The following is a 72,089-nucleotide window of genomic DNA, read 5'->3' on the forward strand; positions in this document are numbered from 1 at the left end:
AGTCTACATCCCGAATCCTCTTCGGTGTTTCAAGTGTCAGCAGTTTGGACACGGTGCTACTGCATGTAATAATTCTCTAATATATTCTCGCTGTAGCGGCAAACATGACAATGCCGACTGTACAAGTGACATCAAGTGTGCAAATTGTCATGGTGATCACATGTCCTCCTCAAGATCATGTCCAGCCTTTGAAAGACAAGCACAGATTCTGAAAATAAAACACACCAATAATATCTCTTTTGCTGAAGCGAAGAAATTGTTACCAAACACTTTTCATACCTCTCCACAAAAAAACGTACGCTGCTGCAGCATCTACTTCCTGTCTGAAGGTTGACCATGGGTGCCAGACGGCCATCTCGTGGGTATCAGAAAATCAAACTATTCTCTATAAAATCTCTGAGGATACTGGAACATCTACTCTGACTGAAGCTTACCTGCAAGCCCAGTCACTACCTGGTAATTTACAAAAAAAATCAGTCTGCGACACCAGCACCAACTTCTCATAAACAACCAGACACCGCTCCTTTGTCAAAAAAGAAAGGTAAGAAATTGAATAAGAAACCTACAAATACCATTCCTTTACCTTCAGAGCTTCCTCTGGGAAAACCCCTTTGGACCTCTCGATATGGAGGTTACTCTGTCCACACAGGAAAAGCGGAGGATAAATTCTTCCTCCCATTTACGAGAGAGATCCCCAATTGAGCCACCATGACTCAATTGTCTAATATAGTTCAGTGGAATTGCAGAGGATTGAAGAATAACTTTAATGAAATACACTTACTCATACAAGATCTTCAACCTTCAGCATTATGTCTTCAGGAGACATATCTTAAAAACTCTGATACCTTTAATTTAAGTCAGTACAGTGATTATCATTCATTTTCCCCTCCAGGGGATAAAGCTACTGGAGGCGCTTCTATTTTGGTGCGGCAGGGTATTATACATAGCCCTGTCTCACTTAACACAAATCTTCAGACTGTTGCTGTTCGTTTAACTCTGCACGTTGCCTTGACTCTGTGCAGTTTATATATCCTTCCTTCTTCTGACATTCGACAATCGGATCTTCAAAATCTATATGATCGGCTCCCAAAGCCATTTATCATCATGGGTGACCTCAACGGACACAATCCGCTTTGGGGAAGTACTCATACAAATACTAAAGGTAAAATCCTTGAAGAATTCGTTTCCGATAATAATTTATGTATTTGCAATGACGATTCAGCCACTTATCTACATCCAGCTACGGGAACATATTGGTCCCTGGATCTATCACTTGCTGACTCCATGTTATATAATGAATTTGAATGGATGGTCCATGATGACGTATGTGGGAGTGATCACTTCCCCACCATTCTCAAAACAATCAACCCTGGTGATGATCCACCCTTATCAAGAAGGAACTTCGCCAGGGCTGATTGGTCATTGTATAAAACACGATGTACTGAACACTTAAAATATGATGTTTTTGCGAACAGGAAAGATCCTTTACAGTCGTTTTCAGATATACTCAATGACATTGCTGACCACACTATACCCAAATCCTCTGCAATTCCACACATTCGTAAGCCATGGTTCAATAATAAATGTAAACAGGCCAGAAAGTGTAGGAAAAAAGCGGAAAAGTATTTTCGCCGACATCCTACCGTACATAATCTCGACAAAGTAAAAAAATTTAAATGCCAAAGCTAGACGTGCTTTTAAACAAAATAAGCGTCAGTCTTGGCGTAATTATGTATCTAAAATAAATTCACGCACTCCTATGTCAAAGGTGTGGAACATGATACAAAGAATAAAGGGCAAAGGTTCCAAATCTACTGTTTACCATCTGAAGGATGGTGAAAATGTATTAACAAATAAAACTGACATTGCTAATAAACTTGGTGAAACTCTCGCCAAGCATTCATCTTCATCAAATTATGTCCCTGAGTTTCAAAAGTTTCAGAAACAACAGAAGAAAAGATTAAATTTTAACTCAGACAGTGGTGAAGACTATAACAAATTATTTTCGTTACATGAGCTCCATACTGCCCTTGAGCAAGCTCATGATACAGCAACAGGGGCTGATGATATCCACTATCAGGCATGAAGCATTTGCCCGAACCATGTTTGGAAACGCTGCTAAATATATTTGATATGATATGGACTACAGGCAATTTCCAAACTTCGTGGCGTAATGCCATTGTAGTCCCTATTCCAAAACCTGGCCGGAATCATACTGATCCGTTTAATTACAGACCAATCTCTTTAACGAGTTGTATCTGTAAAACCATGGAACGAATGGTAAACAATAGATTAACATGGTATCTTGACACCAATAATCTTATAACCAATATTCAATGTGATTTCAGGAAAAATCGTAGTACCATTGATCATTTGGTACGACTAGAATCCTTTGTTAAAAATGCAATAGTAAATAAACAACATGCCGCATCGATATTCTTTGATCTTGAGAAAGCGTATGATACCACCTGGAAGCATGGCATTTTGAAGGATTTACATGATTTTGGTTTGAGAGGCCGTTTGCCTCTTTTTATATCACAGTTTTTAAAAGACAGGCAATTTCAAGTCCGAGTGGGTTCAACCCTGTCTGATCATTACAATCAGGATCAGGGTGTCCCTCAAGGCGTATGCAACGTACCGGACATCTGTGGTTTGATGCCATTTGCGAAATAGCCAATGGTCCACTAGTCCGTGGCTAGTAAAATTCCAGTCGGGCCAGTAAATCTCCACAGTCACTTGGCCGACTGGCAAGTGAACTTTCATGGGGTGATTTTGAAAACAGATAATTCTCTCCGACATGTTAACTTATAATATACTTTTAAATCATTCAAGATTATGGCCTGATAAAAAAATTCATCATATTGGCAGCTTAATGATGAAACCCGTGTCTACATTCAAATTTCGGGCTAGTGATATATTTTGTGGGCTAGAAACTTTGAGGCATAGCTTGCCCGACTGGTAAGTACAATTTGGAAACTATTTCGCACACTGGTTGGATGGTGAACATAGACACATTTTAGCTCACCTGGACAAACTTCAGATGAGCTTATGTCGTTGGCTGTATGTCCGTCGTCGTGCGACATCTGTAAACATCATTCCCGAAACTACTTAGCCGATGAGGCTGAAACTTGACATACATTATCCAAACCAAGAGGACACCAAAGGTTGTTAGAAGCATTCCGATCCAAATTTCAGATATGGCGACTACAGCCGCCATATACTGAAAATGCCATTTTCGCTCTTTAGTCCCCAATTTCTGCAGTGAATCAGCTGAAAGTTGATATATCTGTGCTGGATAGCAAACTCAACACATTTGCTTTACTTCGCCATTTTACCTCTGATTGACCTGTTATTCGACACGGCCTTTAATTTCAGTTATATCTTTAAAACATGTTCTCTGAAACTACTATCTACTTGAGTGATGAAGCTGAACATTTTCATATATATTCTTACAATATGTATATGGCCATATTGAAAATGCCATTTTGACTGATTTGTGACTCATTTCTGCAGCAATTCAGCTGAAATTTACTATGTAGGTACTGAAAAGTAAGAATCAACAATTTTAGTGCGGGTTTTTTTGTGCATCGCATTTTACCTTCATTATAAAATTGCCATCTTGTCTCATTAGTGGCTCATTTTCGCATCGATTCAGCTGGAATTTGTTAAATAGCAATGCGTAACGCATGCATATCATGTTACGGATTTGGCTGTGTGTTTTGTTTTGACCTCTCTCGTTGCGCTAAGCACGTTTCCGTAAACTACAGTGCTGTGGCACAACTGTTTCTGATATAGTTGTGTTATTGTAGGTATGTGTCTCTTTGATTAATTGTATCATGGCGAGAGTACTTTTGTACTGTTGAAAATGGACCAGTAGTATGTTGCACGTTTTATAACGTATGACAGAAGTAACTTTGTCAGCGTTCCTTGAATGTTGTATACCGTGCGTGTCAAATCTCGTAGATTGTAGTAGAATTATAAGAGTAGATGTCCAATTTTAAACATGTTGATCACATTAAAAATGTGAATAAAAGCGCACGGATCACAGCTTGTGAGAACCGGGCAAATCCAAAACCGTGTAAGCAAAGTATACTAGCCACATAAAGAAACTGTGCACACAGAAAATTCCTTCAGAATTGGAATACAACACAGAAAAGACGAAATGATGTAGACACTTTATAAGCTGAAGTATCGGGCCACAACAACATGTCAAAAGAACATGAACAATATCCGTAACGATGACGTCAGAAGTTCAAAATTGAGTAGGGGGTCACACGACGAAGTCGCAAAGTCAATAACGGGTATGACCATCATGCGCGTGAAGCACAGCAGTGCATCGACGACGCATATAGGCTACCAAATGAGCATTGAAGGCCTGGGGAATGGTTTGGGACGTGGTCACTGCCGTCTGGAACCTGTGTCTGAGATTATTCACCCGAATCTATCTATCCTGTCTTGGCATCGTTACCCGGGGACGCCCAAAACGTGGGTGGTCGGCGACGTCATTACTGTTTCCATAACAACTGACCAATGCAGATATCGTGTTACGGTGGCACTGGAAATGTGCTGCCACCTGTTGTTGGCTCATGCCTGCTCGAACCTTTCCAATGGTTTCGTGACGTTGAGCAGATGTTAATTTTGGCATGATGTGCATGTGAATTCCCATGTGAATTTGTGAACGTTTGAATGACCAAAGATCAAGCTTTCGACAGTGACAGCAATTTTTGAGTTTCACATGTTGTGTGCAGCTGCACAGGCTGCACGTGCAGTAACACATTGCAAGTCCATAGGCCATCATCAATGACATCACGTCGCCTGGCACCTGCATGAGCGTTTGATTGTCCCCAATACTTGCTATGTTCACACCTTTATTTATGTATAAAGACACTGTCTGTCTATCTTTATATTTTCTGTGTGCACAGTTTCTTTTTGTGGCCAGTATATATGACGGATCTCAGACGTCCATGTGTGGTACCCAGCAGTATCTAGGTAATACAACATAATATATGCCTTTTTCGGAATTTGTTCATCATGCATTGTCATTAACTTAAGCCAATATTTCATCGTTCGAACGTAGGAATTAATATAAACTGGAAACCGTCAACATTCTCCATATACTATTGCATTTGGTGTCTGTGGACCGACATTAAAAACATTTTACATCCTTGTAAGTGAATTGTTTTCAATGCTATCGGATATTTTAAACACACACACCCCCACCCACCAACCCCCCACCCCTCCAAGCTTCTGACACGTACAAACATATTGGCTGAATTTGGCTGTCAAATATTAATAAAAATACTTTCATAGGTATTTGTCATAATTTCCTTAAAGATCACATGCAACGTAAAACACAACTTTGCAGATTCTGATACCTTTCGGTATGGACTTACTAAACCAAATCATCAAAAATGCAAATTCAACTTATCAAGTTGAAAAATAACGCGATGAAAAAGACTCGCGAAATCGGAGTTCAAACGATTCACTAATTTTCCCCCAGCGCTTGGGGGAAAAGTGGTTTCAACAGTTGGGCTGCGCTGCGCTGGGCTGCGGTCATAGTCACATGCGCAGTGAAATAGGTTCGCACAGCTTGGAAGCGGGTTGTCCGGTGAATACTCGGTGAAGGCTTTGGTGTGAGCTACTTTCTAATGTTTTGTTAATGTTTCACGGGCGCGAGCTTTTTATGTTATGACAGTAGATTACCGATTTAACTGTTTATATAATTTCATTTGTGTATTTCACCACACGTTCTTCTCACAATATTCAATACACAACTTCGATCACTGACCACATACAATTTGAACACCTATCAGGCTATACACCATAAACAAATCGCATTGATTTATGGCCCGAGTTCGGTCGCTGTCACATTATGTAATTACACAAACAGGCAGGTGTGATACTTGTACACATGACATGATATGATGTCTATTGATTGCAAAATGTTATACACAAAAAATGAGCATGTATTTACAAAACTCAACATCTCTATATATACACACAAACAATGAGCCGTGAGGGCATCTGCAAATGTTGAACCAGCCGTTACACTTGAGTTCACACCCACCCGCTCTGACTGGGTTCGGTATCCCGGCTGCTTCGTTTCTTGGGAAGTAAACCCAAATACAAAATATTGCACTTTTGATTTGCGATTGTACGCTTATAATTTTGTTGATATGTTTTTTCATAATCAGCAATGTTTATTATATGTGATGAATAAGTGATAATTGTGTTTTAATTATGTTTGATTTTTTGGTTGCATGTGACCTTTAAGTTTATAGCTAATTCCATTTAAACCTTCTTACTACGAGCTGCAAGCTCTGAGACAACTTGTCTAAGACTACAATTACAAGCGAAAACAAAACCTAGATATTTGTAGCAGTTTACCGCTTCAATGTTTCTCTCATCATAAAGCGAGTCTTCCTTAACCGCTAATTCCCCAACTCTCCTAAAAACAAGATTTTCAGTTCTACTAAATTTACAGTTAATCACCAGTTATCTGCGTACGATTTTCAAGTGTCTAACTGGCACTGAAGACCACCAATAGTATCTGACACAAGAATTACATCATCCGCAAATAACAACATTAGAATTTCAAGTACATCTGGAAACAATTGGCCCAATGTTTACCATAATTTGTGATTTCTACAGGAAGTTCATTTATAAACAATGAGGATAACATTGGACTCAACATACAACCCTGCCGTAGACCAAATGTACCGTTAACTCGGATTGAACTCTGACACACGATTTCACTGTTTTATATATACTCATAAGAGCTTGCAACTTTGGTTTACGCCGTATGATGAAAGCAATTTCCAGAATTTATCTGTATTTACAAAACCAAAAGCTTGTATAAAACCTTCTTCTACACAGATTTTCTCGATGATAGCATACAATGTGAAGATATGGTAAACAACTGACTCGCCCTTCCGAAAACCAGCTTGAGTTTCAGAAGCTTTATCCATAACATTTGCCCATTTTGTTAGTCTTTCCTTTAAAACACAAGTATATATTTTCCCGTGTGAGCTGAGTAAAGGAACTATAATTGCTGTCCTCAACATTTGTGGGAAACAACCATTTAAAATATTTTATTGAACATTGCTACTCAAAAGGGCATTATTTTAGATTCACTTGTTTTAATCATTTCTATAAGGACGTTATCAATACCTGGAGATGTACCATTTTTCATATGTTGTATCACATGGATTCAAATCACTGTTTGGACACTGTTACGCAGTGAAAAAATAAAACTAAACTACATAAATTTTGACTTACCTTTCAATCAACTAAATGTGAAATCCCCTTATAATCAACTAAACGTGAAATCCCCTTATAATCAACTAAACGTGAAATCCCCTTTTTAACGCAATGAGAAATGTGAAATAAACTAATAAATCATGAAGTTTAAACTTAATATGAGGAAACTGTCCATCTAGCAACTGTCAAAATGTTAATGGATAATTCTCTCGACTATGTGTATTTCTATTTCTATTTAATCTATACTTTTCTTGCTAGTTCAACATCTATCACGTGGAGAGAGTTACCGATTAACAACCGTCCCTGGCGCCTAAAACTGAAAGTTTTAACATCTGTATCATACGCGGTCGACCTTCGCACAGAATCTCGTGCAGCTAATGTCCTTGCCGCGCGTGTATTTGTGCTATCAAGTACTCTGTCCGAGAACATCAGTTCTTCACGGACCCTTCAGAACAGACACTAATTTTAAAAAAATGAAAATCTAGACTTTCGCAAACGTATATTGCTTTCATATGTTATGATTAACATATATTTCAAGTTTGAACAAAATCGGTGAAGAAATGAATATTTTAGAAAATTCTACCTCTACACCCGTTACATCCGTTACATAAAATACACATGGCGTGACACTCGCGATGCTAGAAACCTGATCGAAACTGGACAGCCCGATTCTACACAAAATATTGTGTTGAGCTTGTAAGTCATGCTTTTATCTTTCTACTCATCGTATTCAATTTGTCTAACTGCATTTCATATTTGACCACTGACCCTCGCATTAGCACTACCCTCTGCTTTAAACAAACGGCTGGCCTCTCGTCGGTAAACATCGAAAATCTTGAATGTTATTTAAGCCGTTTCGAGACAATAACACATATGCCATTTGTAAACAATATCACATATGCCATTTCCAACACCGACATGTGCGTTGATATTTCATGTCAGCTCGCTGTTGTCTCGAAATAGTACACACAAAACATGGATCTTAACGACCAAAATGATTGAATATAGTTAGTATTAATGTACATGTAGTTTGATTAGGTATAATTCGATGATTTGGTCCCATTTCCTCCTGTTGTATGCTGGAAATAAACTGAACGCCTAGAAATAGTAACTAGAAAATGGTTGTTACCACATTATATAATTAATGATAAATAGATCTAACACATTTGAAACACATAACTGATTAATTCGAAAATTTATTTATGCAAAAGTGTAAGTGTGAAAAAAATAAAAATAAAGAAGAATATATTTATTATTTTTCATACATCATTTCAATAAAACACCCATATCTTTTCTTCCATTTTGCATCGGGTTGATCATGGTGACACAATATAGGCATTGATCTTAAAGTATAACAATAGTCATGGTATGGCAACATCTGCGTGATGCTACCGAGAAGTTGATTACACATCGGACCACTGGCGTGTTATCTACTGGATATGGAAAATCACATCACTATGATTATATAAAACTGAATATACCCCTCCAACCCCAGATACAGAAGTGGCTGCTGCAGTTTTTTATGTCATCGGAAAACGGACACATTATGAAATATTAATAGAATAAATCCGATAAACTGTTTACAGAACTACACCATGATTGCAGTAGGTTGTGAAATAATCATGGTTTGAAAAGGTGAAAAAATATCTTCACATTTCTCACATCTTGTTTTAACCAGACATATTCAAATCCAAGTCTAAACAGAATATGTTTTATATGAGTAGCCCATATGGTACAGCCAGTGTCGTCCATTAGATAGCATTGGCGAGGCAGTCAGTGTTCATCCAAATACAGTAGCCTGCACCAATACTTAATATTTAACCCTTGGTGTACTCAAGTCTGAGAGTGGCTCTGACACAGTCTCCCCAAACCATAGCATTGTTTGTTGTTTTACACATTTTATGCTGTACATCTTCAATAATTTTACAATATGGGGTGCCCTACACTTCTGCACCATAACACACTATAGAGACAATCATAGCATCAACTATCTTAAATATAACTTGGCATTGTATATTTCCAACTTTCTTTTAATAGCTGTACAATGTCATATTTGCCTCTTTACTCTGTGTACCATTAGTAGTTTGTGCTTTAGTCCAAATAAGTTTAGGTGGTAACACAATATCCAAATATCATAAAAAAGACACAATTTCGAGACACACCATACAATTTTAATGTTTAAAACAAATCACAATAGTGAACTGGTCAACAATTTCAGAGAACATTCTCCAAAATTCAAAGCAAAATCACTGATTGTGTGTTGAAATATAGGTATGTATGCACTGCTGTAAAATATAAAAAAGTAAAGCAAAAGGAGTCCATTGCTGCATTTAATCAAACGTGTTACCTGCTATCTGGCTGATATCAAATTATGTGATTATTGACATGTTTCAGATCTATTCTAGTATCACCAGGGATATCATGCTCAAAATGATCAATATATAGCAAATGTATACTCTCATACTGGCTTCAACCCATAAAAACTGCAGTGCTCAGGATAGGTGTCATAAGTAAAAATCACAAATAGTGGAATGTACCTGTCTAAAAGGTTCGTCTACAAATATATGTACCTTTATGGCAAGGTATGCATTTTTTAGGGTAATCTATTAACATACTGATCATACTGTGTATTTTTATATATTCAGTTTAGTAAAATAATGTGTCAAATTCATTGTATCGAGCAGTATATCTGTGTGTATTTTTGTGTACAGAGAATTTGATTCTCCATGTTTATTGCAATCATAAACATTTCTGAATAATATTGGTATACCTTTGTCATGTTGTTTTGCAAACAGATTGAGACACTTAATGTGACAACATTCAGATAACTACCCCCCCCCCCCTCCCACAACATACATCCCCACCCCCACAAACATATATCCCCAGCCAACAACCAGACATCCTACTACTGTACATGTCCATCCCCACAACACCATACATCCCCAACACCTCAACCATACATTCCCACCCCCACAAATCTAGATCCCTACCCCCACAACCATGCATCTCTCACCCACACGTGGTTGGGGGATTTGGGATTTGTGGTCCTTAGGGTGGAGATCTTTGGTTGTGGGGATGGGGGTATGGGTGTGGGGATATGTATTGATTGTTGGGGAGGGAGGTATGGTTGTGTGTGGGGTTATGCGGACGTGCGATGTAGGGTTGGGGGTGTATGCTTGTAGGGGTGTGGATGTCCAGGCGTTATGTGTCTTGTTGGGGTGGGGGATATATGGTTATAGGGGTGGGGTGTAATGTGTTGTGGGATGAGATGTCTGGTTGTGGTGAAGGAACAAAGTGAAGAGAGCTTAGAGATGATTATTTACGGCACACAAAAGCAATAAAATAAAATTATTGCAGTTTCATTAGGATAACACTGAATATTGAGAAATGTATGTTTTTATACCCATGACAACACCAAAAAACACTATCACCGTCAGTCACCTACAGGATATCGGATCAATACAGAACAATCTCATAGGAGAGAAGGAATGTAGCCATAGTTCTGTCAATGACGTATAAAATCCACGTTCATCAATCACGGCTTTTCACCTTTTTGGTAGTGCTAGTGTCGTTTAAGTTTTTGTTCTCGGTATAATTCAAAGGAAATTTATGTTGTACGAAAACTAACGTTGCTATCAAGTTTGATGTTCTATATACGCCTTAGTGGACAGGTAATAGCGGATTCATATATATACTTCAACGCGTGAAAAGGTCAAATAAAATAAAACCGCAGCTACATTAGAATATCAGTAGATTTTGCATTTAAAAAAAGCGTGTATACTTACGTTTTATTTACACCAAGGTGTGCCCCCATTTCCTGATGGACGCTCTTCAGGCCCGATTTCTCGAAACAAATTTAAGTCTGAGTTTTGACTTAAGTTAGAGATTTTACTCAAATTTGAGAAAATGTATTTCCCAGAATGAACTGAAATCGATATAAAACTCAAACATAGTAGAGAATTTGAGTTTGGTGGATAGATTACTTAAGTTGTTTGGGTTTTTTATTTTAAAAATGCAGTTGAGTTTCAAATTTCAGTTTAGCTGTTTCAAATTGTCAAACTCAGTTTGAAATTTGAGTTAAAACTTAAGTTTGTTTCGAGAAATCGGGACACTGGCACATCTGCCTTGTGAGGGACTCTTAGCGGTCCGGATTTGGATTTGAAAAACAGGTTGTCGTTATCCAGATTGAATTTTTCACATTTTCGCCGAAAGTTTGAAAGTTTGATTTTTAGATGCCCACTTTGGGTAGTTCCTACTGCTTTTGAAATCTTAGATATCCTTGACTTCTTGTTCTTCCACGTTGATAAAAAGTGTTGAAATGCAATGACTTTATCAGTGTTATATTCTTTTGAAATGTGTAACATTTTTATTCGGACGTGCATCGGCACGATATCAAAGATTTGGATGTTCCCGTCTGGATCTGCGGCGTCTATCAAAGACAGGCACAGTCGTCCAACAAATGATTTATTTCGGTCTCACCGTATGTACAGCATTTTGAACAAAACATTTTGATAAAACCATAAATATGTGTACACAAGCCATTCCACACGGAATTGCGAGAGACCATATTAAAACACAAAAGTTATATTGCTAGAAATATACATAAATAAGTACATGGGTAAAAAGCTAATCAACGGTGTTTCAATTGGCTACGTACGTTTACAGCGTTAGAAACAGCGAGGGTCATTATTCAACGAGGGTATCTTTTCAATACGTGACCCGGGTTGTTTTTCAATAGAAGCCGGGTAATTATTCAATGTTGAAAAAAGACCCCGGGCGTTGAAAAGTGAGTCCGGGTAATAATTCAATGTTGAAAAAGTACCCGCCGGGTACCTTTTCAACGCGGGTATGTTTTCAATCTTACACCGGCACTGAGCTGGAAAATATATCTCCTTCCCGTCTTCTTTCTTCTCCTCCTTGGCAACTGGTGAGGCCTGAAGTTGACCTAACTCTGACAAAGTTTAAGAAATCTGAAACTAATGAATTACAGTATACACAAGAATATAATCAATTACAAATCAAATATAATACATACAAATCCTTATTTGCAGATGGGTCCAAGGGTGGTGGCGCGGTGGCATGTGCCACTGTCATTGGATCCCGAACAATATCTTCTCGACTACCAACTAACAGCTCTATTTTCACAGCAAAAGCTAACGCTTTATTAACAGCTCTTAAATATACACCGTAAATATAAACAATATATAGTCTTTTCCGATTCTCTTTCGTGTCTTCAGGCTATTAAAAATCTTTCTTGTAAACATCCACTTTTATTAGAAATTATTGAATTGTATAATGAGCTTGCTACTGGCCAATGCGACATCGTCTTTTGTTGGTTACCGAGCCACGTTGCCATTTCTGGGAACACAATGGCCGATCTTGCTGCCAAGGCAGCACTCAACAAATCTGTGACACCACTTCTTATTCCATACTCTGATTACAAGGCTAGCATTAGAACTTACATCCGTGATCTGATGCAGAAGAATTGGGACACTCAAGTAGGTATTAATAAATTACATGCAATAAAACCCTACATTGGTTACACCTACTTGGGTTGTCAGTCCAGATTTGAGGAGGTCATCATACGACGATGTCGTATTGGCCACACAAGATATACTCATGAGTACCTATTAAAAGGTGAGGATCCTCCGTTTTGTATCCCTTGTGATGAAAGAATCACGGTCAAGGATGTCCTGCTTGACTGTGTTGAATATTCCAACACAAGGGGTATTTATTTCAAAGTAAAAACTATGAAGTTCTCATTTAATTATTGCCTTTTTAAAAAAATAAGACTTGTTAACTGATTTGTAAATAGATACATATTTTATTATTGGTAATTTAGATTTGTAACTGAGATTGTTAGATGCTGTACCCTCAAATGGGGTTGAAGTAGCGTAAAATTATTGTCCTCCTGAGAGGGTACGTAAGTCCCAAAACTTTCAAAGGAAATTTAAATTCACCAGCTGTTTTAAATGTAGCATTTCTCTCATTTTAATTTTGCCTTCAATCGCCAGCGGCTGAAGGGATGATATAAATCCAGCTAGGGCCCATGCAGGTAGCAGAAGTACTGTAAGTCCCCATTGACCCTAGTATGGTGATCTACCTTCAGTTGTTGGCGATCTATAGCCTTTTTTTATATTGTGCTGTCCCCTATTGTTGAAATGTTTTAGATTTAATTACTAGTTTTAAATTCGAATCTGAGATAATCTAGTTATTTTACTGTCCTTCGTTGACCGGTTTTTACAGTTTACCATTACTTACTATGTATGAAATTAATTGTTCTCGTCACGATATGGCTGAAATATTGCCGAAGTGACGTTAAATGTTAACTCACTCACTCACTCACTCACTATTATCTCGCCAGGTTCTTCTTTTACCGAGTAAACCTCTACAGGCAGTATCGCGGGCATTCTTCAAGGAATCCCAGGAATTTTTACAGAATTGCACAGGTCTCGGGGATTTTCTGAGGAATTGCACGGGGATTTTCTGAGGAATAGCCCTTGATTTTGAATTATTTTACTTGTACATATTTTGAAGATTGATATAACTTTGTCTTGCCATGACTGAATACGTAAAATATCACATGATTGATAACTTCCAATTTATTGTGCTGATGCCTGGTTTCCAACCTGCACCCTTTGCTTACTACCTTGGCGGTTTTATATTACTTTACTACAAAGGATCGCTGTGAAGAATGTGATTGATTGTCAGTATGAGCCATGTGTTCCTCACAAGACAGGTAGGATACGGTTAGCGCGTGGAGGATACGGATAGAGCGTACAGAGCAAGGTATTGGTCGGTTCATAAGTTTCGATCAAAACCTCCACCTCGGTTTTGTTTGAAAAAGTAAGCCCTTTGCCTCAGAAATTGGGTCGGGCCTATCGGCCCTCAGCAATGGTATGGGACAGCATATTGCAAGTTACGGGATTTCCTGATAGCAATGAGTGGTAAGACATTCAGTCGATTGTACAATTGTGACTGTATCATGAGTAGATATTTGTTTCCGCAGTATTACAGCTGTATGATGTTGTTTGAAAACAAATCGGATATAAACCAGACAGTTCAGTGATTGTCACCATGCAATACCATGACAGAGCATGTGTTTATGAATCACTATGAAAAAGTGATGATACCAGGTGTTCGCGAAAAGGTGAAGGTATCCTGCCCCACCGGTGGCAGGATCGGACATCATTTTTGTCACTGATGCATCAAATGTGGTAATTTCCTTCACATGTCTACCATAAAACGTCTTGAAAGCTTTACTGAATGTTGTAACCTTGATCAAACAACTTTTGAACAAGAGTGTCATGACGCTCTTTGATAGGCGCATAAATCAGTTTCAGAACACAGCAGCAATTAATGAAAAGTGTGAGTACCCTAAAATCACCACAATTACTCCCTCTACATGTCCTGACGTACCACTTGCATACCCAGAGATTAGCTCAGCACTGGTTTGATATCAGGTTGATGTACACAAACACTGTCGGTAATATTTAAGTATGCCCAAATATATTTAAACCATCTTGAACTCAAGAGATATGAATGTGATAAACATTCCCAATGTCATTTCGTCATGTTTGGAATATATGTAAATAATCCTGTAATTTGCATCTCTTTCAAACCCTTGAACCAGTTGAGACATGGTCGTTTTGTCTCCATTATTTCAGATATTGTATGAAATACACTTAAAATGCGTTCGTTCCGTTATTTTCAAGCACAGATATGAATATATATATATGTAAATACTTCTATTTATGACCTTACATTCCAAACATCGAATGATTAAAGACATTTCGACAATTCCAACCTTATTTCAAACACGCGGGAGAACATAGAAATACTCTATTTCGTGTAGTGTGATATATACACATATTCTCAGCATAGACACACGTGAAAACATGTAAATGAAACAAATTGATGTCATAAGTTGCTATTAAATAAAATAGACAATGATATAGTATTTTCAACTTGTGTCGTCTACAATGAAAGTCATCGAAGCGTTTCCTGAACCATCAGCAATATCTGTTTAAATTAGTTACTCTCATGCGACAGAAATTGACAACACAAGCTCACATTTGACTGCATTAAGTTTATTTTACAGCACTTCATCCTCTGGTGTAATAAAGGAATGGACTGACACATCTCCGCGGGCAAGACCCACAGCACTTGAATTTACCGCCGCAGTCAAAGTCCTTGTTGCACTGGTGTTGTTGCTTACAATAGCCCTGTCGGTATCCGTAGGGTGTTGCAATTGGAGGGCAGGTGCCTGGTTTGTCTATCGGAGGGGCCGGGGGAGTACATTCTCTGGGGCAGCCTCCGCAACACTTCTGGTCGCCATCACAGTCAGCGTCATTGGTGCATAGCGCTATACAGACACCGATTTGACCGGGCTTCGGCACTGGGCATGATCCTGGTTTATCTAAAACAGGAACGTTATCTAATGTGAAAACATTTGTCAAGAACGTAAAGCTATCACATGTAAATAAGGTTGGGTGTGGTATTTCTATCATTGGCCTGTATCCCTGTAAGGTATCCCGTACCCCAGAATATATTTTCAAAAAGTAATAATAACTCAAATCTAACATGATTTGGCAAGTCTATATTGCCTTCACCTAGAAATTGTTCTGGGTTCCTTGTGAATTTTATGTTTCCTTTGTGGATATATATTACTTTATTTCTGGGTCTACTGCTTCACTTTAGGCTTAATAGAATCATTGTCCTTCTGAGAGGGTACGTAAGTCCCAAAACAATTAACGTAAATTTAAACATACAATGTACTACTATTTCTAACCGCAGTATATATGTTATTTCAATTTATGGCTAGATTGTCAAAAATTGCTAACATCTGAAAGGAAGATGTAAATCCCGCTACGGTCCATGCAGGAAGCAAATGTACTGTAAGTCCTCCATGGTCACAGTATGGTGATCTACCTTCAGTTGTGGGCAATCTATAGCCTGTTCTATATTATTTTGTAATCTATAGTTAAAATGTCTTAGATTTAATTACTAGTTTCAAATTTATATCTGTGATAATCTAGTTGTTTTACTGTCCTTCGTTGACAGGATTTTAAAATTTACTTTCAACTGCCATAAATTTGATTTAGTCACGATATGGCTGAAATACTGCCGATGAGACTTAAAATCTTAACTCACTCTCTTTAGGCTTAAACTCCTAATGCGTCCATATAGGTGTTACAAACAAACTTTTCCATTTACTCACAGGTTGGTGGGATCTGAGAGAACATCCATAATTTGTTCAAGTTCAAATGTTTCTGTCCAGGTTCAGAAAACCCAGGATACTCTTTTCTGATCTTCTCTTTACTAGCAGTATATTTTTTAAGATTAAAGTGTCACACGCATAAGTACATTTTACTCACAATACATTATTCAACAATAAAATCGGTGCGTCGAGCCACACACTGGCTTATGAGACACTAAAAACAGATATACGATAATATTACTACTAATGATCCAAGGAATTCAGAGGATAGCTGATGTTAATTTCCAGTAACGGCAGCTCGTCACATGCATTTCGACTTTATTATACAGCAAGTGCATGGGATAAAAAATAAGTTCGTATTATCCGTCAGTTCGTTGTAAGTGTGTTCGTAATAAACGTAGTTTACGGCTTGTTATTTACAACACCCATCGCATTACTCACTTGTTGGAACACATCTCGGAATCCCCGAACATGGCGCCCTGGCACAATTAACTTTGCAGACAGTTCCTACTTTACAATGGACCGTCTATATGGACAGAAAAATAAAACATTTTTCTGTCATTTGATAGCAGTTGTTGAGTGACTGAGTATGGTTTTACGCCGCTTTTAGCAATATTCCAGCATTATCACGGCGGGGGAAACCAGAAATGGGCTTCACACATTGTACCCATGTGGGGAATTGAACCCGCATCTTCGGCGTGACGAGCAAACGCTTTAACCACTAGGCTACCCCACAGCCTCGCAGGTGTTGGAAATGGAAATTCAATATTGAACATTGTATTTCTGTTAGAAATCGGATTTAGTTTTTTACAAACACACACGCTATTTATAGTAAAACCGTACAGAAAACATTGTCATGTGACAAGACTGTCTTGAATCACAAATACAAATAATAACTGGAAACATTGCAAGATGTTTTCTTAGAAAGGGGTTCCATATATTGAATGATTGCCTGACGTTTGACGCTGCTTTCAACAGTATTTCAGTCACATCACGATGTGTCGACAACGTGTTATCGACGTGTTATGAAGACGTAAATGTATGGATCTTCTTGTCAACTTGTAGACATTAGCTTACAATAAACTAAGGTAATAACAAAGGGAATTTTACGACTTGAATGTACAGCAGATGGTAGCGACCAAAAACCAGTTCGTTATATCCGGTTCTTCTCTATGAGCGTGTTCGTCCTAAACGTAGTTTACCGCTTATGGGCTGTCAGATTCATACTCACGGCACAAGGATTTACTGGTTCTTTTGGAATGCTTGCGAAAACTACGGCAGCGAGCAACGGGATAGCCTGCGAAAAAATAGTGAATGGAATGGACACTACGGTTGTAACGATCTCAAAGGGTCACTAATTTGAGTTCGACATAACCGTAGTTCGTTATACGCATTTTGACTAAAATATACAAGTAGCTCGGACCCAATGAACAGTTCGTCATATCCGTCATTTCGTAACAAGCGTGTTCGTGAACGCTATAACCTCCCTACAACCCCCAATGATCATTAGATTCCCAGACAGGCCCTTCACAACTAGCTGTTTCACCTGTTGCTGTAATTATGGATTAAAACAAATATTACTAATGATTTGATTGATTCAATTTGCCGAGTTGAGTGTACGCTATGAAAACCTGTGAGGTAAATCATGAAATCTCAGATAACAAAAAAACGAAAGCAATTCTACATACCAATATGCAGCTAGGTCCGGCCATGTTGTTCCTTGCAGTTGATAGCCTACGTGTGGAGTTTGGGCGACTAATATAGCCCGTTACAGATCCTGTTTTGATGCATACGTCACTGAAAAAAACCCAGCCAATGAATGTTCATGCGGACATACACAATTTGAAAATGAAAATGTCTGATAGGGCTGGAGGGAATATATATCTCGTCAATCACGATGTCACACTTGTTGTTCTGGCATTAAAGCGTCTCGTCTTCACATTTCCTTACTTTTATATGGCGATCCAATCAACGTCCTTCTGTTCTTATGTAACATGGCTGTAACACCATAATAATGAATCACTATTTTACGCTGTACTCAGCAAATGCGTTTGTTATTATGTGCATCCGTCACGGTTTCGTGTTGCTTGTTGATTACTGCGGCACTCAGCAATATTCCAGCTATATGACGGCGAAGGAAAACCAACTTCTAATACAACTTCAAAAAATGCCTCTCTAAGAAGTATATGACAGCGGTTTGCAAATAGACGAGTCTGTACCAACAATCCAGCGATTGACATCATAAGCATGTCCGCAATAAACCAAGTCGGTATAGTCAGTCAAGACCACCGATCCTTTTAGTCGCCTCTTGTGACAAGCATCGGTTGCTGAAGACCATTTCTAACCCGGAAAATATTTCAGTCACAAAAACTTATAAAACGCTAAAACAAGTCATAATATGTAGGGGATATACATCATAACATACTTGAGAATATGAATATATGAATATATGTACACCTTTATACTCGCCTTGTGGAGATCGCCTTTCTTGAGTTACTTGTATGTAGCACCATCTACTGAAATGATTAAAAGAAAGAAAGAATATATGCAGATATCACATAGTTGTTTTCATTTTCCTTTCTTCTGCGCCAAAGTATATACATATATGTGCAGATATCACACAGTTGTTTTCATTTTCCTTTCTTCTGCGCCAAAGTATATATATATATATGCAGATATCACACAGTTGTTTTCATTTTTCCTTTCTTTTAATCATTTCAGTACATGGTGCTACATACAAGTAACTCAAGAAAGGCGATCTCCACTAGGCGAGTATAAAGGTGTACATATACAGTCAATACTTCGTCTTATCCGAGGTTCGGCTCAACAGCTCAAATGATCATAACATAATGTTAGAATACAGCAATGTAAATTCGTTTTCGTACATTTTACTTTCAGGCTGCATTCCACTTTGGCGCAAAACTTTAGATTGCTTTCAGTCCCAACATAGGCGATGTAAGGAGAAGAATTGTTAAAGAATGTGTAAATCTGACATAGTTTGTACAAATGTCAAGTTTAATGTCCTCCTGTTCCCTAAAGTCAGAAGGATTCGCTCTTTGCGTTTAGAGATTTTAGTCTCCCTATTTCAAAACTCCAGTGTACCACCCAAGTTTCATACTTCCAATCGATCCAAATCACTTTAGCTTATCAATAGTTGATTGTCTATCAAGATATTTTGCAAAATCGTCTTCAGCAAGGAGGAGTTGATAGGGAGACAGTATTCCTGTCTGCTTTTAAGGTTTTATATTTTGTATGACATAATCAATACCTATGTATCGATATCTACGTTTTCACTGAAGTTCAAGTCAAGTTTTCAGGTGTCAACAAGTTCAATTGTTTTGAAATATTATCAAATGCTTCTTAAAGTGATAGAGGGATAAAGTCACCAGGTTTATTTTGTTACGAGCGAAATATATAAATACAGTTGTCTTCCTGAATCTTACAAGGATGGATGAAGAGAGAAATTGTTTCTTTTCAACAGTTGAGTAACTTTTGTATCTTTGGCATACATGTAACAACACCCGTGTTGACAATAAGACTTAAAGTGTCATTTCAGAATGTACCTACTTTCCAAGATATTTCCATTAGAAAAAATGAAAACGTCCATTTATACCTGGTGTTTTGTTAATGTTCATACATTTTAAACTTTGTTTTTTATCAACGGTGATCGTGTTTCCTTTAGTGGCTAAACAAATTTGGTCTGTCAAGTTTGTGTGATGAATAATTACTTTCACTTATTATTTTCTCGCAGAAAGGTTCGCTTACTTGTTCAGGTAGAACGGTTTGTCCATCGATGTTCAATTTTCCTCATATGTTCGTATATTATGCTCAAGGTCTATTTTCTTCATTTCTGGCTTTCGAGACTTATGAAGAAAAAGATATGAATTTGCAACTGGTCAAGAAGTTTCTATGAAAGAGAAACACCACATTTTAGTCCCAGTTCAAATCTCCAGGTATTCTCTCTTTTTCTTTAATTTTTAGTGCATTTCTTGTTGGGATATTCTGGCTCTTTTTCTTCAAGTGTATCCTTTTCTATTTGGATACAGTCAATGTTAAGCAGTACATTAGTCCTAATCCTTCCTTTGCTCAGAGCATATGAGTAAATCAAAGTTATTACAAAATGCATGAGGTGGGGGTAGGGAGGGATGTTGTTCTCATGTGCGATCCATATCTGTTGGTTACAATAATACTAGTCTGGTTATTATGTATCACTGTCTGGAGCAGGCAAACCAGTGTTTCATATTAAGACGATCCACGCTGTCGGAGGTGACAAAGGATTCATTATTTATTTTATTATTATATTTTGAAGGAATTTAAGTATTTCCACACAACTACTAGCCACATAAAGAACCTGTGCACACAGAAAATTCCTTCAGACTTGGAATACAACACAGAAAAGACCAAATCATGTAGACACTTTATAAGCTGAAGTATCGGGCCTCAACAACATGTCAAAAGAACATGAACAATATCCGTAACGATGACGTTAGAAGTTCAACATTGAGTGGGGGGTCACACGTCGAAGTCACTAAGTCAATAACGGGTATGACCATCATGCGCGTGAAGCACAGCAGTGTATCGACGACGCATAGAGGCTACCAAATTTTCCAAATGAAGGCCTGGGGAATGGTTTGGGACGTGGTCACTGCCGTCTGGAACCTGAGTCACCCGAATCCATCTGTCCTGTCTTGGCGTCGTTACTCGGGGACGCCTAGAACGTGGGTGGCCGGCGACGTCATTACTGTTTCCATAACGCCTGACCAATGCAGATATCGTGTTAATGCTGCCACCTGTTCTTGGCTCATGCCTGCTCGAACCATTCCAATGGCTTCATGACGTTGAGCAGATGTTAATCTTGGCAGGATGTGCATGTGACTTCTCATGTGAATTTGTGAACGTTTGAATGACCAAAGATCAAGCTTTCGACAGTGACAGCAATTTCTGAGTTTCACATGTTGTGTGCAGCTGCACAGGCTGCACGTGCAGTAACACATTGCAAGTCCATAGGCCACCATCAATAAACACTAAGAACTGTGTGATGCAAGATGATTTTCAAAATTAATGGTCTACAGTGATTTTTTTTACCTTCCTGAAAACCGTCAAAATCAAGAATGACACCCCATGCACGTGTATGGGGCTACTGCGTTGTGCACGTGCATCCCATGCGTTATGTTTAGGGGTGGTGATAAAGGGAAATGGTGGTGCGTTCATAACATATCTGTCTTTGAAAAGTTTGTTAACTTCAATCCAAATTGAAAGTTCAGGTTCCCCTACTTTTTTAAAGAGTATATTTCCTGTACATGAAAGGCAGTAGAGTCTGTTAATAGATAAGAGTTCCAAAACCATTTCTATCTGTCTTTTTTACGTTCCCGACTTTATGATAAGCATGCATTTGATGTCTATAAGATGAAACCACTGGGCAGAAAATGCCTACTGGGAAAGGGCAGAAAGTTAATACTGATTTGTTTCGGTCTCCTGGTCGGGCCATTGTAAGCATACAGACCGCAGATGTTACTAAATCTGTCGCTCCAATAATTTGTCCTGTGGTTCGTTTCATACCATATACGAATTATAACACCAAATGTGAAAAAAAATATTCCAGAAAGACTCCTAGGATTGAATGACCGTAAAGAAAGTCCTCAAATGTGCTTATATGTAGACGTTCAACACTTTGATGAAACATTCATGCATCCAACGGTTATAGTCATTGCGAATGTGGGAATTCCAAGAAACGATCTTCACAATGTTGATAGGTGCAATCTACATTTCTTCCAATCGTAGGAAAACACAGAATTACTCGTGCTGTCAGTTTAAAACGTTAAAATGTCAAAGGTAATTTCATTTGTTTATTCCATACAAAATAACAATCAAACTTTTCAATGAATAGAAAAAAATGGTCCACCATGTGAAGTGTTTCTTTGATGAGGGTGACAAACATACCCCCAAGAGCATAAAATTCTTTTCCAGCTGTTCATCCTTTGGTGAAATATCGGAACGGAATAGCACATCTCCTTGGGCAAGACCCACAACACTTTGCGTTTCCATAGCAGTCAAAATCACTCCTGCATCGGTGTGGGAACGGGCAGTAACCCGGTTTGACTGTAGGAGGTGCTGGATCAGTACATTGTCGCGGGCACGACCCACAACACTTCTGGTTCCCAAAGCAATCAGCGTCATTGTTGCACGACACTACGCAAGCGCCAAGACCATCTTGTACTGGACATGATCCTGGTTTATCTGGAACAAACACAGTGGAGAATATAGGCTAGGAGTTATGACCAATTTCTTTGGACATTTTCGTCGTGAAGATTGAGGACAAAATTTGATAAAAATATCCAACAAATGTTCGATATTCACTTTTGATCAGTGCATTTAACAAACAAGAGCCACTAATTTTCATATACTCACTCATGGGAACACATCTTGCAACTGGTGGTGGACATGGAGGTATAAGACAGTAAATGGTCTGAACCTGGCACGCAGTTCCTGGACCACACAAGACTGCCTGCAAGTGAAAATATTAACCGTTGGATATGTTTCTTAAAGGGTTGTGTTTCCTTTAATAGGTGAAGCATATGGGTCTGATTAACCAATAAACTTAAAAATAGTGCAGTAAATATAGACAGAGCTGATCACACAGACATTACATTTCTAAGCGATTTAAAAGTATCTTTACTGGTTATTTTCTTTCAGTGGCGTCTTATCTTAATCAAAATAAAATATGGCTTGAAGTTTGATTATTTTCTTAATGACGTAACGTGAAAAATGAACCTTGTATCTTATTCCGTATTGCATACTGAAAAAAGTAAACATATCGCTAAATTCACGATAAGGAATCACATTCAGCTAATTATTCAGTTATATATCTGTGACGGCAGCCTGTAACATGTCGAGTCTGGACCCGACAACCCAATCATCGATATTGAAGGTAACGATCAACGCAGTCGAGATAAAATGACACGCAATTCACCAAGTCATTGAGCCTGAGCATCCAGGAAACTTAGTCGGCTCTGAAAACCAGCACACGATGGTCCTGTTTCAGTGAATGAGTGAGTGAGTTTAGTTTTACGCCGCTGTTTGCAATATTCCAGCACTATCACAACGGGATACACCAGAAATTGGCTTCACACACTGTACCCATCTGGGTAATCGAACCCGGGTCTTCAGCGTGACGAGCGAAACTTTAATCACTAGGCTACCCACCGCCCCGGTCCGGTTTTAACAGAACCCTAGTGGCCTTATTAACTTCTACAAGTATACTACGTGTCATTAATAAGGGTCAAATGATATATAGTACATTAAAAAAAGTTTCTCAGAAATAATAGAACTAAGAGTGTCATTATAATGTTTAATGTGTTGACAAACGTGACACATCGTGACATACAAACAAAAGGTTCAAGCAGCACTAGAAAACATCAGTTGTATAGACCAACCCCCCAAAATAATGACAAACATGAAGCACTCGGCAATCAATATCTTGTGTACCCTCCTCGCGCGTCCAAGACACATGTGCACCTTGTTCTTATGCTCTTTATCAAGTTTATAAAGAAAGCTTGCGGAATCGCATTCCATTTCTCTACTAGAGCTCTGCGGTGTCTTTGGAGATGCACTGGTGCTGGGGAACGCGTGTACAGTCGGCCGAGTTCATCCCAGGCGTGCTCAATTTGGTTGAGGTCTGGCGAGCATGGTGGCCGCTCCATCCGCTCTACGCCCTGCTGTCTAAGGAATTCCGTGACAATGCTGGCGCTATGAGGCCTAGCGTTGTCGTCTTGCAGTAAAGAGGGTCGACCATAAAAACCATGCATAGCTTGCAGGAATGGTACTGCTATAGAAGCCAGAATCCCGTTCCGCATTGGCTTGAAATCTCTGCAAAAGCCTACCAATAGCACTATGACTCACATTAAAGCGGACAGCAACCTGCCGCTGAGTTCGACAAGATTCCAAAAGGCCTATAGCCTAACCCCTTTCGACAAGTGTCAAAAACGTATCATTGTAAGCTGCGATTTCAAACAGGTACCTGAACAGTGAACGACAGTGAACAAACATCAATGCATGTGTATTGTCCTCCATTTTCCATGGATAGAGCGACTTGCACGTGCAAATCATTGACATTAAGTGGCAGGTGGAAGTCCATATTGACAATTTGAATTAAAAATGTTCCATTTGTAACAGAATATATCGGACATTAAAGAACGTAATAATGACATTTCAACGTACTGATGTGTTTTTCCATACTGTTAAGAAAGTTTGTAAAACATTCCGTTGCATATATTTCAAACAATAACGAAGATTTTACAACTTTTAAGAGATAGTGTTACCAATAGCTTGACCCTTCATTAATGACGCCGAGAATAGTTTATGTACAGTCTAAGTGATACGTACGGCACAAGAAGTAGGTGGTTGTGAAGGAAGCATTGAGGAAACCAGTGTAGCGAGCAACGGAATTGCCTGCAAATATAAAGTAAGTTAATATGGATGAGTGAGTGGTGAGTAGGTGGATGGGTGGGTGGGCGGGTGGTGAGTGGGTGGTTGGTTGGTTGGTTGGGTGGTTGTTGTTTAACGCCGTACGCAGCAATATTCCAGCTATATGGCGGTGGTCTGTAAATAATCAAGTCTGGACCAGACAATCCAATGATCAACAACATGAGCATCGATCTACGCATGTGTCAACCATGTCAGCGAAGCCTGACCACCCAATCCCGTTAGCCGCCTCTGACGACAAGCATAGGTTACTGAAGACCAATTCTAACCCGATCTTCACGGATCGGCTGGATGAGTGAGTGAGTGGGTGAGCGAGCTGCTGGGCGGGAGGGCAAGCAAGCGGTTGACTTTCAGTGTTTCAATAAAATAAGTACTCTCTAGCTTTAAATAATAATAATAATAAATTAATGAGGCCCATGTTTAACACATGTCACATGAATTACAAAGATTACAAGAATATTTCTTTGGAAAAAAAAGAAAGAAAAAGAAGAAATTACTGGCCATCAAGGAGGGTCCGACAGGTAGCAACAAAAACATCTAAAACAAAAGCATACCTACATCACCATATGCCATAATAAAAAGAATCAATGCAAGTAGAACCTACCAAGAGTGAGCTAGGTCCTGCCATGCTGAATCTTGTAGCTGATGAACTAAAATAAATGAGGATCGATACTGCAACCTTATATACTCTGTCACGAGCCCTGTCAACGCGTCACCATTCATTTAAAGGACTCAATCAAACGTAATGCGGAAATGACAATGAGGACGTTTTTTCTAAGGCCCGCCGGGTATTAACAGCATAAGGTTTGGCAGTCACACGAACATATATCACATACCCAAAACAATTAGAAGACAAAATAACAAGTCATAACGCATTTGTATTGCGCTGTATTTTGGAGATGGTTACTTTGCTGTACTTATCTTTTTTCTTTTGTTTATTTGGTTGCTGGTGTTTTAGTTTTATGTCTTATTGGTCTGTACAGTTACAGTTTTTCATTGGGACACAGGTTGAAATTGGTGCGGAAAGATGCTAAAGAAAGTGTATTACACTATGTTCTTTCCGAAATAGTGAGTGAGTCAGTTTAGTTTTAAGCCGCACTCAGAAATATTCCAGCTATATGACGGCGGTGTGTAAATAATCGAGTCTGGACCAGACAATCCATGGATCAACAACATGAGCGATCTACGCATGTGTCAACATCGATCTTGACCAATTGGGATACGATGACATGTGTCAGCCATAGGTCAGCGAATTCTGACCATCCGATCGGCCGTTAGTCGCCTGAGCGAGCTACGACAAGCAAGCGGTTTACCGAAGATCAAACTCTCTAGCTTTAAATAATAATAATAATAAATTAATGAGGCCCATGTTTAACACATGTCACATGAATTACAAAGATTACAAGAATATTTCTTTGGAAAAAAGAAAGAAAAAAGAAGAAATTACTGGCCATCAAGGAGGGTCCGACAGGTAGCAACAAAAACATCTAAAACAAAAGCATACCTACATCACCATATGCCATAATAAAAAGAATCAATGCAAGTAGAACCTACCAAGAGTGAGCTAGGTCCTGCCATGCTGAATCTTGTAGCTGATGAACTAAAATAAATGAGGATCGATACTGCAACCTTATATACTCTGTCACGAGCCCTGTCAACGCGTCACCATTCATTTAAAGGACTCAATCAAACGTAATGCGGAAATGACAATGAGGACGTTTTTTCTAAGGCCCGCCGGGTATTAACAGCATAAGGTTTGGCAGTCACACGAACATATATCACATACCCAAAACAATTAGAAGACAAAATAACAAGTCATAACGCATTTGTATTGCGCTGTATTTTGGAGATGGTTACTGTGCTGTACTTATCTTTTTTCTTTTGTTTATTTGGTTGCTGGTGTTTTAGTTTTATGTCTTATTGGTCTGTACAGTTACAGTTTTCATTGGGACACAGGTTGAAATTGTTCGGAAAGATGCTAAAGAAAGTGTATTACACTATGTTCTTTCCGAAATAGTGAGTGAGTCAGTTTAGTTTTAAGCCGCACTCAGAAATAGTCCAGCTATATGACGGCGGTGTGTAAATAATCGAGTCTGGACCAGACAATCCATGGATCAACAGCTTGAACATCGATCTTCGCAATTGGGATACGATGACATGTGTCAGCCCAGTCAGCGAGCTTGACCACCCGATCCCGTTAGTCGCCTCTTACGACAAGCATGGGTTACCGAAGATCAATTCCATGAATTCTAACCCGGACCTTTACGGGTTAATAAATGTCACACGTCAGAAAACATAATTTGTTTGGATGGTTTGTTGCTTAACGCCACACTCAGCAACATTTCAGCTATATGGCGGCGGTCTGTAAATAACGGAGTCTGGACCAGACAACACAGTTATCAACAACATGAACATCGATCTAATGCAGTTGGGATACGATGACATGTGTCAACCAAGTCAGCGGGCCTGGCATGCATGGGTTACTGAAAATCCGTTATAACCTAGTCATTCTCGTTTATATTTTCTAATACCCGTGTAAATCCGGGTTAGACTTGGTCTTCTGTAAATACAGACTGTTGCCATATAGCTGGGAAAAACTAAACTCACTCACTCGTCAAGGTGTCCACTCAGCGATTACCTTGATCTCTACGAACGTAGAAAGGAAATTGGACACTCGAAATCAGTGAGAATGTGTGTAATTAACGCCCTTGTAAAACAAGCAAATGATTTCAATATTTAGAGAAAATTATATGATAAAATCTACATTGTGCACAGCAGCTTAACTTTTACTTGATGATCGACCCCTTCCCATTGAACATAAAACAGCCCAAGATCTATAGGTAGTTGACTAGTGTGGACACAGCTAGTGTTTACGAGAACGCCCAAACAGGCGAGCTGCATACCTGAACAGCGAATATTAAATTACCAACGAATGCTCCTGAGAGCTCGAGGGAGAAGACAAAAATCAACAAGTTGTTTGTCAAATGTGTGCTTTTTTATTTTATCCGATTTATATTAATAAATGACGTTGTTCATGACAAGTGACAGTTTGGAATTGATTTATAATCCAATTTCTCTTCATACTTTCATATTTATCATTGTCAACGTTATGACTTCAATATGTTTCATAAGTAAGCTTGACATAAAAGTACATCAGTTAGTTCAGTGTTGACGACTGAACTTGATGACTCTAGAACACCTGCCCCTATCACAGATGTGCGTATGACAGTAGTACGTTCGCCTATCACAGATGTACGTCTGATAGAAACACGTTTGCCAGTCACAGATACACATGTGACAGAACAGCCCGCGGCAACTTCCAGTCAGCCACAGAGTGATGTGTGTGGTATTTTGATTCACAAAATCTACAAGAGGGATCATCTATTCATCTATTCCTAAACAGCGTGATGGTTATGACCATGTTATTACGCATGTTTGAGATGAGTGGGTAAAGGTTTTTGTTTTTGTTTTGTTAAATTTTGATGATTTTAACGAAGTTAATATGATCAATTTTTCTCGTTATCATTTTCAACATAAATATGGGAGGAACCTTATTTCGATCGGTGGTCAAATTACATCATTTTCTATGTCATGTCATGTCATGTCATCTAACGTCATGTCACATTTCAAGAAGACGGTAGCACGTGTCACAGTTACAAATTGCTACACGTAGAAGACACACAACCTTTGTTATTCTGTCTTTTCAAACATATACTTGAAACTAGTAAATATATCAATATATAACATTATATGAGGAAGAGGCGGTGCTCTACCCTAGTGGTTAAAGCGCTCGCTTGTCATGTTTAAGACCCGAGTTCGATTCCCCACATGTGTACAATGTGTGAAGCCCATTTCTGGCGTCTCCCGCCATGATATTGCTGTAATATTGCTAAAAGCGGCGTAAAACCAACTCACTCACTCTTATGAAGAAACATTGTCGTTATATGTGCACATCAGCATGTTCATTATAGTGTAGACATGCAAATAAGTGTTGTTCAGAAACTGAATATAAATATGTCTTTCCCAGGTGCATGCTGCCCTGCAAATTAGTTGTTTTACGCTCATTTAAATATATATAGAATCAGAGATAAAATCGTTTTCATATCCATTAAAGAAATCTCCATTTACGATTCCGACCATATCAAGAAACAAATATTATACAAGGCGTTACACTGACAAGACGAGAGGTGTCGGAAGCAACGTACGTGCCTACGGTTTCAGCCTGTATCTATATAGGGAACACATGGCTTTATACGCTGACATGTCTGCCGTCCACTCGTGGTCAATACATCTATCACCTTTTAGCCTACTTCACCCATACCACTTGTTGTATTCATTGAGACAAATTCCGTTTCGTAGGGTTACTGATCAAATGTTTTGAGCATTATTTTTAACTACATCTCAGACAAAAATTAAATGAGTGAGTGAGTTTAGTTTTTACGCCGCTTTGAGCAATAGTCCAGCAATATGACGGCGGGGGACACCAGAAATTGGCGTCACACATTGAACCCATGTAGGGAATCGAACCCGGGTCTTCGGCATAACAAGATAGCGCTTTAACCACTAAGTAAAAGTAACTAGATATAGATAGATATATGTATCAGCCATTTGAGTGCAAGCAAAGTACTTATTGTTTTTTGTTTGTTTATTTTTGTTTTTTGTTTATTGTTTTATGTTTTTGTTTGTTTTGGGTTTTGTTTTTTTGTCTGTTTGTCTGTTGTTTTGTTGCTTTTGCTTTGTATGTTGTTTGTGTTTTGCTTTGGATTTTTAGGGGGGTGGGCGGTGGGGGTGCGAGTTCAACCTAAATGAGTTAGGTTGTAATTATTATGGAGTAATACGCAAGGAGAATTCTGACAAACTAACTTAAAGACAACTATCATGAGCTGCATGGTTGCTTATTGCATTACAAAATGAGCACTTGTACTATTAAGTCTCTGTGTGGACATTGTAACGGTATTTTCAACTATGGAGATCTTCAGGTGTCTGGTATTCCGACAGCTGCTTATAGGTCGACCTCCATTGGAATGAGTGAGATGTGTTTAAACAGTATTCCAGTTAGGTCACAGTGTCTCGACTTGTTGTGAGATGAAGGGTAGCGTCAGTGATGTTTACCACCTTCGTGACATCCACGAGCGTGGTGCAGGCAATGCTAAAACCATAAAGAAGGTGGAATTCGAACTTTTAAACATAGGTACCTGACGTGTCCAAGGGACAGAACTCTTCCCAGAGAATTACAGCATGCTTTGGTCTGGGCGTTAAATGGTTCATACATGAACTGCAAATGACATTTTAATTGTGGTAAATGCACTGTGCTATGGCGAACATCACTACCATCCAAAATGACATTTTAATTGTGGTAAATGCACTGTGCTATGGCGAACATCACTACCATCCAAAATGACATTTTAATTGTGGTAAATGCACTGTGCTATGGCGAACATCACTACCATCCAAAATGATATTGTTGGTTCTTTTTTTTACTTTTAAAGTAAACGGATCCTACTCAAAATGTCAAATTAACAGCAGATAACTCAACAGCTAGGGCTTGTTTTGGCTCCACAACTCTCCCTGCATTAAAAAAACACTTGATCATCCAACATTGAATGCTGGTAACTTGGTTGTTACAACATTCGCTCGTCACACTGAAGACCGTACACTGTTGTGTGAAACCCATTTCTTGTGTGAAACCCATTTCTGATGTCACCTTTTGTGATATTGCTGGATTAAAGCGGCGTAAAAGCATTCTCCCCACATTCACCACCTCCACCCATTGATTTGTCTGTATGTCGTATTGGAGTTGTCTTTAAACGAAGCTTGTTCTTGAGGACTGTTAAGAACGGGTGTTATTTTGTTCTATATTTGTCACTAATAGTTTATGGGGCCTAGCTGGTGATTTACCATATGGCGTGACAATTACCCATGACACAGAAAATAGTGTGCATATTTATCGTATCGCTATATCAATGTATACATTTTCCAATTTTTTTTTAAATATGTTCAGGTGTTTACTAGACGAGAAATATTACAAAAGAACGTATTATTTTTCTCAAAATAATAATCATTCACCATTTCAGTTAGATTGCCATGCGTACTGGATTCTCTCTTATATATGCACTGCGCTCACGAGTAAATCTTAAATTCAACCTTATTTGCTTGATTATGTTCTCATCGTTATTTTATAATGGTTTGTACAGCTTAAATTTTACAAGAAGGTTCCACGTGTTAGACCTCAAAATCCTATGTATGTAAATAAAGTCCTCTTAAATATTGGTTTAATGGAACGTTCTATGGAAGATATCTCATCAATCTTGTCTCTAACAATTACAGCTTGCCCTACTCTAGTAGCTCTCTACGTCGTACATACACATGTCAGGTGTATAGCAAATGGGGGTTAACTGATAGACGTTAACCCACCAATACCCAGAAACATGACACTACAACATAAGGCATGGTATGGTGTTACTGTACGACCTCTATGATTAGATATATGAGATTAATGGATTGTGACGACTCATTCTGCACCGGGACACCTGCCATAACAAATGTCTGACCCTTTGGTTTATATGTCCACTGTACTTAGGTTATATGCAGATATAAGTCCGAATGTATATTCTCCTGTCACAGATTTACATATCAATGCCTGTCAAATGGATCTGATGAAACCATTCAAAGGATCTAAATTGTTTTATGGAAGTTAATATTTGATAATAACAAAACAAATGTGTGTAACAAATGGCAGACAGCGGAATTAGTCATGTTTATTAGGATAGGAAGAAAACCCATTATTTTTAATAGTTTGGAAGCTAGACCCAATCTACTCAGATTAAATTACCAAAATTGATGACCTGGTTTGGTACTCCATACAAATATAGATTGCTGCATTGCATATACATAACTGCTAAAAGACATATTCATCTATGTTTTGTAAACATAGCCAATCCAAGCTTAATTCATTTTATAACAACTTGAAAAGGTATTTTTATGGTTGAAAGATTTACAGACATCAACAACAACAACAACAATAAAAGATTGTAGTAAATATCGTGGTGTCCTCATATTACAATACTCATTTGAATATATTCAGTAAAATTGTTACTGATGTGTAAACCTGCAAGAACCATCTTAATCTGCTATGCACTTGGAATATCGGTTCTTGAATATATGTAACCATGGGATCAAAGAAAAGAAAATTCTTGCCTGGCATTTTAAACTTGCAACTGGGAATGTTTTTCTTCAAAAGCTAAGAAAGATGGACTGTGGATTATCGGTTCTTGAATATGTAACTTGCATGGAATCAAATTGAAAACATATTGCTTGGTATTATTTTTCTTCAAAAGCTTGGAAACATGCACTGTGATTGTCGGTTCTTGAATATGAGTGAGTGAGTATGGTTTTACGCCGCTTTTAGCTATATTCCAGCAATATCACTGCGGGGACACCAGAAATGGGCTCTTGAATATGAAACCATGGGATCAAACAAACGAAAATTCTTGCTTGGCATTTTAAACTTGCAACCGGGAATGTTTTTCTTCAAAAGCTAAGAAACATGTCGATGGGGTATTCCCTGTGTACATTCGTTTAATTTCAAAAACGATTATATTTGTGCCATTTGTAATACCAGGAATGAGTATTTATCATACAATGGATAGTGTTCTCGGCAGGATAAAGCCAACGGATATTTTCGGTATCCGTTGGGGTCATATACGGATATCGATGCAAATTAGAGAGGTCATATGCAAATTTCAGGGACTACTTTCACAGTGTAAACAAACATGGCGTCAAGCGTCGGCGGTCGTGTCCGGATTGACGGTCGTGGTTACGGTACTGTCAGTGCTTTGATCCCAGAAAGTTCATGCCTGGTTATGATAGATGGAATAGATTATAAAGCGAAGATAGAAATTCATAGGCTTACGAAGATACCAACATGAGTTCCCCGGCCGACTGTCAGTGTAAGCAAGAGAACGGCATAGGTGCACAATGTCACGTGAACATTAAAGCGTATTTTGTTGTTCGAAAGGTTAATTGAAGGTTTCTGAAGTTCCACGCGAGTTTGTTGTTATTTTTCAAACGTAAGCTAAGATTTGTTGACAACAATACGTGCTTTAGCATAAAGCTTACTGGGAACTAGATGACCTACCGCAGTCAACTGCGTGATCAGGAGAAAATTTATGTCACCGGGCTTGTGACGTGACGTATTTCTCCGCACATATTTGTGACGTCATATACATTCCACAAAGTTTAGTTTCATGATTTGTAGCGTTTCAAATCGCATTTCTTTAAATTATAAAGCAAAAATGACTTTGTATGATAAATAGGTTATCACACTCGTGTGTTTTGGGATGGTTAATATCCTGCATTAGGAATAAACACTATGTATTTAGCTCGCCAAGGTTCGCTAAATACAATGATTATTCCTAATGCAGGATATTAACCATCCCAAAACACACTCGCGTGATAACCTATATATCTGCGTGTGGCCATTTTCGGTTAGATATTCAAGTCAGTGTGCCATGCCTCGTGATATATGTATACATACAATAAGTAATGCTGTATACACATCCGAGAGGCAGACTCAAGTGATGAAGTAAGATGGATCTTGAGTCCCTCTGTCAGCCTCGTCACGAATATTGTGACAGGGTCTAAAATTATGTGTCCTTCCGGAATTACAAAGCCGTACACAAGGGTCATCAACGGCATAAATACTTCTCTCGTCATTTTCAGAAGAGCATGTCAACAATATTCCACGGGTCACCTGTCATACAATAGTCAAGGGGGGAACGTGTCATACACGGGTTAGCTTGATGTTCTTTCTCCGTAACCTCCAATTTACGGTCCTGTGACCAACCGTCTCCCCATAACCCCATCGTAATCCCTCCCCGTCCCTCCCGCTAGCTCATTCTTGATGAGAGGACGCGTAGACATGTGACGTCAAATTTAAGTGGATATTTGTCACACAGCCCCAACCGTCGGTACAGTCCCAAGCTTGACTAGTTGGCTACACGGGTCTCCTGGAGTAAGCATGGACCTTTGTATATGGACAAGCATCCTTCTGCTGGTATGTATGGACAATAAGTAATCTGTTATCAGTTGGCGTCGTTGATGCCGTGAATGTGAATATTTCATGATGTTGCTATTGCCGTACACTGCAAGACATTCATCTAAAGCCACATTTTGTTTCAAAACGAAGTGTGCACCAATCATAGGCTTTAAAAAAACCTTCACTTTCTGTTTGCTTTTCTTTCTTTGTTTGGTTTGGGTTGTTGTTTGTTTTCACTTTCTGTTTGCTTGTCTTTCTTCTTTTATGTTGTTTTTGTTTTTGTGCTTTTGTTTTGTTTACTTTTTTTGTGTTTTTACTGTTTTTTCATGGAGGGGGTAGGTGTAGGAAGGGAGGTCGAGGGAGAGCACGGAGAGTTCAGTTGTTGTTGATAGCTGCTCAATGTAACGTCCCAACCACAAGCCAGATGTCTATCTGGTTTGCCCCTATTACGTTTCCAGGAGTGCCACCACCATGCACACATACGTGAGTTTCACAACAGTGGCAAGCGTCTGAAATCTGCACCGCTTCCGTCTTTTCTCCCATATTGTACTGACGCCCTGGTACAACTTGAATGATAACCCACTCACTCATTAGTAGGTTTTGTAGTTGGAGGATAGTAGTTTCAGTTGCGAATAACCTATTTCGTCAATACGATCCATTGTATGATCAAGGTGATGACAATGTAACGCGATAAGAGTCCACACGTCGCAATTATGATCAATCACTCTACGCTTTCGACTTGAATACTCAAAATGATAATTAAGATATAATGCTTATGAACATTTCATATAGAACCACTATATCTGTCGTGACAAATTAAAAGTGAATCAATATCTGTTATCTTTCATGATTTGCGAATTCTTAGTGTTAATCATGACCATTAAGAGGCGGTGGGGTAGCCTAGTGGTTAAAGCATTCGCTCGTCACGCCGAAGGTCCGGGTTCGAATTCCCACATGGGTACAATGCGTGAAGCCTATTTCTGGTGTTCCCCCTCGTGATATTGCTGTAATATTGCTAAAAGGCGGTGTAAAACCAAACTCAGTCACTCATGACCGTTAACTGTTTGCTTGTTTCTTGTGACTGTGCCGCCCAGGGCCATGTTCTACTTATATGACATCAGTCATGTCAATCCCGTGATTGATATGACGAGCACCGGCCTGCGCTATCGACTACAGTAACACATTTAGGGAGACCAGCCGGTCCATTAAGGCGATTATTGAGATGACTAATGTTACTAAGGGACTATGATAGCACGGGACCCCCGTAGGCTTATAGCCGTTGGACATTTGCAATGACATCTTAATTAAATATTTCATAACAACATGTCCTACACGCTTCCTCTGATATATGTTCCTCTTACCCTATGCCATGTGTATAACAATGCGTTGCAGGGTTAACTATGGAATCCTGGAAGGGACGTTGTTGCGTTGTCGCTTTGTCGCGCTTTGGTTAATGTTGCCTCATTTTGCTTGTTTTGGGTAGGGCGACAACGCGGCAATGTCCCTTCCAGGATTCCAAAGTTAACATTTGTTTATAAGCAAAACACTGTGCATGTTATTTCCAGCTGTAGGCAATAAGACCTAGGCATTAAGTAATAGTATTAGAACAAGACGTTATTACAAACTGTAAATGAATGTTAGCGTGACAATAACGTTTAATGACATGAATAGGTATAGTTTTGAAAAAAAATAATTGAAAAACGTGCCATTCTACTATTCGTTTTAAATTCCACATAAACTAAGGAGCAAATATATCGAGGTTTTCCTTTTTTTCTTGTTTAGGCATTTTGTTTGTTTTTTGTTCATTGTCTCGTTGTTTATATTGATAGTTTTACCTTTGCCTGTTTAAAAGTCAATGTGTAAAATGAAGTCTAAGACTTGGCAATATTCTATAAACGTTAAAAGAAGAGACAGTGGTTCAATGCAGAGTGGAGTAAGAATTTGCAACAACCAACAATCTGCCTGTCTGTCTGTTCGTCCGTCCAAGCTGGACCGCAGATGAATTCCATGCCATGTATGAAGTCGTCATCGCATCCACCGAATGTGGTGGTGTGTGATTCTGTGCAAGGAGAGTCCTTGGATTGGTGACCATGGTTGGCAGCTTGACTCCTGTGAGTTTCCAGCACTTCAGGCTGCCCCACAACGAATGTAACACATGTGATCACAACAAGTGACAAAATTGCCTCTCTTCACCCAGCAGTGAATGTGTACCCGGTGGGATGGTTATGACTTCAGGTTCCAAATTGTATACTTTCCCTTTACGTCGAACATTCGAGCAGACCCAGAACAATATTTCAGCAACTCCATCATTTGAGTGATTCATAATGTAAAACATGCTTGTGATGTCGTCGAAATCATGTAGTGCCTGTAGTAGAAATTTCTTTATATCTTTATATTTTTCACACTCGAAGATTTTCATAAAAGAATTTTATTTTCCACCAGATATAATTTTAACACAGTGAAGGAGTGAGTGAACCATCCGTCATGCTATGATATACCATGCTTATGTGTTTGTTATTCTTATTTTTACTGCCGCGATGTCTATGAAATATATTATACTTCAAACACAAACGTCCTAGCCAGTGGAATGTTTTTCAAGGGCGAACACAAAGTTGTATATTCAGATGTCATGTATTGTGTCAACGGCAATGAATATACATACTCTAATGAATTCTGCCTAGCATAAACAGACATTTTCATCTTTCACTTTTTCTCAATTACATATTGATAAATACATGAGAATATAATGGATAACAACTCTTATATTCTTTGTCACGACATTTCAGAGCTACTTCTTGCAGTTCTTGATAGGCATTTAGAAGTTGGACGAACATGAATGCATGACACGTTTTGATGGATAAGAACTTCTATTTAATCTTCATACGACGTTTCAGAGCTAATTTGCCCGATGAAGGAGCCAGAATTAGCTCTGAAATGTCGTATAATGAATAAAAAGAAGTTGTTATCCATACGAAAGGGTCATGTAAGGCTACTTCTTGTTCCTACATCATCTGATGAAGTTCTGAAAACGTTGTGACAAAGAATAGAAGAAAAAAAATCATGAAAAGGCTCATGCATTTGTCTTCTTCCACTTTCTAAAAGACTACCAAATGCTAAATATATATGGCCTCAATTACTTGCCTTCCTAGATGTTTCCGTTCCTCCCGCTGGTATGTCTGTTGTAGACTTGTCTTGAGATGAAGGAAAACTAAATTCTTTGGATAGTCAACTTCTTTATTGCAACGAGTGCGTAGTTTCGGTGTAGGTACAAACACCGTTATCAAACAAGTTTGTCGCACTCATTGCAATAAAGAAGTTGACTATCCATAGAACTTAGTTTTTCTTCATCTTCACAACTTCTAAAATGCCTCTCAAAGAACTTGTCTTGAGATCCTATAACGAATACAATGGACACTAATTATCTGACCCGAAACCTCTTCCATCATAAACTTGAAATATACTTAATTCTTTTACCTGACTGTATATATATTATTTATGATATATTTATCTTTATAACTTTCTTTATATATTTCGACGTATGTATAAATATCGACCCGTTTAACTATCAACATGTCCTTTTTCGATATTCCTGTCTGACTGTATTTCATATATTTATGTAACTATTTACTAATGTACTGTACTGAAGGTCGACTACTTGAACTCCAGAAATTTCTGTTGGTCTGAAATCTAGCAAAATGTTAAGAAATAGCATAAAGCTTTGAGGCTGATGATATGTAATTATAGTTTCTTTGGCGTAGATGTTTGAAAACACACGCGAAGAAAATCAAATAAGGAGCAAACCCATGACCCATACTGAACATTTTACCACAGGACACCTATGCCATTGACAGTATCTTCCTGGAAAAACAAGTTGTGTTACACTGAAGCCTTGAACACTGGTCTGTTTACAAATTTACGAAATACATTTGGTTTTATATAACGGCTCTTAACAAAACTGTTCAACGTTTTAAGTGGTATGTAACTCGTCTTCAATACGTCATGTTTTCACCATAATTTGAAATATGACAGTTCTTATGGCTTGAGCTTGATTGTGTAAAATGGCTCGAGACTTATGTAAACGTTGACGACATAAATAATAGTTCGTGGCTTGTGAGATCCGGCATCCTCGACAAATATCCATCAACATCAACGCCAGCCATCAGTGTCACGACACTGTGCCAGAAAGGAGCGCGTTCTTGTGCCTCGGGAGATACTGTACACGTCCCTAAGTCCTTAAGATTATAGGCTTAGGGACCCCATACCCACAATTGAATATGGTTTATGGTTTAACAGATTATGTTATATTCTGAACATTTCAGTGTAATATATTGTCAAGGTAATTTGTTCAATGAATCGGAGTTAATTGTATTTATTCCAAACCCTGTTCTTTATCAACTTTCATAACATATAAGTTATAATTTCCACTTTTTACAGTTCATCCTTTATGGTTTGCACTCTGTCACTAACACAGTAACTGTTCATTTGCAGTTTCTGGTTTCTTTGTAGGTCAAATGTTAATTTATCAAGTGTCTGCTTGTCAGATTCGTTGACTTGTTAACGGCGTCTTCGACGTCGTCGTCATCATCATCATCAGCATCAGCATCATCAGTATCAGTAAGAGAAGTAGTGTAATCAGTTGATGTTTTACCTCATTTGACAGCTGATTAGCTTAATTTACATTTAGTTTACTTTGTTAACAAAACTCAGAACTGAGAAAATTTCGTATATATTTTATGTTTTATGATCTTTACCTATTCTTGCCCGCATTATTAATGTGCTTGTCTGTGAATGAACTGCCTGCTACAGGCAACGCAAGTTTAAATGCGAGCCCCATTCCTTCAGACGCTTGTCCATCATTCCTATGACAGACCTATGTGAGAGAAATAGGCCGAGCGTGTCACGATGTGCTAAACATAGTCTCATGCTACATTCATAGGCCATCTAAGTCACACTTAACGTTGCTGTTGTGTCTAGGTGCTTTACATATTTCTACATTTAGTATTTTTATAATCCCCCAAAAGGCGGAACTTAAAATCAAAATATTAATTCGGTGAAAATTGTTGGAAAACATACTGAAAGTGTTTAAATGAATTCCTTTTATGTTTTTTCTGATTAATCTTCATCGTGTAGGTTTTATTAGGATTATGGTATAATTTATTGCAAATGAATAAATGATTATGTAAAACTTTTTAACCTTTTACGTCAACGAACTAATACTCTCAGTTATCAATTAACATAATTCATTAATTCAATTATATTAATTAATCTCTGAGAGTAAGTCGATGCTCAAGTACAAATCTATGAACGTCGTTAACACTGTATATTTACTCATATATGGAAATCGCCTGTGGCACAATGTTATTCATGTAAAATACCATATACATTACGTCTTAAAGTCTCAAATCTAGGTAGTCTCTAGGAGCATTCGTGAGGAAATCATTGTAATTTCGAGAGCTGTTTTCACGATAACGCTATATGTTTAATTGTACTGGGATTGTACGTTTAAACGTTATGTATTAGGGCTAGTTCTCAAAAGACATTCATGCCAAGCAATATTCCGCCTTCTCCATCTGTTTTAAGTACAATCGTCGATTGCCCGTCATTCCAAGTCGACTTATAACATATGTTATATTTAGGATTACACATTTTTCTGTAATATATATGTTACATTTGAACACATTCTAAATGACATTGTGTATTCATACTCAAAAGTTGTTGGATTTGGCCTGCAATCGTCAAGGCCTATAAACAGTACTCACACTTTGCTAAGGATCACACAATTTCACAACATTACTTAAACACAGATTTATAATTTGAAAATGTATTCATTTAAAACTGGGTAAATAATGATAGGGTAACCCCTTTTTAGGCAAACATTCAATTTAATCTAACCTTATGCACCTGATTGGTGAGTAACCATAGATATGGTTTTCATGGCACCATTAAACCATTTTGAAATCATGGAAGGAGTCATTGACAAGTACACAACACCTGTCAATAGCAGGTAAGGGATCCACAAGATGAAATGACATACTGAAACCTAGGATCAATGCTTACAACAGGCTTAGATATTTAATAGAAATTTGACCCCACATCATAGTTTTCTTTTGAATCAATGATTTGATCCTTAGCAAAATGTGAATAGTACATAATGTTTTCAGAAAGATTTATAGTAGTGGTGTAGTCGACATTTCCAAATATGAAGCCTCAGTGTCAAATGTCCGAGGCAATCCCACATTCTGACTTGTACCATGATGTATCCCCGTGTTGGTAACGTGAGTTATGGTAATGGGAAGGAATTCTTTGCTTACATTGCGTTGATAAGGTGTGATAATGAAGGAATATGATGAACGGTGAAGAATGGTACCAGACACCAGAATATGTTAATGACTATAAGGTCGAGCATAATTAGAAATAGGAAAATAGTATCCCATCGTGTGGTGTGAACAGGTTGGGCATAAGATTTGCCAAACTATTCCGAGTAGTCATTTTAGGTTTCAGTTAAAACGGAGTCGATCTGAGATTGAGTTCAGAGTTAACTGTCGACTGCGACCACTGCATGTTATGCCATGCGGTCCTACATTTTCTTCTGCATTTAATAAAAATCACCACTTTGCAATAAATAGATGTTAAAATAACCATTAGTCTGTGGAAACAGAGTTCTTTGGGCGTAAAGGTTACAAAAGACCAAAATGTTTTCAATGGACTCTAAACAATAATTAGGCTCATAGCAACTATTACCTTTCAGCAGCCACAAAAACACAAAAATGACCAGCTCCTTTTTGAGAACAGGAAGCTGAACACACCAACACCAGTTCCGCACCAAATGTCCCCATCTTGAAAATCTCCCTGGTCACTTTCAACATAAGTCATCATGTTAAACAAAGACAGCACTTAATGTTGGAAAACATGGTCAGTTTTCACAACAGGATGAAGGTATATTTGGAAAAATTGATATCATACCCAAAAAAATTCATCCAATTACAGCTGTGAGATGTCTCAGTCTGCAGTGAAGGTTCCTTGTGAAACCCTTATTTGGTTTAGTAGAACCTGAACTACAAACAGTGATGCTGAGTGTCACAGTGGTGAGATATTTTTTTCCGTAAAAGAGTTAGAGTGTCCTCCACTTAGCATATGTCACGCACATAATTCTATGCCGTTGCTTGAGGTTGTGTGAAAACCTATGTTTCGGCCATACCATGTGATACCATCGCTCATAGTGTTGATCATTGATAGGCAACGTGCCGTATTAAGTACCTCCCCAGAATGGACACCATGAATGACTTAAACCAGACCTCTGAGGGTGAAAAGCATAGCTGTGAAGTCAAATGTATGTTTGCGTGAAATTTGAAAAAAAATATATACATAACGACTTACCAGGCCTCTGATCGTTAAAACATATCTATTGAGCCAAATGTGTGGTTGCGTGGAATTTAATAATGTACTTAAAGACTTAATCAGACTTGCTATCGTTAAATGATATATATTAAGCCAAATGTATGTTTGCATGAAATTTGAAAAAAAGTACATAAAGACTTAACCAGGCCCGTGATCGTTAAAAATATCTATAAACCTAAATGCATGTTTACGTGAAATTTGAAAAATATTTACATAAAGACTTAACCAGGTTTGTGGTCGTTCAAACATATCTGTTGAGCCAAATATATGTTTGCGTGAAGTTTGAATAAACTTTACATATAAGACTTAGCCAGGCATGTGATTGTTACGAACATAGCTACAAAGCCAAATGTGTGTTTACGTGAAATTGTAATATAATGTACATACTTCGAAGTACAAAGTAAACAACTGTGGAATGTTGACGTATGCGGGTCAACTTCCGGTACATGCGTGTAATGACTTCAGTTGATTCCTGGGAAGAAATAGCTTCCTAATAACTATAAATATCTAATAATGAGTTGATTCTAATTCTGATCAAACCATCAATAAATCCTATACTCAGTCATTGCATACCATGATTAGGTCCGTTCCTGTAATTTTTAAAATGATCTTGAACGTCCTAAGGAATCACTTTCGGCAGATGATCGAAAGGCGTTGATGTATTGATTTTGCTGTGAAGCCGTCTTTCACAGAGCTTCATGCACTCAAGTATTTTGAATATAGATTGCTTGAGCTTTTTAAAACAAACACTTCTTTTTTCTTTTGCAGGGGACGGTTGATGCCATGTTCAACATGCCCGCCAACTTTCCCATGCCACAGGGTTATCCGTGCGATGTTCTGGTGCGTAAAACACAATCATTTCACTGGTGACATATATAACTGAATGTGTACTCTCATATCGTGGTACGTCAAACACAATCATTTCACTGGTTACATATCTAACTGAAAGTATGCTCTCATATCGCGGTACGTCAAACACAATCATTTCACTGGTTACATATCTAACTGAATGTATGCTCTCATATCGCGGTACGTCAAACACAATCATTTCACTGGTGACATATATAACTGAATGTATGCTCTCATATCGCGGTACGTCAAACACAATCATTTCACTGGTGACATATCTAACTGAATGTACGCTCTCATATCGTGGTACGTCAAACACAATCATTTCACTGGTGACATATCTAACTGAATGTATGCTCTCATATCGTGGTACGTCAAACACAATCATTTCACTGGTGACATATCTAACTGAATGTATGCTCTCATATCGTGGTACGTCAAACACAATCATTTCACTGGTGACATATATAACTGAATGTATGCTCTCATATCGCGGTACGTCAAACACAATCATTTCACTGGTGACATATATAACTGAATGTATGCTCTCATATCGTGGTACGTCAAACACAATCATTTCACTGGTGACATATCTAACTGAATGTATGCTCTCATATCGTGGTACGTCAAACACAATCATTTCACTGGTGACATCTGTCACACAATCATTACCTTGGGAGCCTATATAAATGGGTGACGTTGCACAAAACGATGTCAACGCTAAGGTGATCCAAACTCCAATACCTAAACATAGACTTACGACTTACATATGTTGTTTTACACAACGGCACCCTGATTGTTGAATTCTCATGTCAAGGTACATTAAACACTGGTACCCGGTAAAACAGGACGTTTACATAAACACGTCATTATGATATTGTCGTAAAATGGATGAGATTATGTATGATGAGTGAAAAATATTTATTAATCGTATCATGATCGTATTGTCATAAAATTTGAGTGTTCTTCCTCTTATCGGACAGGACAAGCAGTGCCCAGGAGACATGGTGTGCCGAATGGTGGCAACCAACTGTTTCAATCCACCCTGTGAAGCTGTAATGGCGTGCATCGGTAAGTCGATATGCTTAGTTTTGTTTGTTTCTGCAGAAGCCTTCAGCTGATGCTGAAACAGTATTTACGTCATAAAATCAGGCGAACAGGGCCCTCATCCTACTTCCCACCGATAGCTGTGAGAAAACAAGTTGCCAAAACGAGTTAGTAAATATATGTGCTTTAACCACATACTTTCTACAATAAGCATTTGCATAAAGCGTGTTAAAGGTATCGATGGCCTTTTTTCTGGACTTGAGGATCGTCAACACTTCAACACCTGGAAAGATACGATATAAAGTAGATTATTGTGTTTACGAGAAGTAACTTCGACATTCTGTAGTCCGTTTGATTATGCTAGTTTGACAGTAAATGTTGTACATATTAAGATGTAACATCAATTGAACAGGGGCGGTGGGGTAGCCTAGTGGTTAAAGCGTTCGCTCGTCACGCCGAAGACCCGGGTTCGATTCCCAAAATGGGTACAATGTGTGAAGTCTATTTCTGGTGTCCCCCGCCGTGATATTGCTGGAATATTGTTAAAAGCGGCGTAAAACCATACTCATTCACTCCCCTCTCAAGTGAATGATTTTTAATGCTAGTTTCTGCACGCATATATAGCACTTGGAATATACACGTTAAACAGTTCCGTATTAATCCTTGAGTACATGTATTACACTGTGTGCCTGCTGTGTTAACCAGACCCTCCCCCGTCGACCCACGCGGCTTGTCAGTCCGGGTTCCCCTTGGTGGCCGCTGACCGGCGGAGGGAGATAACCTGCACCCCAGGGGGTATGCAGTGTCCGAAGGAGTCCTCGTGCGCCTTTGACCCCTCCGAAAACCTCGCCGTGTGCTGCTGGAAAGGTATGTTATTTGGCATGTTTTAATCACTTACTTCACTAAATGCCACAACTGTTGATACAGACCGCCGCCATATAGCTGGAATATTGCTGAGTGCGGCGTAAAACTAAACTCACTCACTCACAACTGTTGAATAAAACTTAAATCGACAATTCAACCATGAAAACAACTCAACATAGGTTATTATGTTACGAAACAATGGGTATTAATTATCATTACATGCAGGATTCGTTTGTATTGTATCAAAATGAACATGATTTCATTGGTTCGTTTAACTTAATATAATTTCTTTTCTACCTATAAAATCAACTAAAAATCCGTAAAACGTGAGAAACTCACGAACAGATTTATCTTACTATAATTAACGAACCACCGGTCCAGTTTATTTTGAATGTAATGTCGCTAATTTAACATATTTTGTATTGGAAAATCAACCATATGATAAAAGCAACTGAGGGGTATAGTTTCTATTGCTCCTCTTCTTGAACGATGTGTCAGTGATAATTGTATCATCATCATCATCTTCTTCTATTATTCATGATAGTGCTCTGTATTATATGCCTCTGAATTTGATATAACACATTGTTTACAGTTTTAATTTAAAAAATCAATGTGAAACCATTTAATGAGAATTGGAAAGTGAAAAATGTAATACCCCTAATATCCATACTGGTTCAAGTCTTCTTCTAATCAATTGCGAGTGAATGAGTTAGCGAGCTGGCCTTGACGCCATTTTAAACAAATGACAGCTTGTCAACTTTACGTTGAGAGAATCCCTACTTGATGCAGTCCGTTGCAAGAGGACCCGTGAAGGCCCGGGTTAGAACATTGATCTTCAGTAACCCATGCTTGTCGCAAGAGGCGACTAACGGGATCGGATGGTCAGGCTCGCTGACTTGGTTGAAACATGTAATCGGTTCCCAATTGCGCAGATCGATGCTCATGTTGTTGATCACTGGATTGTCTGGTCCAGATTCGATTATTTACAGACCGCCGCCATATAGCTGGAATATTGCTGAGTGCGGCGTAAAGCTAAACTCACTAACTCACGTTGCAAGAAGCTTCTCTCGACAGATATCTGTTATTCCATGTTGCAGTGTACAAAAAAGGGCAGTGCCCAAAGCCCACGGGTCCGGGGTTCTGTGCTAGGCTGTGTCAGGACGACGGTGCTTGTCCTGGAGACCAGAAATGCTGCAGCAACGGATGTGGAACGCAGTGCATGGATCGTATGTCCCTCGTCCCTGGCAATAAACCTGGCAGCTGCCCCATGATGCCACCTACAATAAATGGCCCCTGTACCCAGATGTGCATTGGGGATTTCATGTGTGCAGGCATGATGAAGTGTTGTCCAAGTTCGTGTGGTCGTACCTGTGTCAATACACAACCTGGGTTACCCGGAATGACGCCTCAAGGAAATCTTCCTCCAGGTCGATCTCAGAACTTCCTTGGACGTCTTCAATCCCTGTTCAATACTAACAATCCGGGAGGAGTAATCCCACCTTCCCAAATGGATTCATTTTTCAGCTCTGTGAATTCTCCCTCTGGTCAGTCATCATGGCAACAACAGCAAAATTCCAACATAATGCAGACACCGAGTCAATCTGGATCAATGCAACAAAACCAAAGGCCAGTGATACCTGGAATGCAATCGGGTTTTGGTCAAGGTATGGCAAATAACCCTCAATCTTCACAGTCAGGGTATTCACCAGCACCTTCACCAGGGTATCCAAACAACATGCAAAAAGGATATCCAGCTGGATTTAAACAGGGTTTTCCAGCATCCCAACAGGGATATCAAACAGGATCTAAACCAGGATATCCAGCAAGGTCTCAGCCCGGGTTCCCTTCAAGAACTCAGTCCGGATTCCCTGCAGGATCTCAATCTGGATTCCCTGCAAATTCTCAGACTGGACCTCCGACTATTGCTCCACAAGGGTTCCAAAGTAGAAGTCCAACAGATTTTCCGTCAGGGACTCAACGAGGTTTTCCAATGCAATCGCAGCCTATGTTCCCACCAGGATCCCAGCCAGGCTATAAAACACTATCTCAAGAAGGAGTTCAAAACAGATCCATGTTCTCGCCGATGGGATTCCTCGGCGCTCAGGTAGGAACAAGATCTCAACCGACGTTCCCGTATCCAAACAACTTTCAACAAGGCGTCTTAAGACCGCCTCAGCAGGGATTTACACAGCCACCCCAGAACGTTGTTCAAGGGATTCAGCCTCCTGGTCCTTTTCCAAACACAGGGTCTCAGTCGGGAATACAAACAGCCGCGTCTTCAGGTCTCCAGCAAACAAATCGATTCGCACCCCAAACAGTAAGCAATTCAGGAAATACAAAACTACCCGGAATTACAATCCAACAACCTTCAATACCCAAACCGGCAGAGCCAACATTCTTAATAGACATTCAACCACCTTCCAACCTGGACCAGCAGATTGCACTTCAGACTGCCCTAGAAAGCATCATGGCAAAAAACCGTCAGTCAACTGAACCAAGCCAACCTTCTACAACTGTACAGACAACAGAACAACCAACACAACCACCAACTGAATCATCGACAGAACTACCAACCACTCAAACCACTGAATCAGCGCCAACATCAACAATTACAGCAGATCCCCCACAACCCACAGGTGCAGGTGAATGGTCGCCCCAGACCAGCAGCACAGCTGTTGATATAACAGATACCAGCACATCTACAGCTGATCCTGCAACGACGTCCACCAGTTCCCAGATCGAGACAACAAGTGAGCCTACCCAAGCAGCATCATCACAGAACAGTCCACCTCAGGCCAGTTCTGCTGAACCTATGCCAATATCTCAAGTAACTCAGCCAGATGTGCCATCGACAAGCTTAACGTCTATACCACAGGGCGGTGGGTCCCCTAAACCAGGCACTTGCCCTTTAATGTCTGCCGTGGGAACATGTAAGAATACTTGCATGGTCGATACGAACTGTTTGGCCAATTACAAATGTTGCAACATTGGACCATGCACCGTTTGCATGTACCCTGAAATGGTCCCAAAGACCTGCAGTTGGGAAAAGAGGATGCTGGGTGGATGTTAGACACCACATGTATAAGGACCGATCTGGTTGACCCTGGTGTCAAGTGCAAGTTTGGGTTTGTTTTTGGTATACACTCTTATCCAATAACATGAATATATCACGTATGCACACATAACACGCGTTGATGTCACTGTCCGTTGTTGAGGGAATATATGGGCTGTTTCTTTCATTTCGTGCACTGCTATGGACATGCCTTTGCTACTATTAGGACAACTTAGTTTGATGATTCAGAATGGCATATTTCGATATTGGGCCTGTATACTTTCTCGAATGATATCATCAACATTTCCAGAAGATGATTGTTACTGGAATAACATCCACAACGTTAAGCTAGCCAAATGAAACATTCTGGGGTCAAGGCATTCGTTATAGTCAAGACATTTTACGTGCCAGGGTGACACATGTCACTCAGACATGTCATGCAGGTTTTCATATTCGTGACTTTGACTTTTATATATTCATGAGATATGAAGAAGAACTGTATAGTCCGTGATATACAATCTCTGAATGACAATAAAATGTAAATAAATGTTCGTGAGTGACTTTGTGCCATGTTTATGCGAGTGTTCTAGTGACTACCACCTATACTAGGAAACTAGTGGAAAATAACTACAAATGAAAAGTCAAAGGGATATGGTTAACTCAATTGATTACAATTTAACACATGAGATATTCAGTCAGAAAATGGGGACACACGGACTGCGTGACAGCTAGCATTACACTGGTGACCCGTGAAGATCCGGGTTAGAATTGGTCTTCAGTAACCCGTACTTGTCGTAAGAGGCGACTAACGGTACCGGGGGATCAGGCTCGCTGACTTGGTCGACACATGTCATCCTATCCCAATTGTGTAGATCGATGCTCATGTTGTTGATCACTGGATTGTCTAGTCCAGACTCGATTATTTACAGACTACCGCCATATAGCTGGAATATTGCTGAGTGCGGCATTAAACAACCAACCAACCATTACAGTGGTATGATATTGTTGTATGGTGTGTGTATCGGATGATGAGTGACTTTTATCCATACATATTTACGCTGGCAGTGGGTTTTATGCTATTGTTGTATGTATTGGATGCATATTAGAAAAGAGAAAGTTGAGAGATATTCAACCGTACAGAGTCTGTCCTCAGCATATAAAGAGAGTACTGGGAGTTTACCTCATGGTACAGTCAAGAGCATCGTATTCCAATTGCGTAGTCGATGCTCATGATGTGAATCACTAGATTTTTGTGTCTAGACAGTTTACAGACCGCCGTCATATAGCTGGAGAATTGCTGAGAGTGGCGTTCACAACAAACAAAGACATTTGTCAGCTGATGCCCTGTTCCTGTTCCTGTTTCTGAACTGTTCGTGAACAAAGGTGGAAAGGGCGTTCATGTCTCATGTTCAAGTACACTCGCAAACGCTGGGATTTCTTCAAATTTCTTCGAGATGACGTCTGAAATACTCCAATGAAACCTTATGAAGCTCCCATGGAACATCACAGTTTTGACGAAACATAGCCTGAGTCTTATTTCCGATGTGGTAAATGCGTCATGCAAACAGAAAGCTTAAGTCACCGAAAACTTCTTGCCTATCATCTATTACCTAAACTTCTCAAATGGTGTAGTTTTTATAAGTGTTCTCGGGTCATTTGGTAAATGGGACAGTTCACTCTTTACAATCCACTGTTTGCAGTGTGTCTTACAGGAAGATGAATGAATGGGATGTGTGGCCCAGTGGCGTCATAAACCTCCAATGGAGAAAGTCGACTGCCGATGACGCTCTGCCGTTTTTACTCGCCATTAAATGAGCCTTTCCCTGCTGACCGTCAGCCCTCGACAAGCTCTGGCGTATATACGAGACACTTATACGTGGACATTACTCGAGAAGTTACTGTAATACATCAACGTTCAAGGTGACCTTTGTATTTGGTCTTTGACCCCTATGACCGAAACTCACCAGCGTGGCAGGTTCGTGTGGAGTCTCAACGGTGATCACTCATTCCAAATGTTGTTTAAATCCTAAAACGATACTTAGTATACCGTTCTGTGTCTAAGGTGTCTCTGTTTGTTCAACACACAGGTTCTAAATCAAAATGACGTACATCGAGACAATTCCAGTGTGACGTAGGCACACGTTTTTAAGGCTATCCTGCCTTTTGGCATTCATCGCTGGTTTTCTTTCAGGATGTTGCATGTAGTAGGTGCAAGCAGAACCTTAGATCGGTAGATTACTAAACATATAGATTTTGTGAGGCCAAATCAATCTATAAACACACGATTTTGTGTCATTAATTTATTTTACGATTAGAAGAACATTATAAATTCTACCAAACATTAATCATAAAGACGACGTGAGCATACAAGGTTATATGTGTTCCATCTAAAAGTCATTAATTCATTCAAGCTTCTTACCTTCAGATATAATATAACCCCAAATAATCGATCCTTTATATAATCTAGGAATGGACACTTTGTAACTACTAACGGTCATTTTCATTACAAGGATGAAAGTGTGCCTTGGGCACCAATGATGCTTCCATCCAGTTGGTGTATTTCTTCATGCATATGAATCGGAATTGTATTTCGTATTCGCAAAATCAAACTACGTAGTTTCGACTACAATAATTCTGATGCTACGGTTCAACAACTTCAAACAGACAATTTCCTTCTATTTGATTACGTGTCTGAACTAGAAATACATGTACACGAGATCAGTAAAAATGTTCTATTTGTTTCATGTTAAGATCTCTGACATTTTGCATTTTTTGCTAAACAAATAGAGGGTTACATCATTAAGAGCCACGTTAAAGCTTCCACAATGTTTTATGATAGACATATGAGGGACAATTCGACGCATCAGTAACAAGAATAATACCCGACGCAATTCCCTGTTTGGACATGTACAGTGTGTTCCCTGATTTGTTCAGGTGAGCACTTGACTAGCCTTCATAAGTGTTTGTGCGGCGATGAGGCTGCATGAGTTCACCGTTTGGTGAACATATGGCATCTTACTGTTTAGGGGCGGTGGGGTAGCCTAGTGGTTAAAGCGTTTACTCGTCACGTAGAAAACTCGGTTTCGGTTCCCTACATGGGTATCGTGTGTGAAGCCCATTTCTGGTGTCCCCCGCCTTGATATTGCTGATATTGCTGGAATATTGCTGGAATATTGCTATAAGTGACGTACAATCATGCTCACTCACTCTTTCGCACTGCTCTTTAAGAACTCGGAGTAGAATATTTTCAAACCTTTGATGGTTCTGGAGCAGTTATTGACAGGTTGCACGACTTTACGTAATGAAGTCGTGGTAAAATGAACGGGTGGTTGATAACATGAGCAAATATCCACGCTCTCCGGGCTACTATCACATATGGTATCATCCCTAACTGATAGTTCCCGTGACGATTCGGTTATTAGACTTACTCACGCATTACTATTTGATTGGATTCATTAATATATGCATATATTCGGTTCGGAATCGTGTAATGGGCTCTGTTTTTAGCAGACATGCTTTTCTTATGACGACGGAAAGGGTTTTGGCGCTTTTAGGCATGCAACGTGACATAGAGCAAAGGGTGTTTTCAGATTAGCCATGAAATGTTCATAATTCCTCATTTAAATATATACAATTTTGTTTTGTTTCGAAGTTTTACGACACGGAACAATATTCGAGCTCTTCCACGGCAACCTGTAAACAATCGATTCAGGGACACACAAACAAGTACGTTCAAAACCGTTATCTCGAAGATTATTGTGTCGGAGTACAGGTTTGGTTTTTTGCTTGTTACTTCTTTATTCGTCAGTTTCGGCTGTGTCGAGCCTCGGATAACTCGAAGTATTTGGTTGGCCCATTTAACTTGACAGCGGTGTTTGACTTCACTTGATATCATATCAGTGCCTCCCTCCACACACGATGTCACAATATCAACCAAGCCACCCGTGAAGGTCCGGGTTAGAATATTGATCTTCAGTAACCGGGTAGAATAGGTCATGCTTGACATCTTGTCGTAAGAGGCGACTACGGGACGGGATCGGGTGGTCAGGCTCGCTGTTGACTTGGTTGACCATCGATTATTTACAGACCGCCGCCAGTTGCGCAGATCGATTCTCATGCTGTTGATCACTGGATTGTCTAGTCCAGACTCGATTATTTACAGACCGCCGCCATATAGCTGGATTATTGCTGAGCGCGGCGTAAAACTCAACTCACTCAGTCACTCAACCAAGCCACCGAAATGGATAGTCCGAGAATATATACTGACCCGAAACTACAAAACAACATTCAAGACATACCTCTTGTATATATTATAAACGAGGAAACACACTGTTTCCGCGTGAAATACTCCAGTGAACTGGATATCTTTGGACAGAAGAATTTTCGCTGACTTCATTACGTCAAATGATGTACGACTTCAGGATGCATTGTAAACACTGTGAACACGCCTATGTTTATATGATCAGCACGCTATGTGTTTGGACGAGTGAGTCAGTATGTAGGATGCCAGAATGCAGCGCTATACAGCCGAGTGTAGCCAATCTGGGAATCGAACTGTTGCAGTTGTTTGAGTGACGAGCGAACATTAACCGATTTAATTTGTTGCCACGTCATTACTGTTTGATCTTTAAATGACAAACTACACGCTGTGTGACATGTTCTGTTGCCCCTGGGCTTGCATTCGGTAAACTAACATTAACACTTGGAGCCATATCACCGGTTCCCGCAGTCTTACAGCAAAATCCACAGACCCGCAGATTGCAGAACTATGGAAATGGATCCAAGGGTTTGTGTAAGGGCCCTGGACAGATAGCGGAAACATGGTGTATGACATCTTCTATATCTCCTGGGCTCGCATTTCGGTAAACGTACACTAAACCCTGGATCCATTTCCGCAGTTTCTGAAGATTGCGGAACTCCGGAAATGGATCCAAGGGTTAAAGTATAGAAGACTGGTGTCTAACCGATTGCATATTTCTGCGACATACTTCATGGTCATAGTTTAGATTAAAGATTTGCTCTGATAAGATCTACGGTCTGTCAGCACCATCTTCGTGCTGGTGGATATCAGCAAATAATAAACAAGACTTTGCCAGCATTACCTTTTTGGGGTTTTCCTCCAACACCGAGCTGACGTGCCCTGATATTAATGTTCAAGGCGACCTTTAACCCACACTGGCGGATATAAAACCTGCCAACTGCATGACAATTGAGTGTTGTGACGAGACGAGGCATGATTGATCAACACACACACAAAGGGGCGGTGTACCACACAACTGCCAGTACAACATGTGACACATATTTCCTTCTTCCCGCTCAGTGAAACCTGAAACACGGACATTCGTTATCAGCAGACGTTTGCGTTGCCCTTGGTGGGTGTTTAGTCGGTCAGTGAGTGAGTTTAGTTTTACGCCGGCCCGCACTCAGCAATATTCCAGCCATATGGACACGGTCTGTAAATAATCGAGTCTGGACAAAACAATCCGGTGATGAACAGCGTGAGCATCGATCTACGCAATTGGGATACGATGACATGTGTCAACCAAGTTAGTCGCCTCTTACGACAAGCAGGGGTTACTGAAGATCAGTTCTAACCCGGTTCTTCACGAGCCGTCCAGTAAACTCCAGTGTTATATAAGTATTTCTACTTATCTCAAAGCTTATCCCAGAAAACTGATGAAAACCTAGTGCTTTGTCAAATGGAGTGCCAAAAGGTACACCCTGTCAGGCCCTGCAGTGAACACTAACTTATTTTTAGATGGCAAATTAAAGCGTTCTAGTCGGGTACATATGACACTACAAGTCCTGTAACAATGTGCAGAAAATAAAATTCAGCCAAATACCGATGTGTCGAAGTTGAAAGGACCTACGTGTCGAGTTATCCGAGGTTCAACAAAACGACATCTAAACAAGGAATTCGGATATAGAAAGCTTTTATTTCGAGACAAACATAATTTGAAACATCAAACTTCGACACAGTGGTGTTACACTATAGTTAAGTTTAAACATCAACACATGAAAATATCCGCATTCCATGTAAATCCAACATGAACTTATTTGTTTACTAACAAAATATACTCATCAAAAAAAGAAACTATACAAAAGAAAAAGTTTAAATTTAGGAAAATATTTGACACAACCAATCCATGCTGAATCCCACCATGTGGGGTAATGGTTGCCGACGACAAAACGTTCGAAAAAAGAAACGTTGAACAAAAACGTAACGTTACACTCACGTCTGTAGTGAATCGCTAAAACACACCCTACATGAAACGCACGTGCATCATGAAATTGTGTATCACCCTGAGCTGAAGCCTATGACTGTAGGGTTTAAGAAGCCACATCAATGGTACTCCACATGCATTACTTTAAGCCACTAAAGACGACAAGATAATGAAAAGTCTGACAGAAGCTCAACGACACAATGCCATCAGCCGTTTACAAGGACGCCGGGCAAGGCACTTCAGCGTGTCCAGACAGACCATCTCAAACGTATGGACCGATGCAACCATACTGGGAGTGTTAATGACAGACCCAGGTCAGGTCGACCTAGATTTATCACCGCCGCCCAGGATCGCTACATCCGGTTTAGACATCTTCGTTCAAACACCACGGCCGCATCATCCACAGCAATCCAAATCCCTGGACTGCGCCGAATCTCCGACCAGACAGAGCGCAATTGGCTATGGGAAGCCAGACTCTTTGCCAGAAGACCAGTTCAACGTCACGTCGTTCCTTTCATCAACGTCAGCGGTTGATCTTTGGAGCATGACAATGCTCGACCTCACGTTGCACGTGTTCGACAGGACTTCCTCCAGCAAAACAATGTTCAGGTGTTACCTTAGACTAACAACTAGTCTCTGAAATGAACATATTTTACTGAAAAAAAATTCATAGTAAAAAAATATATATATAATGAAAAAGAGCCCTGAGACTTTCTTCATTTTCAGAAGCTGAGGAAATCTAGACTTGTAACATTTTTTAGACTTGCGTGGGCTTTCTTGGATATATTTGCTTCAGGGTCTGTATGATAGACTAGTGTTACCTTGGCCTTCTCGATCACCCGATTTCTCCCCCATTGAACATCTATGGGATACTCTTGCTCGACGCTTGCTCCAGCCAAATCCGCCACCTGAGACACTACAAGAACTGCACACAGCAACTCGGCAAGAGTATTAAAACATTCCCCAAGACAGCATTCGGCATCTCCTTTCTTCTGTGGGAAACCGCTGCCAAGCTGTTATCGATGCTCATGTTGGTCACACCAGATACTGACATTTTACTCTGACCATGTGGCTTTAATAGCCCTCTGTGGTTTTACTAAACGCTTTCTGGATATTCATGTTTGGAAATTTGTAAAGTGATGATTTTAGTGTAATTGAGCAATGATGTCATGTTTGAATCATTTACTAGTATATGCGCTCAGTAAATAAACTCCAAAACAGCATGTATATTTTCTTTTTTAAAGAGTATATATTACAAATATATATAATGTACGGAGTATTTCAACAAACATAGCTCAAGCTGCCATTCAGTCTTCTCGTAATGCACTGCAACTATGCGTAATTGTAAAATAAAAATGCAACAGAATTGAAAGCTATGAAAACATAGATGTAATTCTGCATGTTCTAATCTATTTGTTTATGTAAGTTTTACAGCTGCAGCTTTCGAGTCAATTAAATCTGAGGCGTACAAATGTACTAGTTGACGAAGTGGGGGTGCGACCCAATGGACCAGGCGTCTCAGGTGTCTCTTGTGATTAAATGTCCGATGGTGTTTTGTAACACATGATTACCTTGAAGAAGGTTGTGAAACGTGGGAAAATGGGAAATGGAAATTAGGACAGCTGAAAACATCTAAATTATAGCTCGATGTAATACTTATTGACTTAGAATTCCTTTAAACTAGACCCCCGTGTCGTCCTGGGAAGAGACCTAGGCAATGATCGTGTGCGCCAGGCTCTTGTGATGTGTCAAAGTGTGAGCTGTAATACCTTTATAAGACGTGGAACGTCGAGATTATGTTAATCACAAGTTTGCCTGTTCCCGACTTTGACAGACCGCGATGGTACAGCTGGAACATGTCTAGGGCATTAAACAACATTAAATTTCGATTTATTAAAGCCGAAACAAATCAGTAGTGTGTGTTTGCGTTTTTTTGCCTCTGAATGATTTGAACGTGTTCGAAACATATGTCTTAACAGCGCCAGTATGACGTTGTGAAAGAGGCACCAGCCACTCAAAGAGATGGTAACTTCGACATGGCAAGAGTTATCTCCCTTAGACCATGGTACAACACAAACAGTATGTGTTCACAGCTTCACCAAAACAGTCATTTTGGGTATATGAACATCAAGAACATTAATAATCCTTGGGTGTAATGGGTAGTTATACAAAAATAGCATTAAGTAAATAGTGATATTAAATATACAGATGATAAAACACAGAACTAATGAAGTGCATGGTAAAGAACTGTTACTCTGGCATGTCAATCGCCGCTCCGACGTCAATAACATCCTCTGCCATCAAATCGCTAGACAAACATAAAGTTTCTGAAATAAACCTAGTTTTCAGAAAAAAAACGGTTAATAAATTATAATAATAAAATATATGAAAAAAACAGAGACATTCTCCCCCTCCTCCTCCTCCGGGATGTATTGCAGTGTCTCATCAGTGCAACCATACTCTTCAACAAAGTCACATTGGCTGTAGGTGAATTCGTAGACCAGACTGGTTCGTAGACGTGGAAATCCGGTGGATTCGTAGGCGAATTGAGCGGTGGTTCAGTCTACGAAATCACCGTCTCCCGTTACATTCACCTCATATTCTTTGGTCAACAATGTACAAAGCGGACGTAAAATCCACATTTTGTTTTCGTGAGGTAATATGATATATTGGTAGAGTATACGTCCGATTCGACTTTGATCTGCATGGTGTTTGTATTACTTTGCAGCGATTTCCAATCGATTGAGACATATATTCAGTTGAAATGCGCATCGCTATGTCGCTTCGTTTCAGAAAAGTTTAAAATGTGTATAACAACTCCCATGCAATGATACGTTTCCAAAATGTAAGCTATCTTCAACGAATATTTCTGCAGTGTGTGATTTCTTACCTTCACTAAAACAACATCCACCATCGCCTTTTCTTTCGCATACACGGCCAGGTGATGTGAGGATAAAATGCTTGTAACAAAATGTCAGAAATACCACTACTGAAAACGGGAATCGCCATTTTCTTCAGGTTGGTAAGGAGTTTTTCAGAGTGCTATAATGATCGCATGTCCTGTGGGGTGTCTGTACACGTGGGGCCTGACAGGTCATGGGCGATAACTAGTCGTTGAAGTGTGAAAGTCGTTACCGGTTTCGATTCTTTTAACAGGGGTACTTATAAATAAAGTCAAAGCCTATGTGATCAGTCTCCATTACCGTGTTTGTTTGTTTGTTGTTTAACGCCGCACTCGTGATTATTCAAACTTTTAGGCGGCGGTCTGTAAATAATCGAGTCTGGACCAGACAATCCAGTGATCAACACCACGAGTATCGATCTATACAATTGGGATAAGATGACGTGTGTGAACCAAGTCAGCGAGCCTGACCACCCAATCCTGTTAGTCGTCTCTTACAAGCATGGGTTGCTCAAGGGACCAATTCTAACCCGGATCTTCACGGGTACTCGGTTACCTACCGACACAGGGAGCGGTGGTGGAAATTATTGCCACACCAAGTGTTCATCCGTTTGCTGACGCCCATTTCTAGCCTCAACTGAAGTGATATTGCTCGAATAATGCTAAATCAAACTAACCCACTCCTCATGACTGAATTCATTATATTATTATGCTAAATTAATCATTGAAAGATGTTAATGAATCTATCCGTTCTTTAGCTTCATAAGGTGTGTGTGCGTGTTCGCGTGTGAGCGTGCGTGCGTGCGTGCGTGTGTGTGTTTTCCATCATAAAGCGAAATTTACCAGTAACACAAATATAAATTGCTCTGGAAAAGTTGGATTTGACCAAACATTATAAACGTTATATAAAATGTTACCTAGTAGCAAAAGGTCTCTGACACACTGCACAAAAGAACTTCAATACCAAGCACCATCATTATCATCATCATTGAATGACATTTCTTGTTTGCGTCATCGAACCACCATTGGACAGTTGTGTGTATACTTTCTTTTGTCCGGCAGTTTTCAAGGTCCGTTTTCAAAGCCGCCTAGATAATCCCCGGTAAAACAGCCCGAACTTACGGTCAGTCTCTCGTGAGATCTCGTTCACTGCACGGTGTAACGGGATATCAATCACCATCTTGACCTGGCGACGAAACTCGTTCCTGAAGTAATACATTGCCCTGAATTGCTTTCGGGAAACATCTGCTTTGTGTATTTATTCCCCCTCTTCTGTCACGGGGTCTTCAGAAAATACCATTCAGGTAAGGTATAAACCTGGAGTCCCAACCATTTCGCGAATGGCAAACAGGGCAGGGGGGGCTCGGTCATCGTGGTAATGCAATTCGCTATCTAGCCATGATTGTTGGTTCGAATCCTGATTTCTGAGGGGCGGTGGGGATAGCCTAGTGGTTAAAGCGTTCGTTCGTCACGCCGAAAACAAGGGTTCGATTCCCCACATCTTTACAATGTGTGAAGCCCATTTCTGGTGTCCCCCGACGTGATATTGCTTCAATATTGCTAAAAGCGGCGTAAACCTAAACTCACTCACTCCTGATTTCTGCACAATGTGTTTTTAGGTATGTCAGCACTGTACCATAGTTTGTGGGTAAATGTCTCCGACCTGCGTCACTTTGGGCATCCCTCCCGCATCAAACTGAAATACTGTTCAAAGCGGCGCTAAAGCTACATCACTCACTCTAGACAAGCCCATCCCTTGATAGCACCGTTAGCTTCGCACTGAAGGATTGAGATGGGAATATCACATCCGACATCTTCTTCCGAGATAGTTTTCAAGCAGCGTGTTTTTTACGTCATAATTATAATAAACCTATTTTCAGTCTTTAATAATCCGCGAGGAACATCTTAAGATATCACTGTTCTTGAACCTGTATGGTAGTCGCAACTTAATTGTGTAATTAATGCAAACATTCGCTTAAAAAAGCATTCAAATATCAATTTGCTATTTGTACATATCTGATATGTCCTAATCAAACTTAATTGTGTAATTAATGCAAAAATTCGCTTAAAACGCACTCACTAGACGTCCTACTTGAATTCGTCATTATGTTTTCCCAAATGTCAAACAAGAATTAAGAAAACTGAAAAATACATATTTCTCCAGTTTTGTTTTTTCTACGGTCACTTGCCGAAATGAATGCATTATCTGCAAGAGATAATTGAAGCAAATGTTTTACGCAACTTTTTGCAATATTCCTAGTTTACAAAAAAACACTTTTCATACCTGATACTATTTGAGGGAATCGAATCCAAACCTTGACGTGACGAGCAAATGCTTTAGCAATTAGCCATCACTCCTAACTTGTTCCCTTGGTTGACACATGTCATCACATCCCAACTGCGTAGTTCGGGGTTCATGATGTCAATCACTGGCTTGTCTGGTCCAGACTCGATCAGTTAAGTGGGGCATTAAACAGAAAACACGCACAAAACACACCTAACTTGTCCCTCTCGTATTCCCATGGCCGGATCCAGGAATTTTGAAAGGAGGGGGTTTAGGGGGTTCGAATCCCCTGAACCCCCCATTGGCTCCGCCAACGCAAAAAAAAAATCTTCAATGGGATCTTAAGTCGTTTTCAAAGGTAGGGGGGGCGAACCCTGACACCCCACACCACACACCCCCACCCTCCGATCCGCCAATGATTCCAGTGTGATGTTTGACCAAGGGCTTCTTGACCCAACCTTCAATGTAATCATGTAACAAGCATGTCCAAGATATTTTTATGGATTAAATTTCTTTTTTATTTCCCTCACGACATTTCGGGACCATTCCAGGTCCCTTCATCAGGTGGGTGAACTCGTGAAACGTCGAGAGGGAAATAAAAAAGAAGTATAATCCATAAAAAAATCTTGGTCATCTATGTACAACTTCTAAATGCCACTGAAAGACATCATGTAACAAGCAGCCAAACAAATATGTTCAAATGTACAGTCTAACAAAATAATCTGTCTCTTAAAATAGACACCAATGCGGCATAAGACATTTCCCCAAAGATACTCACTGAAGAGATTTTAGCACTAACAGCGCGTTCTCCATTCGCTTGGCAATTAAAACGCAACTAAATCAGTCATCGGAGATAGTGGTTATCTTGTAGAAATTCACAGTATTACAGCATTACGAAGTCAACGTGCCTTGAGGTATCCGTATCTGTACCTGCTAATGTTTTTGATTCCCAGGGGACGCGCAGGTAATGTTTCCCAGTGAACCACACCCCATAAACACCTCACCCCCAGCCACACCGCGACACTAAACCCAGATACGCAATGCCCGGGTTCTGTCTTCCCGGTTGTTATCGAACTACGCCGGCAATTAGCTACACTATTCGTCGAACGAGCAAAATTAACGTTGTGTGCCTGGCAATGTGGAGGTTGCGCAATCGTCTCCCAGTCGGGCGTAATCTTACAATAATCTTAATCAAACACCGTGCAGCCTACACCGGACATGAGGACGACTGTAATATCAAACCGTTGGTTGCTTAAGCTTAAAGTGGGTGCTTTATCGTCCAGACCGACACAAACTGTTCCCGTGGTAATTCGAAGAGCGAAGGTTGTCTAGAGTTATCTCCCCGTATGTCACTCCAATCTGTTCTCGTGCTTGTAGCGAGATGACACGAGAGCGAGAGAGCATGTAACCTGTACACTAACATGGCGGGGAGATGATATGGACGTTTGAGTTATAGCATATTTAACCGCCTTGGATAGACCCTGCTCGATATGCCCCGTAGCCTGCTGTGAATAATCGCCGACAAGTGTACACTCTATGTAAAACAGCAGCTTTCAAAATATATCAATAGCCTCGCTTCTGCTGATGCATCTACAGGGCCATTAAGACGGACTTTGTAAACAATCTGAAAATATTCCCTTGAGAACAAATATTTCCCTGATTGTAAATATTGGCCAAGATAACAACTTAGGGCCTAGCAAATCTGGATAGTTTGAATCAAGTGTTTCAGGAGCCATTAATTTTATCTGCTTAACAAATTTATTTCAATTTCTAATTAATGTTCTGGGCCAAACACTATTTGTTACAAGCAACACAATGTAATATATTTTTCTAGGACATTAAGCAGGTCATGTCATCATTGCTTTGTAAGTAAAACTTAAGACAAATTCTTATGATTTATTTTATGGTAAGTAATTAACATTTTAATGTGTATAATTATAGCTTTCAATAAGGATTCAAATGACGTAAAGTCTCTTTTTGACAATAACCTAATAAAACGTTCAGACCTGCATTTGAGAGGGCCACCGTTTTCAAACAGCATAGTCTCAGTATTATTCTGTCTTCCAGTCTCTGAACCTCATTATTTTCCCTTCCGCCTAACCCTTTCTGCAATGCTAAAGGCCTAAAATAAGCACGTCTAGATTTCATCAGGTTCTCCCATCTCAAAGGGACGCCGCCATATAGCTGGAATACTGCTGAGTGCGCCGTAAAACTAAACAAACTCATCTCCAAGGGGCTCCTTTTCAGTTTGAAAGGAATTATTTGTTTCTGTCAAAATGTGTATATTCAGATACTACGCGTTATCTATCTCAGGACCGCCGCCATATAGCTTGAATATTGCTGAGTGCGGCGTAAAACTAAACTCACTCACTCATTCACTATCTCTCACAGTCTCAGTTTCAACAGAATGGATGAAGCTGTTGTATAACGACTTGTAAGCTATATATAGAAGGAGATGGAGATTGCAACTTGTGTAGAGAGGACCCACGCAGTTGGGTACAATGTCACAGAAGCCCTGCCAGGGTTTTAAGTGAGTGAGTGACTTTAGTTTAATGCCGTATTCAGCAATATTCCAGCTATATGACGGCGGTCTGTAAACAATCGAGTCTGGACCAGACAATCCAGTGATCAACAACATGAGCATCGATCTGCGCTAATAGGAACCGATGACATGTGTCAACCAAGTCAGCGAGCCTGACCACCCAATCCCGTTAGTCAAGGTTACTGAAGATTCATTCTAACACGGACCTTCACGGGCCCCAGGGTTTTAAGGCGGTCCCATGTCTCTGAGCTCTTCCGCCCGTAAGGATCCGGGTTAGAATTGATCTTCAGTAATCCATGTTTGTCATAAGAGGTGACTAACAGATCAGGTGGTCAGACTCGCTGACTTGGTTGACACATGTCATCGTTCCCAATTGCGTAGATCGATGTTCATTATGTTGATCACTGGATTGTCTGGTCCAGACTCGATTGTTTACAGACCGCCGTCATATAGCGGGAATATTGCTGAGTGCGGCGTTAAACTAAAGTCACTCACTAACCCTGAGCTCTTCCACCCATCAGACATTGTGGTGATCAAGCGGATCCACATTAAGCTCGAATTACGAGAAACATACGGTCTCGGGGCCTCAATTACTCCCCTGGAACCCAAACAAGACATCAAGGAAATCGGTAGACTGTAGACAAGCACAGTCAAAGTCCCCTGATCCTTTTGTTTCCCTCTGTCAACAGCTGCCGTAACTGCAACATAAAACTCATTTTTCAACTAATACGTTTCTTCAACGAATTGCCTGGCATGTATACATAACACTAACAGCGATATATTCTCCCAGTCATTTCAAAACATCCAATAAATGTATACTGTAGATTGTATAACAATTGGTAATTGCAAAAAAGGACGCAATTCCTCTGTGTGTTTTCTCGTTGTGTAGAATGCCCTAGACGTGAACAAGTTTCTAAGATAATAATTAATAGTTTAAATGATAATTGCTAAAAAATATAAATATTCCCCTTACAAACTGGCGTCCGTTTATCTAGACTTGCCTCTTTAAAGGATAAAATTACTATACATCCATGGGCTTAGCATTCTGTACAGCCTTGGAGCAAGGCTAAGAATGCCCATATATACTGTGTTTCTCAAGTGACTCGACCCTTCGCTCGGCCTTCCTATGCGTTCAGAGGCACCAGACATACTAAAACAGTCATAATTGCATAACTCACGGCTATATTGTCTCAGCTTGGGCGTCAGGGCTGTGGTGGGCTTCCTTTGAAGTGTGTTTATGTCGCAAGTATTGACACTGGTATGTTATTACCCAACGGATGGGTCAGCGGCTAAGTTATAATGCAGCTTGTCTCAGGCGTCAGCTTTCACAGCCTCAGCGTCTTGCACGCAGGCAGCTATCACCGTGTGCCGTCCGCTACATGTAACACGCTGTCCATGTCTGAGATGTGTCAAACACAAGCAGTTGTTAGTGATTAGTTATGTCGCTTCAGCAAGATGTAAACACGCTCGTCCAAGATGTAACACGCTGAGATGTGTTAAACACAATCAATTGTTTGTGATGTGTCTTCAGCAAGATGTAACACGCTGTCCATGTCTGAGATGTGTTAAACACAATTAGTTGTTTGTGATGTGTCTTCAGCAAGATGTAGTGAGAGTTTAGTTTAGTTTTACGCCGCACTCAGCAATATTCCAGCTATATGGCGGCGGTCTGTAAATAATCGAGTCTGGACCAGACAATCCAGTGATCAACAGAATGAACAACGATCTACGCAATTGGGAACCGATGCCATGTGTCAACCAAGTTTTTGCGTGTCAGTTTATGTGCAAGCATACACTTCCATGCACTTTGATATTCCAAACAATCCAAACTATGATGGTAAGAAACAGATAACCTCGTAACTATGATTGTAGGAATTACATAACCTCGTAACTATGTAGGAATTACATAACCTCATTACTATGAATGTTGGAAACAGAAAACCTCGTAACTATGATTGCAGGAAACAGATAACCTCGTAACTATGATTGTGGGAAACAGATAACCTCGTAACTATGATTGTTGGAATCACATAACCTCGTTACTATGATTGTTGGAAACAGATAACCTCGTTACTATGATTGTAGGAAACAGATAACCTCATTACTATGATTGTAGGAAACAGATAACCTCATTACTATCACTGTTGGAAACAGATAACCTCGTCACTATGATTGTTGGAATCACATAACCTCGTTACTATGATTGTTGGAATCACATAACCTCGTTACTATGATTGCTGGAAACAGATAACCTCGTCACTATGATTGTTGGAAACAGATAACCTCGTCACTATGATTGTTGGAAACAGATAACCTCGTCACTATGATTGTTGGAATCACATAACCTCGTTACTATGATTGTTGGAATCACATAACCTCGTTACTATGATTGTTGGAATCACATAACCTCGTTACTATGATTGCTGGAAACAGATAACCTCGTCACTATGATTGTTGGAATCACATAACCTCGTTACTATGATTGTAGGAAACAGATAACCTCGTTACTATGATTGTTGGAAACAGATAACCTCGTCACTATGATTGTAGGAAACAGATAACGTCGTAACTATGATTGTTGGAAACAGATAACCTCGCAACTATGATTGTTGGAATCACATAACCTCGTTACTATGATTGTAGGAAACAGATAACCTCGTAACTATGATTGTTGGAAACAATAACCTCGTAACTATGATTGTAGGAAACAGATCTCATCGTAACTATGATTGTTGGAAACAGATAACCTCGTTACTATGATTGTTGGAAACAGATAACCTCGTAACTATGGTTGTAGGAAACAGATAACCTCGTAACTATGATTGTTGGAAACAATAACCTCGTAACTATGATTGTAGGAAACAGATAACCTCGTTACTATGATTGTTGGAAACAGATAACGTCGTAACTATGGTTGTAGGAAACAGATAACCTCGTTACTATGATTGTTGGAAACAGATAACCTCGTTACTATGATTGTAGGAAACAGATAACCTCGTAACTATGATTGTTGGAAACAATAACCTCGTAACTATGATTGTTGGAAACAGATAACCTCGTAACTATGATTGTTGGAAACAGATAACCTCGTAACTATGATTGTAGGAAACAGATAACCTCGTAATTATGATTGTTGGAATCACATAACCTCGTTACTATGATTGCTGGAAACAGATAACCTGGTAACTATGATTGTTGGAAACAGATAACCTCGTAACTATGATTGCAGGAAACAGATAACCTCGTTACTATGATTGTAGGAATCATATAGCCTCGTAACTATGATTGTAGGAAACAGATAATCTCGTAACTATGATTGTAGGAAACAGATATAATCGTAACTATGATTGTAGGAAACAGATAATCTCGTAACTATGATTGTAGGAAACAGATAACCTCGTAACTATGATTGTAGGAATCAGATATCGTAACTATGATTGTAGGAAACAGATAACCTCGTAACTATAATTGCAGGAAACAGATAACCTCGTAACTATGGTTGTAGGAAACAGATAACCTCGTAACTATGATTGTTGGAATCATATTACCTCGTTACTATGATTGTTGGAAACAGATAACCTCGTTACTATGCTTGTAGGAATCAGATATCATCGTAACTATGATTGTAGGAAACAGATAACCTCGTAACTATGTAGGAATTACATAACCTCATTACTATGAATGTTCGAAACAGAAAACCTCGTAACTATGATTGCAGGAAACAGATAACCTCGTAACTATGATTGTGGGAAACAGATAACCTCGTAACTTTGATTGTTGGAATCACATAACCCCGTTACTATGATTGTTGGAAACAGATAACCTCGTTACTATGATTGTAGGAAACAGATAACCTCATTACTATGATTGTGTGGAAACAGATAACCTCATTACTATCACTGTTGGAAACAGAAACCTCGTAACTATGATTGTTGGAAACAGATAACCCCGTTACTATGATTGTTGGAAACAGATAACCTCGTTACTATGATTGTAGGAAACAGATAACCTCATTACTATGATTGTAGGAAACAGATAACCTCATTACTATCACTGTTGGAAACAGATAACCTCATTACTATGATTGTAGGAAACAGATAACCTCATTATTATCACTGTTGGAAACAGAAAACCTCGTAACTATGATTGCAGGAAACAGATAACCTCGTAACTATGATTGTGGGAAACAGATAACCTCGTAACTATGATTGTTGGAATCACATAACCCCGTTACTATGATTGTTGGAAACAGATAACCTCGTTACTATGATTGTAGGAAACAGATAACCTCATTACTATGATTGTAGGAAACAGATAACCTCATTACTATCACTGTTGGAAACAGAAAACCTCGTAACTATGATTGTTGGAATCACATAACCTCGTTACTATGATTGCTGGAAACAGATAACCTCGTAACTATGATTGTTGGAAACAATAACCTCGTAACTATGATTGTAGGAAACAGATCTCATCGTAACTATGATTGTTGGAAACAGATAACCTCGTTACTATGATTGCAGGAAACAGATAACCTCGTAACTATGGTTGTAGGAAACAGATAACCTCGTAACTATGATTGTTGGAAACAATAACCTCGTAACTATGATTGTAGGAAACAGATAACCTCGTTACTATGATTGTTGGAAACAGATAACGTCGTAACTATGGTTGTAGGAAACAGATAACCTCGTTACTATGATTGTTGGAAACAGATAACCTCGTTACTATGATTGTAGGAAACAGATAACCTCGTAACTATGATTGTTGGAAACAATAACCTCGTAACTATGATTGTTGGAAACAATAACCTCGTAACTATGATTGTTGGAAACAATAACCTCGTAACTATGATTGTAGGAAACAGATAACCTCGTAATTATGATTGTTGGAATCACATAACCTCGTTACTATGATTGCTGGAAACAGATAACCTGGTAACTATGATTGTTGGAAACAGATAACCTCGTAACTATGATTGCAGGAAACAGATAACCTCGTTACTATGATTGTAGGAATCATATAGCCTCGTAACTATGATTGTAGGAAACAGATAATCTCGTAACTATGATTGTAGGAAACAGATATAATCGTAACTATGATTGTAGGAAACAGATAATCTCGTAACTATGATTGTAGGAATCAGATATCGTAACTATGATTGTAGGAAACAGATAACCTCGTAACTATGATTGCAGGAAACAGATAACCTCGTAACTATGGTTGTAGGAAACAGATAACCTCGTAACTATGATTGTTGGAATCATATTACCTCGTTACTATGATTGTTGGAAACAGATAACCTCGTTACTATGCTTGTAGGAATCAGATATCATCGTAACTATGATTGTAGGAAACAGATAACCTCGTAACTATGTAGGAATTACATAACCTCATTACTATGAATATTGGAAACAGAAAACCTCGTAACTATGATTGCAGGAAACAGATAACCTCGTAACTATGATTGTGGGAAACAGATAACCTCGTAACTTTGATTGTTGGAATCACATAACCCCGTTACTATGATTGTTGGAAACAGATAACCTCGTTACTATGATTGTAGGAAACAGATAACCTCATTACTATGATTATAGGAAACAGATAACCTCGTAATTATGATTGTTGGAATCACATAACCTCGTTACTATGATTGCTGGAAACAGATAACCTCGTAACTATGATTGTTGGAAACAGATAACCTCGTTACTATGATTGCAGGAAACAGATAACCTCGTCACTATGATTGTAGGAATCATATAGCCTCGTAACTATGATTGCAAGAAACAGATAATCTCGTAACTATGATTGTTGGAAACAGATATAATCGTAACTATGATTGTAGGAAACAGATAATCTCGTAACTATGATTGTAGGAAACAGATAATCTCGTAACTATGATTGTAGGAAACAGATAACCTCATAACTATGATTGTAGGAATCAGATATCGTAACTATGATTGTAGGAAACAGATAACCTCGTAACTATGATTGCAGGAAACAGATAACCTCGTAACTATGGTTGTAGGAAACAGATAACCTCGTAACTATGATTGTTGGAATCATATTACCTCGTTACTATGATTGTTGGAAACAGATAACCTCGTTACTATGCTTGTAGGAATCAGATATCATCGTAACTATGATTGTAGGAAACAGATAACCTCGTAACTATGTAGGAATTACATAACCTCATTACTATGAATGTTGGAAACAGAAAACCTCGTAACTATGATTGCAGGAAACAGATAACCTCGTAACTATGATTGTGGGAAACAAAAAACCTCGTAACTATGATTGTTGGAATCACATAACCCCGTTACTATGATTGTTGGAAACAGATAACCTCGTTACTATGATTGTAGGAAACAGATAACCTCATTACTATGATTGTAGGAAACAGATAACCTCATTACTATCACTGTTGGAAACAGAAAACCTCGTAACTATGATTGTTGGAAACAGATAACCCCGTTACTATGATTGTTGGAAACAGATAACCTCGTTACTATGATTGTAGGAAACAGATAACCTCATTACTATGATTGTAGGAAACAGATAACCTCATTACTATCACTGTTGGAAACAGATAACCTCATTACTATGATTGTAGGAAACAGATAACCCCATTACTATCACTGTTGGAAACAGAAAACCTCGTAACTATGATTGCAGGAAACAGATAACCTCGTAACTATGATTGTGGGAAACAGATAACCTCGTAACTATGATTGTTGGAATCACATAACCCCGTTACTATGATTGTTGGAAACAGATAACCTCGTTACTATGATTGTTGGAATCACATAACCTCGTTACTATGATTGTTGGAAACAATAACCTCGTAACTATGATTGTAGGAAACAGATCTCATCGTAACTATGATTGTTGGAAACAGATAACCTCGTTACTATGATTGTTGGAAACAGATAACCTCGTAACTATGGTTGTAGGAAACATATAACCTCGTAACTATGATTGTTGGAAACAGATAACCTCGTCACTATGATTGTAGGAAACAGATAACCTCGTTACTATGATTGTTGGAAACAGATAACGTCGTAACTATGGTTGTAGGAAACAGATAACCTCGTTACTATGATTGTAGGAATCAGATATCGTAACTATGATTGTAGGAAACAGATAACCTCGTTACTATGATTGTTGGAAACAGATAACGTCGTAACTATGATTGTAGGAAACAGATAACCTCGTAACTATGATTGTAGGAATCAGATATCGTAACTATGATTGTAGGAAACAGATAACCTCGCAACTATGATTGCAGGAAACAGATAACCTCGTAACTATGGTTGTAGGAAACAGATAACCTCGTTACTATGATTGTTGGAATCATATTACCTCGTTACTATGATTGTTGGAAACAGATAACCTCGTTACTATGCTTGTAGGAATCAGATATCATCGTAACTATGATTGTAGGAAACAGATAACCTCGTAACTATGATTGCAGAAAACAGATAACCTCGTTACTATGATTGTAGGAAACAGATAACCTCGTAACTATGATTGCAGGAAACAGATAACCTCGTAACTATGATTGCAGGAAACAGATAACCTCGTAACTATGATTGCAGGAAACAGATAACCTCGTTACTATGATTGTAGGAAACAGATAACCTCGTAACTATGATTGCAGGAAACAGATAACCTCGTAACTATGATTGTAGGAAACAGATAACCTCGTAACTATGATTGTTGGAAACAGATAACCTCGTTACTATGATTGCAGGAAACAGATAACCTCGTAACTATGATTGCAGGAAACAGATAACCTCGTTACTATGATTGTAGGAAACAGATAACCTCGTAACTATGATTGTTTGAAACAAGAACCTCGTAACTATGATTGTAGGAAACAGATAACCTCGTAATTATGATTGTTGGAAACAGATAACCTCGTAATTATGATTGTAATTACGAAACATACGACTTCTCTCCGGAATTACCTTGTGGAACGGGGCACCGGATGTTAACAATCTCAACGTATTTACATACAAGTGTATGCAGTTAGGATTTTAACTGTTTTTGATAGAGATGTATTTTCTTTTTCTGCATTTGAGAGATGATCATGGGTATATACAATGAATTCTTATTTTGTGTCATAATATATTTTGGGCCTGCGGAACAAAGTTATATATACTGCGTGATGTTTGCAGAAAACGGTGAGTGAGGGCTTCAAACATTGTACCTATGTGGGGAATAGACCCGGGTCTTCGGCGTGACGGGCGAACGCTTTAACCACTAGGCAACCCCACCACCCTTCGGAAAACAGGTTTTAAGACCAAGTCCAGTGTAGGTATTAACATCCTCCGACACTGAAGCACAAACATATATTTTCCTTCTGCTCGGAGAATGCGAAGAAGTCATACCATGCAGAACCACTGGTTAATTGTAAAAATAGTATTCGGATAATTATAGCGAAACAGGCAGTATCGTTGCTGCCGGGCAAGAACTGTGTATGTTTTGTGTTCCCAGCATGCTGGCGATGTCAGAACCCCGATTGGCATATCGTCAATGTCTGGTAAAGTCGTACCAACAGTACAGAGGAATTTAGAGGGGTCAAATCTTACATGGCAGGAAGGGCGAGAGGGCAAGAAGGCAGAATTAGCCATAAACATCAATTTACGTCGTCTTTCTTTCTTTGTACCTGGCTTTTCGCCTCGTTATGCCATGACCGGCCCAGCCATCCATCAGTTGGTGTCCTTCAGGTACCGATGTCCGCCATCCTGCGTTCGTCACGATCTGACCAAAAGTTCAACTTTGCAAACCCAGGTTTACTGGTTCGTATCTGTGTCTGTTTCTTGTTTTCATGTTTTTGTAAGACTGTTGTAAGCCCAGTGGGGGAAGCCCAGTGGTTGAAAGCGTTCGCTCGTCACGCCGAACACCCGGGTTCGATTCCCACATGACCCAGTTCTGGTATCCCCGCCGTCTTTTTGCTGGAATATTGCTAAAAGTTGTGTACTTGGGGTAATGGTCGATCGTTACCGTTCGGGGGCTGTTGGGTAGCCGAGTGGGTAAAGCGTTAAATGTTGTTGTCTTCTCTTTTTTTTCTAAAAAAACGGCGTAAAACCACACTCAATCACTCACTAACCTGACGAGGACCAAGTTGAACCAGAGTTTGTTGGAAGTTAAGATCGGCTTTGCTGACTTATACCAAAATGTATGATTATATATACATCATGATGAAATTTTGCAGTGTTCAAACATAAGCACTTCTATCATTACGGGCGGTGGGGTAGCCAAGTGGTTAAAGCCGAAGACCCGGGCTCGATTCCCCACATGGGTACATTGTGGGAAGTAGAGGTGACTATTCAATGGGAAACATACTATTGCGATAGCGATAGTCTATTGCGACCAACTATTGCAATACTACGTTGAATTGTCTCATTTGAAGTAATTTCCCAAATGAATGTATAGTTTACATGAAATAGAAACAAGTTGAAGTAGTTTCAGTCTATTTTAATAACTAACAAGAAACCCAAACATTCTGTATTTTGCGCTGTGCATGTATCAACGAAAGTCAATTACTAAACTATCGATGGTCACACATACCATCGATCCATCGATAATTGTTCGTTTCTACCATCGATTAATTGCCATCGGAGACTCAACCATTGCAATCCATCGAAAGGTCGATGCATCGTTACAGCCCTAGTGTGAAGACCTGGTGCCCCGCCATGATATTGCTGGAATATTGCTAAAAGCGGCGTGAAACTAAACTGACTCACTCACTGACCCTGTTATCGTTCGCCCAACTTATAAAGGATCAACTTAATGCTAAAAAATACAATCCAGGAAAGCTACCCATCTTTGAGACTATTAGACTTAAAACACATTTCCTTAATTCCACTGATTCCAGTGTCCAAGAATTCCTCGACGTAATGGATCTCGCATCAGGAATTCCTGCCGTTCATTAAAACCCTTTTTGTCATTGATTCTTTGTTTAAAATGCCAGAATTCTTAAAGACTTCAAACAAGTAACAGCATCTGAGAACATGTGTGTGCATATGTGGGGAATGCCTGACTTAAAATGCGCTTTTGTTACTTCCTTTTAATATACGGCCACACACAGTTACCCAGCCCTGTAGCGTAGGTCTGGCTTATTTAGTTTAAATGCAGTTCATAGCCAATTTGTCTAATTCAGTCCACGTTGAGGCTATTAAAATTTCATTCTTTATATCTATATAATGGACTGAAGTATGCCGAGGTACATGATAAAATGGTCTGGGTCCGTCTCCATTGTATCTCAATAACATGTAAATATGTCTAAAATATTCTGAAACACGAATATAGAAAAGAAATGAAAAAAATTATAATGGGAAACAGAGTTAAACATGTAGATTACAATTTGAACTTTAATTTGCTGGGAAAAGGATATATATGCCAGTGTGGCTCAGATAAAGCAAACAAAAAATATCATTCAATGGTGATTTGTTTTATATGGGTATCACAAAGGAACTGGGTGTCTAAGGGTGCTGGACCCGTGAAGGTCCGGGTTAGAATATTGGCCTTCAGCAACCCATGCTTGTCGTAAGAGGCGACTAACGGGATCGGGTGGTCAGGCTCGCTGTCTTGGTTAACACATGTCATCGGTTCCCAATTGCCCGGATCGATGCTCATGTTGTTGATCACTGGATTGTCTGATCCAGACACGATTATTTACAGACCCCGCCATATAGCTGGAATATTGCTGAGTGCGGCGTAAAACTAAACCCACTCGCTCAGGTTGCTGTGTTTGGGCGATTGTTTTCAGCCTAGAAACGTTCTCATAACGTTAGTAATTTCAGCTTAATCCAGTTCTCAAGTACATATTTTCTTTTGCTCGGCAGTTTGTTTCCCAAGTTTTCTAAACATTTGGCGTTGTTTATTTATTTTTTTATTTTGTTTGTTTTTTTATTTTTTATT

General features: G+C 39.3%; 3 protein-coding genes across 3 annotated transcripts; 1 reads left to right on the plus strand and 2 right to left on the minus strand.

Moving 5' to 3' along the window:
- Window positions 1-15,329: 15,329 nt before the first annotated feature.
- Window positions 15,330-18,271, minus strand: LOC124263315 (perlwapin-like). Its single transcript, XM_046697899.1, has 4 exons — window positions 18,169-18,271; window positions 17,712-17,777; window positions 16,922-17,006; window positions 15,330-15,679 (listed from the first exon to the last, which is right to left on the minus strand). Exons 1-4 carry the CDS (start codon window positions 18,190-18,192, stop codon window positions 15,366-15,368), a joined length of 489 nt encoding a protein of 162 aa, XP_046553855.1. The 5' UTR covers window positions 18,193-18,271; the 3' UTR covers window positions 15,330-15,365.
- A 4,031-nt stretch (window positions 18,272-22,302) lies between these two features.
- On the minus strand, window positions 22,303-24,923 carry LOC124263316 (perlwapin-like). Its single transcript, XM_046697900.1, has 3 exons — window positions 24,863-24,923; window positions 22,889-22,985; window positions 22,303-22,717 (listed from the first exon to the last, which is right to left on the minus strand). The coding sequence occupies exons 1-3, from the start codon at window positions 24,893-24,895 to the stop codon at window positions 22,452-22,454; spliced, it is 396 nt and encodes a 131-aa protein (XP_046553856.1). The 5' UTR covers window positions 24,896-24,923; the 3' UTR covers window positions 22,303-22,451.
- Window positions 24,924-33,929: 9,006 nt separating this feature from the next.
- On the plus strand, window positions 33,930-47,759 carry LOC124263375 (mucin-5AC-like). The gene is made up of 5 exons (XM_046697988.1): window positions 33,930-34,016; window positions 42,165-42,236; window positions 43,229-43,316; window positions 43,998-44,159; window positions 45,254-47,759. The coding sequence occupies exons 1-5, from the start codon at window positions 33,981-33,983 to the stop codon at window positions 47,224-47,226; spliced, it is 2,331 nt and encodes a 776-aa protein (XP_046553944.1). The 5' UTR covers window positions 33,930-33,980; the 3' UTR covers window positions 47,227-47,759.
- The last annotated feature ends 24,330 nt before the right edge of the window (window positions 47,760-72,089 follow it).

Source organism: Haliotis rubra, unplaced genomic scaffold (assembly GCF_003918875.1).
Source record: "Haliotis rubra isolate DU_JTF1 unplaced genomic scaffold, ASM391887v1 Scf88, whole genome shotgun sequence".
Taxonomy (NCBI): domain Eukaryota; kingdom Metazoa; phylum Mollusca; class Gastropoda; order Lepetellida; family Haliotidae; genus Haliotis; species Haliotis rubra.

Coding starts and splice junctions, on each gene's coding strand:
- LOC124263315 (XM_046697899.1), bottom strand. CDS start 18,192: ATGGCCGGACCTAGCTGCATATTG. Junction 17,778..18,168: donor CCGGACCTAGCTGCATATTG/GTATGTAGAATT, acceptor ATTTTTTCGCAG/GCTATCCCGTTGCTCGCTGC. Junction 15,680..16,921: donor TCCGAGATGTGTTCCAACAA/GTGAGTAATGCG, acceptor TTCCTGTTTTAG/ATAAACCAGGATCATGCCCA.
- LOC124263316 (XM_046697900.1), bottom strand. CDS start 24,895: ATGCTTCCTTCACAACCACCTACTTCTTGTGCC. Junction 22,986..24,862: donor AACCACCTACTTCTTGTGCC/GTACGTATCACT, acceptor TTTCACTTGCAG/GCAGTCTTGTGTGGTCCAGG. Junction 22,718..22,888: donor TGCAAGATGTGTTCCCATGA/GTGAGTATATGA, acceptor TGTTTGTTCCAG/ATAAACCAGGATCATGTCCA.
- LOC124263375 (XM_046697988.1), top strand. CDS start 33,981: ATGGACCTTTGTATATGGACAAGCATCCTTCTGCTG. Junction 34,017..42,164: donor GGACAAGCATCCTTCTGCTG/GTATGTATGGAC, acceptor TTTCTTTTGCAG/GGGACGGTTGATGCCATGTT. Junction 43,317..43,997: donor AGCTGTAATGGCGTGCATCG/GTAAGTCGATAT, acceptor TGTGTTAACCAG/ACCCTCCCCCGTCGACCCAC.